Source organism: Haliotis cracherodii, unplaced genomic scaffold (assembly GCF_022045235.1).
Source record: "Haliotis cracherodii isolate W230 unplaced genomic scaffold, xgHalCrac1.p SCAF_21, whole genome shotgun sequence".
Lineage (NCBI taxonomy): Eukaryota > Metazoa > Mollusca > Gastropoda > Lepetellida > Haliotidae > Haliotis > Haliotis cracherodii.
Window position 1 is genome coordinate 2,115,787 of NW_027266277.1, and position 72,089 is coordinate 2,187,875.

At 39.7% G+C, this 72,089-nt stretch overlaps 1 protein-coding gene and 1 long non-coding RNA gene across 2 annotated transcripts; one reads left to right on the top strand and one right to left on the bottom strand.

Moving 5' to 3' along the window:
* Positions 1-28,070: 28,070 nt before the first annotated feature.
* Positions 28,071-56,318, top strand: LOC139470716 (arylsulfatase B-like). Its single transcript, XM_071252982.1, has 15 exons — positions 28,071-28,170; positions 41,879-42,012; positions 43,157-43,268; positions 44,411-44,462; positions 44,695-44,798; positions 45,057-45,163; positions 45,959-46,023; positions 46,264-46,365; positions 48,028-48,091; positions 48,349-48,446; positions 50,095-50,231; positions 51,500-51,558; positions 52,720-52,843; positions 54,003-54,145; positions 55,699-56,318. Exons 1-15 carry the CDS (start codon positions 28,133-28,135, stop codon positions 55,869-55,871), a joined length of 1,512 nt encoding a protein of 503 aa, XP_071109083.1. The 5' UTR covers positions 28,071-28,132; the 3' UTR covers positions 55,872-56,318.
* Positions 37,614-39,391, bottom strand: LOC139470690 (uncharacterized). Its single transcript, XR_011653779.1, has 3 exons — positions 39,332-39,391; positions 38,109-38,174; positions 37,614-37,719 (listed from the first exon to the last, which is right to left on the bottom strand). It is a non-coding gene; the product is annotated as an uncharacterized lncRNA (long non-coding RNA).
* Positions 56,319-72,089: the final 15,771 nt, after the last annotated feature.

Sequence of the window (72,089 nt, forward strand, 5' to 3'; positions counted from 1 at the left end):
GCCGTCACTGATTGGCTCCCGCTAAAACTTCTGTGATTGACAGGTACACGTGTAAGATTGGCTGGCGGCGAGCACACGCCAACTTTGCAAAATTTGGCGCTCATTTGTCTCCTCGAAGAAAAGCGTTTAATTGTAAGCATTGATCTGTTTTCAATAATACTGTGATTTTATTTTCAAATAATTCGTCCCATAAAAAATAAACTTAAACTTACACATTTTGGATTGTGTAAATCCAAACATGCCCATTCATAAAAAAAAACCTTAACGATGTTGTGTCATATTGATTTGAGATCCAACAAATTTGGTTGATTGACAAACAGTGTGTAAAGGCGTTATGCCCAGTCGCCGACTTTTCTTGAGAAATGCATAGATATGAATGTTTTGAAAATGTCAAAAAGTTTGCTAAGTCAAGATACGTCCTTGTCACCGTTTGAAACATAAGAAGATCAAATCAAGTTCACGTGAACGTGCATGTCTGTTGTTGATTAACACAATTCATAACCGTTCTCCCCATATCCCCCTAAACTTGGTCCAAACTTTGTGTCGTACTTATTGAGTAGTTTCCCAAGGCAGGTTCTCTAATATTTATATTTATTTGAATACTGAATGCATCACATACTTTTAACGGAAGCCTTTCAGGACCATTTTTTTCATATCTTGAAATTTCAAGATACTACGTTCAAGATACTACATACTAAGTTGAAATTCCAAGATAATGATCTTAAAATTTCAAAATAAGATGCTAACTTGAAATTTCAAGATACAGAAGTTGAAATTTCAAGATACTAAAATGTAATTTCAATATTATCAGTTTAACTTGTATACGAACTTGACATTTAAACTTAGTATCTTGAAATTTCAACTTCTTGTTCTTGAAATTTCAACTTATTATCTTGAAATTTCAAAATAAGATGCGAACTTGAAATTTCAGGATACAGAAGTTGTATTTTCAAGACACTAAGTTGAAATTTCAAGATACTTAGTTGAAATTTCAAATAGTATCTTGAAATTTTATCTTAGTACTTTGGAAATTCAAGATGGTATCTTGAAATTTCAACTTAGTATCTTGAACTTTCAAGATAACAACAAATGGCCCTAAAAGGCTTCCGTATAAAACCAAGCTGCTGACAAAAGTTCCATTTTTCACACGATCAGGAAATGGATGTGAGCCAAAACTGCCTACCCAAAGCGACAGGTGTATTTGGGCGACAGTGTTTATTGGTCGCGAACAACATTTTTCCTTCCCATATATACAATGTTGTAGGCGTACAATCCCCAAATGAATGTACAATATGGAGATGGGAGTGTAGTCAGGCGAGATAAGCTGTGAGTGAAAGCATGGGCACTTTAAAACTGAAATAAAGATTACAATATGGGTTTGTACTTCAGACACGGTTGTGCGTGGAGAACAATTTTGTCAGGTTACTCAACTCCCAGGAAGTAATTATGCACCTGGTGTATAAATCTCACACTGTTGCACATGGAATTGTTACTATGTGCATTGTGCTTGTTGGGACAGATTCGAAAAGCAAACTTACAACCTTGCAAGAACATAAGGGAAGATTTCGATGATAAAATTCACACGGGGGAACGTAATCCATTAACACTTGACAAGAGCCCCAAACACAGTCATGAAACTTGCCAAGGCAACACTGTTTCAAAGCGATGCCTGGTGCTTCTTGCACGTCGCATTTCTTATAATGGGGTCCCTTTTATAAGGACTGAAATCGGAGATAAACAGCTGTTATTTCAATTAAAATGACAAGTATGTAAGTTCTGTTTTGATTTAGGAAGTTAATAACTGTGGTTAAATAGTTTATTTAATGCATTTTCACTTTAAACAGTGAAACAATGTCACTTTTAATTTCGGAGAGAAACTACGTGTGGTTTGATTGGAGGAGTGACTGAAGCTCAAAGATGAATCCTTTACTTGTTAAATATCAATACAACCACCAGAAAACTTAGGGGGAAATTGTCATATACAGGTTTTCCTTTCCCTAATTTGACTGGTAACTGGAAAAATGTATCGACGTCTTACAAGTCAGAGGCATCCTAAATACAATGAATAAAGAAATTAGAGTCCTGCTGGCCATGAGGGTTGAAATAATGAAACAGAAGTAAGAACTTCCAAAAACCCAATTTCCTGCAATTTGAGACAAAACCTTGTAAAAAATATTCAGCTCCTAATTTTGTAAATGCGTATGAAGTAAATGTACTCTCCTAAATTTTTAATGGCGACATATTGTAAAGTGATCAGGTTACAAAGTTCCTCTGTGTTGTTCAGTGGCATGTCACAGTGATATGTCCATGTGACGTACAACTAGTCCTGGTGTCAGTTGTTAAACCTGCTGACGAGGTAAATCTGATGAGACACTCTATAACTCTCCATTTCTTCATAATGCATGAACATCAAGTATAAGCCTACATGATGTTTATTGGTATGGCTGGGAGACTGTAATGTGGATTTAGCGCGTCACCCTCTTCAACAATTGAAAGGGGACGAAGGTCTATCACCCTCACCGAAACAGCGTTCTTAGTTACCAGGGTTGCATCTGGATAAGATGACTTGGACAGTGGCACAGCCTGATTGAAAACAGGAAATGTTTTGATGAATCAGCGATAAACCGTATTTCCTCTATTTGACGCCAGGTTGCAATACACACGGGCCTCTCAAACTGACGCCGGGTGATACGCTCGGTCCAAAAAGTAAGCCGGGACTATAGACCCAGAGCCCATTTGCACAAAACAATCTAGGCACTTCAATTATTGTAAATCCTTGCGATATAGATCTTAGGATGAAAAGCTCCCACAAATGTGATGCGTATTTTACAATGACCTTATGACAACCAAAGGCCAATCGTACATGTAAGTGTTATGTTATAAGGGAATAATATTATTGTTTATTATATTTTTCATAATAATTATGTCACTAATTCTAGAGCCAAATTAATTATGTGTTTATTCGTAGTACAATATTATCATAAAACATGGGTATAGGTATTTCTCAAGTTGAAAATATGAAACTCACGATTGTAATCCTTTCCTTCAAATAGTTGAGGGGGGAGAGGAGGGGGTGGGGTGTTGTCGAGGTATGTGTTCTGTGTGGTAACCGGCTCCACCAACTGTAGAAAGGAGCCGAGTTTAAGATACTTGTACAACCACCGTTGAAGATTTCGATCTTAGCTAAAATCGCCATTTTAAATCCAAGCCGTCTTACAATCGCTCCCAGATCAGTTTGTGCAACCGGAATAGGACAGTTGTAGCATGTTTGTAAACTTGAGTGTAGACGCCTAAGTTCGATTGTAACTAAGTATGTTCTGTGCAAGTGGGCCCTGGTCTCTAATGCTGTGATATGTTGGTGATTTATAATGACTCGAGCACTACACGAGTAATAGGTCGACTCGGGCACCCTTTTCAAGCCTAAGTATAAATACACTATGAAATAGTTTGATAAAGGAATAACTTTGATACATTGAAATCCTTGAGGAATCGATGTCCACTCTTCACAGAATTTCTGCTCCACAAACATGTATGACCGGCGTCATGATACAAAGATCAATACCTGGTATAAATTATAGTTTACTCTTATTGACGAGGTCAAAATTGGCAAAATGTACTTTTCCTTAGAAGGATAATAAAGCTCCAAGAAACTGAACATCTAAATTATCTTTGTAGATGGTGACAAATAGGTATATATTGCCATCGAACATTTGAACATGAGAACTGGTGAATTTTATTATTTCATTATTCAATATGTTTTTCTAACATATCAGATACAGGATGTTAACAGTTCTCTAATATTTATATTTATTTGAATACTGAATTCATCCCATACTAAATATTACATAGTGGGTGCCTTATGTACCAGTTTGATATTAATATTTATTGCAGTGCAGTTTTGTCATATAACTCAATAACTCAGTGACTCAATCTTTCATAATTCTTATCTAAATAACCGAAAAAAAAATAAGGGAACAAAAAAGATCGAAGGAACAAAAAATGCTTTGCTTTAGGCCTAATCTACGGACGCCTTTTAGGGCCATTTGGTTGTTGTTGTTTTTTGGGTTTTTTTTCTATACTATCTTGAAATATCAAGATACTAAGTTGAAATCTCAAGATACTATCTTGAAAGTTCAAGATACTACCTTGAAATTTCAAGATACTAAGTTGAAATTTCAACTTAGTATCTTGAAAATTCAAAATCATTATCTTGAAGTTTCAACTAAGTATCTTGAAATTTCAATTTATTTATCTTGAAATTTCAAGATACTTAGTTGAAACTTCAAGATAATGATTTTGAATTTTCAAGATTCTAAATCGAAATTTCAAGATGGTTATCTTGAAATTTCAACTGAGTATGTGTCTTGAAATTTCAACATAACATCTTCAAATTTCAAGTTAGTGTCTTGACATTTCAAGAAAAAAAGACAAATGGCCCTAAAAGGCTACCGTACTAATCAAGCTGCTGACAATATACATTTTTCACACGATCAGGAATTGGCCGTGAGCCAAGCTGCCTGTCCAAAGTGACTGGCGTATTTGGGCGACAGTGTTTATGGTTTGCGAACAGCATTTTCCCTTTCCCATATATACAATGTTGTAGGCATCTCCCAATGTATGTACAATATGGAGATCGGAGTTTGTTTATTTGTTGTTTAAAGCCGCACCCAGCAATATTCCAGCTATATGACGGCAGTCTGTAAATAATCGAATCTGGACGAGACAATCCAGTGGTTGACATCATGAGCATCGATCCACGCAATTGGGGTCCGATGACATGCATCAGTCAAGTTAGCGAGCCTGACCACCCGATCCCGTTAGTCGCCTCTCATACAACTTGAAGCATTGTCGCCTTTTATGGCAAACTTGGATTTCTGAAGACCTCGTCTACTCCGGATCTTCGAGATGGGAGTGTAGTCAGGCGCAGTAAGCTGTGAGTAAAAGCATGGGCACTTTAAAAACTGAAATAAAGATTTTATTATGGGTCTGTGTGTCAGACACGGTTATGCGTGAAGAACAATTCTTTCTGGTTAATCGACTTCAAGAAATTAATTATGCACCTGGTGTATAAATCTCACACTGTTGCACAGGACATTGTTACCATGTGCATTGTGCTTGTTGGGGCAAATTCGGAAAGCTAACCAATGAACGTGAAAGAACACACGGGAAGATTTCGACGATAAAGCTCACACTGAACGTATTCCAGTAACACCAAGCAAGAGCCCCAGACACAGCCATGAACTAGCCCAGGCAACACTGTTGCAAAGTTTTGCATGGTACTTCCTATAAGTCGTATTTCTTATAACGGGGTCCTCTTTATTAGGACTGAAGTCGGAGATAAACAGCTGCTATTTCAATTAAAATGACAAGTATGTAAGTTCTGTTTTCATTTAGGAAGTTAATAACTGTGGTAAAATAGTTTATTTAATGCATTTTCTCTTTAAACAGTGAAACAATGTCACTTTTAGTTTCGGGGAGAAACTGAGTGATCTATGTGAATTTGTTTAAATGACTGAAGCCCAAAGATGACTAATTTAATCATTGAATATTCCACGTGCAGTGCAACTGGTCCGGTTGGTTGGTTAACGCCGCACACATTCCAGCTATATGGCGGCGGTCTGTACATAATTGAATCTGGACCAGACAATCCAGTGATTAATATCATGAGCATCGATCCACCCAATTGGGATCGATGACATGCATCAACCAAGTCAGCGAGCCTGACCACCCGATCCCGTAATGTTTATGTGTATGGCTGGGAGACTGTACTGTGGACCTTCCGTCACCTTCTTCAACATTTGAAAGGGGAGGAAGGTCTATCTCCCTCACCAAAACAGCGTCCTTAGTGTTATCTAGATAAGATGACTTTGACATGGTACAGTCTGAATGATAACATGAAACAGCCTACTGCTCGTGTAATGGCTCCACGCGAATCGAGTACCAGGGTATATGTACATTATGAAATAGTTTGCTAAAGGAATAACTTTGATACATTAAAATCCTTGTGAGGAATCGATCTCACACTCTTCGTAGAATTTCTGTTCCACAAACATGTATGATCGGCGTGTTCATACAAAGTTCAATACCTGGTATACAGATAGTTTACTGTAATTGACTACAGTCGTTTTCATGTGCAGGATGTACTTTTCCTCAGAAGATAATAAAGCTCATAGAAACTGAGTAACTTGCCCGCTGTCATAAATTATCTTTACAGATGGTGACCGATTGGTATCTATTGTCATAGAACATCTGAACATGGGAACTGATGAATTTTATTATTTAATCATTAAATTTTCTCACATATTAAGATACAATACAATTTAATTTTTAAATCATAATTTTAAGATTATATTAATAATAAGAACATGTGTCCATATAAAAGAATCGCGACCTTAGACTGTCCGCTTATCTAGACTTGCCTATTATAAGGATAGAATTACTATACATACATGGACATATCATTGAGGATAGACCTGCAGCAAGGCTAGAAGTTTTTGACTGTGTCCTCTAGTGGTCAGAAATTGATCGGATCTGAGCAGAGACATGTCACACATTGTGTATTAATCTTGTATTAATCTTGCATTACAATGTTCCCATTGCGACCGGCCGACGTCTGTCTATAGGGAAATGACAGTGTTTACATTACGCCGCTCATCCTCCTTAGGAGATGAGATCCACTATGTCTTTAGATGTGAAGTTATTGAATATACCACAGAAATATACCAATGATCGAATATACTCGCACTAAAGAAATATTTAAAATCCAAATCAGAATAAACTGAAAAAAAAACCACTCACATTTTGCTTTATAATTAATGAGCCAAACTAAACGTTAGATACTTAAAAAATATGTTATCTCGACTGTGTGTGTATTTATTTTAACATTGTATACAGCTGCCTATGTCCATTGATGGTGTTTTGCTGTATAAGAAATATATGGACGCCTCTTGAATCTTGAAACACGTACCTTATCCCCAAATAAGTTGGCTCTTGTGAGGAGTCGAGGGCCACTATGATCCGGAATAATAAACAAGTGGTCAAAATAAACTTATACACTTATACATGTACCGCTTCCTTGCTGTAACATAGCTGAACACATTACATAATCATCGCACGTGCATTCCTAACGTTTGTTAATAAGGTATTACTTGATGCAATTCCCTATTTGGACTTACCATATCTTGCCGTGTGTTTTTTTCAGGTGAACACTTGACTTGCCTTTGCATGTGTGTGTGATGGGTGCCACATTTGGGGAGTATACGATCAGCTTTCCACGAACGCCTGAGTGTTCTACATTACACGTTTCTTTAAAGGAAGACCTCATCTGATTGACTTTCCACGTACTTATCACACACAATGTTTGTATAGCACTCTCTCAGTATACAATATTCAGGACATCTTCAAGTTGGAACAGCTGCCGGTCTTTTCACTTCCATTAAAAAGTGTAATGTAGTAATGAGCTTTATCTATATCCTCTGCATATACTGTACAAATAGATACTTTTGAATTTGAATCTCCCATCTCACTGGGGCTCCTGTGTCAGAGGCCAAGAGTAAGATCATCGGGACGACCACTGCACTGGTGGCCTGTGGACTGTTGACAGGGTACTACGTGGTCTGGCCGTCTTACCTTATTTAGAATAAGATCAACAATTTTAGAAGGTATATGCATGTAAACGAGCCGTGAGCAAGGCAGGATGGAACCGGGCGCTGAGCACTAAGCTTACAATAAGACGTTGAGAACCCAGAGGGACTGTTTTCAGTTAAATAATTATCTGACTTAACACCTACTACTGGGGCGGATATCAGTTGGCTTCCGCTTCCTTACTGTAACATTGTAACATTAACTGACCACAGGTAAAGTATATGTAAGTGAGTGAGTGAGTATGGTTTTACACCAGAAATGGACATCACACATCATACCCATTTGGGGAATCGAACCCGGATCTTTGGCGTTGCCAGCGTAATCATCGCACATGCAAACGTTTGTTAATAAGCCACATTTCCACTTACATCACGGGTGTCAGCTTGATGGAAAAAAGGCCGAAGTGATGCAGGTCTCAGACGTGCACCACTTTGGTGAAACCCACGAGCACAAAATCGGGGCGAACCGGGATTCAAACACACTGTCAAAGGTTTCTGGCGTGCCCAAGGGACACAACTCTGAAAAGCGAATTGCAGCTCCTTAGGCGATTGGCCCAACAGTGCCGCCGCACACAACTGTGAGACACTATCATACAACAAGGATGGTTTAGATGAGATATATTATAATAATTATATTTTAAAACAAGTGTATTATAATGATATGGAAACAATGTGAGAGTTGAGCAAAACTATGGCAATGTGGTACATACGAGGAATGTGTTTGTAATTGTTGATGTGATAACAGATCTTGGAAGTTGTTTCTGGATAACTGTTGGTAAAATTATATAAAGAACTGTTACTTTTAACAGAGTGTACCAAATTATTTATCATGATTGAGGATTATTTGTGATTTCTTGGTTGTATTTTATACAAGACAGTGCACAATGTTGCTCATCTTCTGAGATATCACATGTTTCACAGAAACCTTGTTCCCAATGGGTTGGTGTTTCTGGTATATGTACCAGTTTCAATGTTTAGTTTGTGATTACTGTAATGAAGTTTTGAGAAAGGAGACATATCGGCTTTGTTTTTACAATATGTAAGATAATTCTCAATATTTATAGATGACTTGACCAACCTGTATGTTCTAACTTGCTGTTAGGTAAATGGAAATCCCTTAATGAATACGTGAACATATTTTTACATTTGGACTGAAGTTTATTTACAGTGGATTCATTGCATTTATTTGTGTTTACTATTTTAAAAAAATGTTTTATTTAACCCAACCAACATTTTGACCAGAAATATTTATATTTGCTGGCAAAGCATGTTTAAGAATGACATGCATTGTGTTATCTACATAGGACTTGTAATCAATTATTGTTTATATTATTGATACTAATAGTGGGTAGATATCGAGTACTGTCTGACAGACCCAGTTATGTGTTTTCTTGCCTTGGTTTTCCTTGTGCTGACCATTTAAAGACACTGTTTCTTTTATTGTGCTTTCCAAAGATAACTACATTAATAAGAACCAATTTGTACTTTAAACCGATTCTCTCCTCCCATAGCTTACAGTTCCTTCCTCTGCACATTGCATTATATGGCGGGGAACGATTGACGCCCTGCAGCAATCTCTGTTTGTTTGTTTGTTTGTTTGTTGTTTAACGCCGCACTCAGCAGTACTCTAGCTATATGATGGCGGTCTGTAAAATAATCGAGTCTGGACTAGACAATCCAGTGATTGACATTATGAGCATCGATCCACGCAATTGATTGCTGAAGACCTATTCTACCCCGGGATCTTCAGGGGTCTCTCTACTTGCATAGTCTGGATAGCGTAGTTTTACCGCGCGGACGTCGGAGAAGACATTCGATCTCGATCCGAAATGAGAAAAGTTACCGGTAGTAAAACAGTAGTTTGACGTTTTTAATAAATGTAGTGATTGCTGTGAGTACTGCCGACTTCAAAACAATCAACAAAAACAATCGACACCAGGTAGAACAGTCACACAAACAGTCTTCATCACATTTAAGACAACAACATTACCAACTCATATCACCTTCGGCGCACTAAAATAGAAAGTCCATCCCATTAGAAAAAATATCCCCAACAATGTCAACACTGTCTCTCATTCCGCAAAAAAACAAACTGCAAAAAATATCCCCCTATGCCATTCAAGAATGCACTTGGGCCCCCTACTGTGTCAATTGTCAAGCCGAAAGTCACACATCCAACCAAAACACATGTCCCATCAAGCAAACACGTGTCCCATCAAGCAAACACACCCTAAAACTTAACAAAAAACATCAAACAATCAAACCTCCCCAAACCCGCAACTGTTACAATCTATACAATTACACAACAGATGACCAAGAAGACTTCTTTTACCACTCACCGACCAAACACTAGACTCATCTTTCAGCTCATCAACCCACTCAACCAGCCCAACCAGCCCTCAGAATCCCTAACAATATTCAGCAAACCAACAATCCCTCAGCCCACCCCATCCCCCACTACATTACCAGGAAAACCTACCAAGCTAACAAACTACAAAACTTAAAAACAGCAACCTCTACAAACATTACACCCCCAGAACCACACAGCAACATGAACAAAATAGTTGAGTTTATTGTTGCCGCAATCCTCATGAAACTACCCACTGCCAAAGAACTACATAACCTTGCCACAAAATCCAAAGTTTACCAAAAGTCCTTCGCCTCCCTACAAACAACCACCATAAAGCTCAAAAACTAATAAAATAACTAACTTCACGTCACGTCACCCTAATCCAATATGTTTAGTCCAAATTAGCCCCCACCATACTATTTATAAATACATTTCTTACCCTCTCATCCCCTGTGATCATACAATGGAACTGCAATGGTCTCCGAGCCAATGGGCATGAACTTAAGGGCCTCAACAGCCAAAACAAAATTCAACCACACTTAATAGCACTACAGGAAACCCAACTATCTTCTAAAATGGCCTTCAAAATTCCAGGATTTCAATTTATTCGGAAAGATAGACCCACCCCCCCACCCCTTCAATAAGCCTGGTATTTTCATCGAAAACGCTCTTGATGATAATATTTTTGATAGTCGTTGTAATAAATACCACTGTTAATAAAAGTTAAGAATAATAAATATATACCATTCAAAAAACAAACCCGTCATGTTCTAGACTAGACTAGATAGACAGCAATAACCTTATTCAATTAAATGACAACCAATAATTCATCATCAAAATTCAATTGCACTGAACATAACAGTAACTACAGGTAAATCTATTGAAAAAACAGCTGGGAAGTTCATAACGGCACCTGGGGTAGCGACCACTGCCCCATCAAAATTACATTAAATATAAATATACCCCCACCCCCCCCAACTGAACCCCACCCCACCATCACTATGGAAACGTGCATAAGTTGTTCCAGTCCTGAAACCAGGAAAACCCCAAAAATTAGCCTGATTCACTCCGGCCCATATCACTCATCTCACATTTATGTAAAATTCTAGAATCAATTATTGATAACAGCCTCAAACATCATATTTCTATAAACAACCTTATTAGCCCTGACGAGAGTGGCTTCACAAACAATAGGCAATCTTTAGGCCATATTTTACATTTGGTACAAGGCATTAGGACAGCACAGACACGAAAACAATGAACCTTGGTCATATTTATAGACTTTGGTGACGTTTTCCAAATGGTTTGGCACAATGACCTAATTAAAAAACTAGAAAATAAAGCCATAAATGGGAGAATTTTAAATTTCATTCACTCCTTTTTAACAGACAGAAATATCACAGTTAAATCCCATGACACCTTATCAGATACCCACCCATTAGAAAATGACACCCCTTGAGGTAGCATATTGGCAGGGACATTATTTAATTTCATCATCGACAACATTTTTCCAAATTCCATGAAAAATAATAATATTTCAACAGCAAAATATGCAGACGACATTTCATTCTGGACCTCATAATCATTAAACTTAATCAAAACAAAAATACAGTCTGCACCTAACAGAATTAAAAAAATGGCTACTAAGTGGGGATTTTAAATAAACACTAAAAAACTACTGACATGCTTTTAAAAAAAGAACATATGTTGAATTATACACCCAAACTTCACTTAAACAATGAAGAAATTACATTCCATTAAGAAGCAAAATTTCTAGGAGTCACATGTGACCAACATCTCACCTGGACAACTCATATTTCAAAATTGGTCTTCTCTTTGCAACAGATTTGAACCTAATGAGGGCCATGGGAGGCACCGACTGCGGATCAGACAAACAAACACTTCTTAGTATATATAAAACACTAATACAATCAAATATTGATTATGCCGCTCTGGTCTTAAATGGCATTTCCATCACAAATCATAATACACTAAAATCTATACAATATAAAGCCCTACAAATAGCCACTAGTACAGGACTGGTACTTCCCATAATGCACTGCTACATGTGACAGGCACACTCTCAATCACTCATGGCAGGCAGCAAACCAGCTTAAATGACTGGACTGGGACCCAACATAACCAACCCAATACACAAAACACTCACACAAAAATAGGACAACATTAAGAAATCTACAATTCATAAATTCAAAACTCACCCAGAGCTCAGCTTAATCTAACCTATTATGTGACTGTTCTAGTCCTGAGAAACAAATATAGCATATTGGGGTTAAAAACCTTGCAGTTAAGCGGCAATTAGATATAAGGGCGATACTAAATTTAAAAAAGGGAATAAGAGCCTAGCGTAAGTCTATATAGGCTGGGGTCGGGGAGAGGGGTCCAAGAGCTTGTTACTGGTGTGTTGTCGCAAGGTCTTCTGGGTTATTGCAGTGAGGACAGCTGCCATTATCATGTCTGTTTGGTTTAAAGAGATAATAGTTAAGATTGATATTGCCACTAATTATTCTTGATATGGTTTGGTCGAGATATGTCGAAATGTTATAATTTTGGCATTTGTTGACTGGTTTATTAAAAAAGGGTTTTAGCCAGTTGGAATTAGAATTTTTAATAATATACTGGTAATTTTGAATTTTTAATCTTTTCTTAATTTTTGACCGTAGTTAGGTTTTGGATGTATGAAAGTGACTAGGTAGTGATGAGTGTGTGGTGGCTGTTTTTGCTGCTCTGTGTGCTGTGTATTGCCAGGTATGTTGGAATGGCCAGGTATGTTGGAATGGCCAGGTATGTTGGAATGGCCAGGTATGTTGGAATGGCAAGGTGTCCATAGTAGACTTGTTTGTTTATTATTTTCTTTTAATTCTGCTCTAAGGTGTATGATGTTGTTAATGAGGTCAGGGCGGCATTTTGAGTGTTTGTTTTGAATTTGTTTAATATTTTAAGAATTCTTTTTGTTCTAAGTGTTTTAGTTGAATGAATGGCTGTGAGTATAGCTAGTAGTTCACCAGTGTGGTAATTGGTGTAGTTGTCATAATGGTAGTTGGTGGTAATGGGGGGAGTCTGGTCTATAGGGATACCTAGCCCTGGTTTATTGTTTTTATTCTTAGATGCATCTGAGTAAATATGTGTGTGTGTTGGCCAGGTAGAGTGGGTATGATGAAGTATGAGTGTTGTTTGATTTTATGAGGGGGGTGGGGGGGAGAGAAGTGTATTATGAAGTGATGTGTCAGTTGGGGGGGCTTGTAGGTCTGCTATATAGTGCTGTGTTGGGGGGTGGGGGGTGGAAGGGGTGGTATAAGTGAGATTGGTGAGATTGTGTAGGTGGGTCATGTGGGGGTGGGGGTGGAAGGGGTGATATAAGTGAGATTGGTGAGATTGTGTAGGTGGGTCATGTGGGGGTGGGGGGTGGAAGGGGTGGTATAAGTGAGATTGGTGAGATTGTGTAGGTGGGTCATGTGGGGGTGGGGGGTGGAAGGGGTGATATAAGTGAGATTGGTGAGATTGTGTAGGTGGGTCATGTGGGGGTGGGGGGTGGAAGGGGTGATATCAGTGAGATGGTGAGATTGTGTAGGTGAGTCATGTGGGGGTGGAGGGTGGAAGGGCTGATATAAGTGAGATTGGTGAGATTGTGTAGGTGGGTCATGTGGGGGTGGGGGGTGGAAGGGGTGATATCAGTGAGATGGTGAGATTGTGTAGGTGGGTCATGTGGGGGTGGGGGTGGAAGGGGTGATATCAGTGAGATGGTGAGATTGTGTAGGTGGGTCATGTGGGGGTGGGGGGTGGAAGGGGTGATATTAGTGAGAATGTGAGATTGTGTAGGTGGGTCATGTGGGGGTGGGGGGTGGAAGGGCTGATATAAGTGAGATTGGTGAGATTGTGTAGGTGGGTCATGTGGGGGTGGGGGGTGGAAGGGGTGATATCAGTGAGATGGTGAGATTGTGTAGGTGGGTCATGTGGGGGTGGGGGTGGAAGGGGTGATATCAGTGAGATTGGTGAGATTGTGTAGGTGGGTCATGTAGGAGGCTTTGTCTGGGTGGTTTTTAAACTTGTGTGTTGGAGATTTACTAATGTTGTCATATTTAGGTTTGAGTGTTTAATAAATTGGGTTGTGTTGGGCCTCAGCCCAGTAATTAAGTATAGTTTGGTGTCTCCTGTGAGTAACTGAGAGTGTGTTGGTTGGTCATGAGTAATAAGGAGTTATGGGAGGTACCAGTCCTGGTGCCAGTAGCTATTTTGAGGGCTTTATATTGAACTGATTTTAATTTGTTATGGTTTTGGGTGGATATGCCACTTAAGACCGGAGCGGCATAATCAAATTTTGATTGTATTAGTGCATGTTTGTATATGGAGAGGAGGGTTTGTTTGTCAGATCCCCAGTCATTGCCTATGACAGCTCTCATTCAGTTTAAATCTTTTTCATATGAGGTGACCAATTTTTAAATGTGGGGAGTCCAGGTTAGATGTTGGTTATTAATCACTGGATTGTCTGGTCCAGACTTGATTATTTACAGACCGCCGCCATATAGCTGGAATATTGCTGAGTGCGGCGTTAAACAACAAACAAACAAATGTAACTCCTTGGAATTTGGGTCCTTTTTTGAAGATAATTTATTCATTATTGAGGTGTAGTTTGGGTGTATAATTTCTCATATGTTTTTTTTTTTAAATATTAAGCCAATGTTTTTTTAAGTGTTGATTTGGAAGCCCATTTTTTAAATATTATCCAGTGCAGACTGCATTTTGTTTTGGATTAAATTTATAGATGATGAGGAGGTCCAGAGGGAAATGTCGTCTGCAAATTTGGCAGTTCACATTTTGTCTTTTTTTTTTATAGAATTTGGAAAAATATTGTGGATCATGAAGTTAAATAATGTCTGCGATAAAATGCTACCTTGTGGGGTGCCATTTTGGTTATGGGTGTGTGTCTGAGAGTGTTCCATGGGATTTTACTGTTATGTTTCTGTCGCTTAGAAATGAGTGAATGAAATTTAAAATTCTCCCATTAATGGCATTATTTTCTAGTTTTTGAATGAGGCCATTGTGCCAAACCACATCAAAAGCTTTACTGATGTCTATAAACATGGCCAGTGTCTATTGTTTCTGTGCTTGTGCTGTCCTAATGTCCTGTTCTAAATGTAAAATATGGTCTAAAGTTTGCCTGTTGTTTGTGAAGCCACCCTGGTCTGGGCTAATAAGGTGGTTCATAGAAAGATGATGTTTGAGCGGGTTGTTTACAATTGTTTCTAGAATTTTACAAAGGTGGGATGAGATATGGGCCGGTATGAATCAGGCTCATTTGGGGTTTTCCTGGCTTCAGGACTATTAAACTTTGGCATGTTTCCATGTTTGTGGTGCTGTGCCTGTAGACATATGTTATTGTAGAGTTGAAGTGAACAATGTTGCATTTTAATGGGTATTTTGTTTAATATTGAGTAACTTATGTTGTCCAGACCTGTGGCTGAGGCTGTGTTTTTGTTTTTATGCCTGTTTCTTATTCATGTATGTTAAATAGTTTGTTGAGGGGGAGGTGGGAGAGGTCAGGTTTTTTTTGTAAATGTAGGGTATTCATTTATGTTTGCTTGGAATTTGGGGGGGGGGGGGGGGGGGGGGGGGGGGTAGTTGGCGCAGCTGCTGGTTTCAGCAAAATGGGCAGCAATGGTGTTAGCTTTGATTTTATTTGTGAGTTGGTCCTTAAGATCTGAGTAATTTTTTTATATTTTATAAGTACCCTTGATGGTTTTAAATTTATTCCACAGGTTTCAAGAGTTACTTTTGCCAATTTTTAGGGTGTTACAGAAAGAATGCCAATGTTTTTTCCTCGCTGCCTTTAGAGTTTGTTTGGCTTGATTTCTGAGATTAACACAAAGTGGTAATTTTGAGCTCTTTTTCTTAGTTTTCTTAAATTTTGAATTTCAGAGCTCCACCAGGGGGCTGGGTTATGGGTGGGGTTTGAGTTGCTTTTGGGGATGCATTTGATTGCTCTATCATATAGGGTGTTGGTGAGATTGGAGTTGAATGTGTCAATATTGATGTTATGTATTTGATTGCATAGTTTATTGAATAGTTGCCAATTGGCCTTTTTGAAATTCATATACCTGCTGGGTGGTGTCTATTGGGGGGTCAGTAGGGGAGGGTGAGGTATGTTGGGTTATATTTAGTGAAACTTTAATTGGACAGTGGTGAACTTCCCAGCTGATTTTTTTTGGAAATTGTCTGTTGTTAAAGATAGGTCCACTGCTGTTGGATTTTGAAGATGGTGTTTAGGGTAACGGGTGGGCGGGTTATTGTTAAGAGAAATGAGGTTGTGTCTGTCAATCCAGTCTACCAGGAGTCTTCCATATTCCATAGTATAATTGTTTGTGTCCCACAATGGATGGTGAGCATTAAGGTCTCCGAGGATAATAGTGTTTGGTTTAATGTATTTAGATAGTATGTCTAAGTCCTCAATGTTGAATGGTTTGGTTTTAGTGTGGTAAATATTTATCAATCTTAACTTAGTTTTGTTTATAGTGGTATTAATAGCCATGACTTCTAGATTGGGGGTGGGGATGTCAATGATGTTGTAGTCTAAAGAGTCTTTTATGAAAAAGCGAGTCCCCCTGGTTTATTAGTGGGGTGGGGTCTATCTTGCTGAATGAATTGGAAGCCTGGTATTTTGAAGGCCTTTTTGGGTGATAATAGGGTTTCTTCGAGAGCTATTATGAGGGGTTGAATTTTATGTTGGGCTGTGAGGGCCTTAAGCTCATGCCCATTTGTTCGGTGACCATTGCAGTCCCATTGTAAAATCGCCATGGCTGATAACTGACTTTATAAAATGTATGGTGGGAGCTAATTTGGATCAGTGGAGAAGAATGGGTAGTAAGATTTATTATATTTAAGAGGAGAGTTAGTTTTTATAAGTTTAAGGATGTAAGAACCTCTTTGGTGTAACCATCAGCTTTAAAAAACGATTTCATTATAAGAATTTTTTTTTTAAGGGACTATACACTATTAAAGATCTCTGTAATGAAGATGATATAATGCCCTTTAATTAACTTAAAAGAAAATACCAAATTAAAGGCACAATTACTGACTATTACCAAGTTCTATTAAACATACCAAAATCCTGGAAAGATACTATTAGAAATAATCACATTATCTGATAAAATCAACATTTAAATAAAACCTTGATGGACTTACTTGTAGCGCCTAAAGGCTCCAGATATTTTAATGAAAAGACTAGCTACAGTCAATCCCACAACAGTCTGTGAAAAATGGGATACCATTCTCGACTTATATCATATATCATGAAAGGATCATACTGGCATGCAAAACAATATATACATGTATCAAGTATTAAGAAAAACAAATTGTCACTTGAAAAGTTTCTGAAGACTTTAATTGATATATTTTGGATAGAGAAATCAATTGCACATAAAAACAATACAATAAGACAGTTTGACAGACAATGGAAGAATATGGTAAATTAATTTTCTGGTTAATGTGTCTCTATTTTTTTTTTTAACATGAACAATTTCCACTAATGTGCTGTAAGGATTTAGCTTAAGTTAATAAAGATTCAAAATGTAGCCTGCCCGTTACATCATTTATAACATTGTTGGACACCTGTAGCCAACTTACATTTTGCTGTCAGATGTAACACCATTTATAACATTGTTGGACACCTGTAGCTAACTTACATTTTGCTGTCAGATGTAACACCATTTATAACATTGTTGGACACCTGTAGCTAACTTACATTTTGCTGTCAGCTGTATTTTTTGTGTGTATTGTCGTGGGTGTGAGGGTGCTCGGTGTCGGGTTTTGTGTTTTAGTCTTTGGGGTTTGGGTTGGGGTGGTGGTGGGGGTGGAACCACTCTGCTTCAAAATTTCATATGTAAACAAACGTTTTCCCATTTCCGATTAGGATCGAAATATCCACCGCGGAATGTCTTCTACGACGTCCCCTGCGCACAAAATCTCTTGTGTCCATACCACTTAAACAGAACACATCGTTTAAACAGCCACCTGCAAATGTCAAGGTCACCAGTCACTGTCACAACAATCAACAGCCTCATCACCTCCCCACCACAACCACAACCGTTATAGACTTAGGTTAGGCTCTTATTCCCATTTTCTTTCTTTATTAGGCCCCTATATCCAACTGCAGCTTAATTGCAAGCTCATTTACTCCACATTATGCTATACTTCTTCTATACATAATAAAACTGTATATTTGAATCACAATAGGATAGTTGTAGGTTGTCTTGTTTACCTTTAAGGCCACTTCACTCTGAGAAATAAACCTCTCTCCTCTTTAAGCTTATCATTGTGATGTCATTGTTACCATGACGTCACAATCAAATGACATCACTAATGGTTCTGCTACTGAAGCTTTTGGTAGTACTTTAAGACAATGCTTATTACTGTCTACAAACTGAAAAAGTTGGAAAAATGATGTTGGATGGTTAATAAAATCTCACCCTCGTGTGTTTTGACATCAAATATATGAACAGTCGTTGATAAAAGTGGAAAAACTCCTTGGCAAGCCTCAGACATAAAATATATGAACACTCGTTGATAACAGTGGAAAAACTCCTTGGCAAGCCTTGACATCAAAAGACACTCGTGTGAGATTCTCTATGAAAGACTTAATTAATAATAGTCCATTGTAATCCCTATAACCAACATGTCATATTTTTTACGTTCTTTTCCAGTTGTAACAAAACAATACACAACCTTAAATAAAGAGGACATGAACACAGATAAACTGTTCCATTTACTTTTACTTTTTGCAAAATTCAATATCTACAGAAGCAAATTTCAAAATGCAAAAACTTACTTTCACGTTTATAAAAAGGAACATTTTCAGATACAACTTTGAAAATGATTTTGCTTTTAAGACAGGTAACCAGCAGATATTCAATGAAGCTTGGATGTGGTATTATGAATTTTTAAATGAGGAGCAGCATCCGTTTTAATTTTAGTTTCCTACCAAGACATTAATGTTAGAGACCATGTACTTTATAGCACTGCAATATGATGAATAAACTTCTATAATTTATGCATACTTGATATATGCAGTATATTTGTAGAACTCACTGTGTGAGTGAGAAGTATGTGTTATCCATAAAAAAATCTAAGATGTACTGATAAGTTGTGCTATGTGTCATGGGCTTTCTGCTATCCTGGGTGGAAGCCCATTTTACCTAACGGGTAGTTCTTTTTATAAACAATAAAATAAATAAATAATACACAACAGATTTTCTGATAGAGCTGACTGTGCATAACATAACAGAGGGCCTGTTTGATTTCTTGGCGCGTGTCTGAATTTCATTGACTATTTCCATATAATAAAATTGACTTTATCAGCAAATCCCGTTGCACTGTGAGAAGCAGATACCAGAGAGACACATGCCACGAAACATTCTGCCTCTGGAAGAAAGCCTTGGGCATCACGTGCGTCAGTGGATCAGCGCAATGTGAATGACCCTTAACAATTTACAGTGCGGAGCAACAAGCATCATTTTCGGCTATTTTATGCTTGAAAAACGCCCTTCCAGATACTTTCTGTAGCTTACCAATACAAGTGTATGAAATAAATTGTAGCAGTGATTATTGTACCATGGGTAAATGATTTAGGCTGAAATTTATCCCTTGAAAATACATCAGCCAGTATAATTGTCACAAATGCCTCTTGCCTGCCTTGTGAGTGACAAAAGGGCGCAAAGTCAGTATCATTATTTTTGTCCCAGTGTTTTTGAAACTTATTGTCAGAAATGTATCTAGCATGCCATGAGTAACAGAAGGGCGCAAAGTCAGTATTATTGTCCCAGTGTTTTTGAAACTTATTGTAACAAATGTATCTAGCCTGCCATGTGAGGGACCAAAGGGCACAACGTACATACCAGCAGTTTCGTGCTCCTTATAATCGTTCCCTTACTTTTTCTGTCAGTATATATAAATTTTGTGTTAAGCGGATTATATAATGTTATGGGTTGTTGGATGATTATTTTCAAAAATAGATATAACAAGCTGGATCTACCTCTGCAAAAGTTTGATGAATCCCTGAAGGACGCTTTCCATTGTATATAATTTGGAATATATATATTATAATGTATGTTTCTTGAACTTGATAGGAAAGCTGGATTTACCTCTCAGAAAAATACTTGTTGGTTCTAGGACAAGCCATTTCATAGACCTTTATTGGTGTGACGCACTCCAGCCCCAGTGCATGGGATAATGAAATCTCTTCAGAACGGGAAATCGCAATTGTAAATCTGCCTTTGTGAAGAAGATTTTAAACCATAGGTATGGGTATGAGCGAAAATCATTTGGCAAAGTCAGTGACTCTATTAATGTGAGAGGAATCTCAATCAAAGGAACAGTAGCGACTTCTGGATTAATGTAAACAGACAGCCGTGATTTTTTTTAACCTATACACTAAATTGGCATAACTGATGAAAAAACGCAGCTCTATACCAGGGGAGATAATCAAGGTGGATTGTATTATTACAAATAAGGATGTTGCCCTCAATAGATGGAAGAGTGAATATCAGTCCTTGTATAACGAGGAAGACAGTGATTAATTTTACTGAGGCCAAGAATTTCAAGAAAATTATAGGGGATGTTGCTTGTGGAGGAGTTCTGTTATCCCTGTTGACGCATGTCTTTTTCGAAGCAAATACAACACCGAGGAGGTAGAGACAGCTGTGAATCTTGCTAAATGTGGCAAGGCAGTGGGTTAAGATTACATTTCAGCTGAAGCATTGAACAAATAATCCTGCAGTCATATTTAAAGATTTTTGGACATTGTCTCGAAAATAACTCTTGTGATATGTTTGGAAACAAAGTATGATTTATCCTATAAGAAACCATATAGACCTGTTTGGTGATTTACCAAGGATGCAGAATTAAACACACACAATACTTATACTTGGAACAAATCGTGAGAAACTATCATGCTATCATCAGAAATGGTGAAAATGATACACTTATAATTATTCCCTTGGGAGAAAGAGCATGTCCAGCGCTACCACTATTGCGTATGTTGTAGGTGTTTTTGCATACTTGAAGTGCCTTGAAGCGGGTAAAATTGTCTCATTTGGTGAACTACGAAGGACACGCAATAATAGACCCAAATTATTCATGCTTGGAATATATCCTCAGAAGCCATAAAACTATGATTTAGGTAAGTATGTATATGAAACACTTATTCCCGTTGGAGGGAGACACTTTCAAGTGATACTGCTATCGTGTAGCTGCTGTGTGCGCTTTTCTTGAAATGGCCTAGAATTGTCTGATTTGGTAGATTACGAAAGACGCGCAGTAATAGACACAAAATATTCATGCTTAGAATATATACTCAGAAGCCATAACACTATTATTTAGGTAAGTGTTTCTATGATACACTTATTAACTCGGGAGAAAGACACTTTCAAGCCGTAGTACTATTCCGTATGTACTATGAACCGCTTGTCTTCAAATAGCATAGAATTGTCTGATTTGGTAGATTACGAAAGACGCGCAATAATAGACACAAAATATTAATGCTTAGAATATTTCCTCAGAAGCCATAACACTATTATTTAGGTAAGTATTTATATGATACACTTATTAACTCGGGAGATAGACACTTTCAAGTGATACTGCTATCGCGTAGCTGCTGTGTGCGCTTTTCTTGAAATGGCCTAGAATTGTCTGATTTGGTAGATTACGAAAGACGCGCAATAATAGAAACAAAATATTCATGCTAGGAATATATCCTCAGAAGCCATAACACTATTAATTAGGTAAGTATTTATATGATACACTTCTTAACTCGGGAGAAAGACACTTTCAAGCGATACAACTATTGTGTATGTACTATCAACCACTTGCATTGAAATAGCCTAGAATTGTCTGATTTGGTAGATTACGAAAGACGCGCAATAATAGACACAAAATATTCATGCTTGGAATACATCCTCAGAAGCCATAACACTATTATTTAGGTAAGTATTTATATGATACACTTATTAACTCGGGAGAAAGACACTTTCAAGCGATACTGCTATCGCGTAGCTGCTGTGTAGGCTTGCCTTGAAATGGCCTAGAATTGTCTGATTTGGTAGATTACGAAAGACGCGCAATGATAGACACAAAATATTCATGCTTGGAATATATCCTCAGTAGCCATAACACTATTATTTAGGTAAGTATGTATATGATACTCTTATTAACTCGGGAGAAAGACACTTTCAAGTGATACTGCTATCGCGTAGCTGCTGTGTGCGCTTTTCTTGAAATGGCCTAGAATTGTCTGATTTGGTAGATTACGAAAGACGCGCAATAATAGACACAAAATATTCATGCTCGGAATATATCCTCAGAAGCCATAACACTATTATTTAGGTAAGTATTTATATGATACACTTATTAACTGGGGAGAAAGACACTTTCAAGCGATACTGCTATCGCGTAGCTGCTGCATAGGCTTGCTTTGAAATGGCCTAGAATTGTCTGATTTGGTAGATTACGAAAGACGCGCAATGATAGACACAAAATATTCATGCTTGGAATATATCCTCAGAAGCCATTACACTATTATTTAGGTAAGTATATATATGATACTCTTATTAACTCGGGAGAAAGACACTTTCAAGTGATACTGCTATCGCGTAGCTGCTGTGTGCGCTTTTCTTGAAATGGCCTAGAATTGTCTGATTTGGTAGATTACGAAAGACGCGCAATAATAGAAACAAAATATTCATGCTCGGAATATATCCTCAGAAGCTATAACACTATTATTTAGGTAAGTATTTACATGATACACTTCTTAACACGGGAGAAAGACACTTTCAAGCGATACAACTATTGCGTATGTAGTATCAACCGCTTGCATTGAAATAGCATAGAATTGTCTGATTTGGTAGATTACGAAAGACGCGCAATAATAGACACAAAATATTCATGCTTGGAATATATCCTCAGAAGCCATAACACTATTATTTAGGTAAATATTTATATGATACTCTTATTAACTCGGGAGAAAGACACTTTCAAGTGATACTGCTATTGCGTAGCTGCTGTGTAGGCTTGCCTTGAAATGGCCTAGAATTGTCTGATTTGGTAGATTACGAAAGACGCGCAATAATAGACACAAAATATTCATGCTTAGAATATATCCTCAGAAGCCATAACACTATTATTTAGGTAAGTATTTATATGATACTCTTATTAACTCGGGAGAAAGACACTTTCAAGTGATACTGCTATCGCGTAGCTGCTGTGTACGCTTTCCTTGAAATAGCCTAGAATTGTCTGATTTGGTAGATTACGAAAGAAAGACGCGCAATGATAGACACAAAATATTCATGCTTGGAATATATCCTCAGAAGCCATAACACTATTATTTAGGTAAGTATTTATATGATAGTTTTATTAACTCGGGAGAAAGACACTTTCAAGTGATACTGCTATCGTGTAGCTGCTGTGTGCGCTTTTCTTGAAATGGCCTAGAATTGTCTGATTTGGTAGATTACGAAAGACGCGCAATAATAGACACAAAATATTCATGCTTAGAATATATCCCCAGAAGCCATAACACTATTAATTAGGTGAGTATTTATATGATACACTTCTTAACTCGGGAGAAAGACACTTTCAAGCGATAAAACTATTGCGTATGTAGTATCAACCGCTTGCATTGAAATAGCCTGGAATTGTCTGATTTGGTAGATTACGAAAGACGCGCAATAATAGACACAAAATATTCATGCTTGGAATATATCCTCAGAAGCCATAACACTATTGTTTAGGTAAGTATTTATATGATACACTTATTAACTGGGGAGAAAGACACTTTCAAGTGATATTGCTATCAAGTAGCTGCTGTGTGCGCTTTTCTTGAAATGGCCTAGAATTGTCTGATTTGGTAGATTACGAAAGACGCGCATTCATAGACACAAAATATTTATGCTTGGATTATATCCTCAGAAGCCATAACACTATTATTTAGGTAAGTATTTATATGATACACTTATTAACTCCGGAGAAAGACACTTTCAAGTGATACTACTATTGTGTATGTACTATGAACCTCTTGCCTTCAAATAACATAGAATTGTCTGATTTGGTAGATTACGAAAGACGCGCAATAATAGACACAAAATATTCATGCTTGGAATATATCCTCAGAAGCCATAACACTATTATTTAGGTAAGTATTTATATGATACACTTATTAACTCGGGAGAAAGACACTTTCAAGCGATATAACTATTGCGGAGGTACTATCAACCACTTGCATTGAAATAGCCTAGAATTGTCTGATTTGGTAGATTACGAAAGACGCGCAATAATAGAAACAAAACATTCATGCTTGGGATATCTGTTCAGAAGCCATAACACTATTATTTAGGTAAGTATATATATGATACACTTCTTAACACGGGAGAAAGACACTTTCAAGCGATAAAACTATTGCGTATGTACTATCAACCGCTTGCATTGAAATAGCCTAGAATTGTCTGATTTGGTAGATTTCGAAAGACGTGCATTAATAGACACAAAATATTCATGCCTGGAATATATTCTCAGAAGCCATAACACTATTATTTAGGTAAGTATTTATATGATACACCTATTTCCTTGGGAGAAAGACACATTTTAAAGCGATACTACTATTGCCTAGCTACTATGAAGGACTTTCCTTGAAATGGTAGAGTTGTCTCTCTTTTAGTGAAGTAAAGCAGTAAAATAGACACATGATACCCCTATCGTTCCATCATGCATGGTTTGTAGTAGCAAACGCATCAACTCAAAACATTTAATCATATACTCGAAATCTTGGAAGTATATTTTTGATAAATAACAATTCTGAAGATATATGTTCTAAAAATATCGAATTCATCTTCTACCTCGTTATTTCAACTTATGCATAAACACCCTGATTGAGGCCTTTGATGACCAACCCATGTGTTCTATCATGGGATTAGGTCCAGTAGGGTAACCTGGTGGTTAAAGTGTTTACTGAACATGTGGAAGGCTAGTTTCGAATACCAACATGGGTACAGTGTGTGAAGCCCATGTCTGGTGTTTCCCTTAAAATTCATGAGATTGCTGGAATGTTGCTAAAAGCTGCGTAAAAACTACCCTTAGTCACTAACTCACCATCATTCGATTAGGGGAAGTTATCTCAACTGTGTAAGAGTGACACTGCATTAAGGGGTATCTCTTTTATATATACATTTTAATTATTCTCAAGCTTAACTTATGTTTTCTGTCTTGTGTAACTAAGATTTAATTTTACATATTAATTTAAATCTTTCCCAAACAAAGTGTTCCTGGTGTCATATAAAGTGTATATCATTCATTTCCTAAAGCAAACACTGGATTGTCTGATCCAGACTCGATTATTTACATACCACCGTTATGCAGATCGGCTATTGCCGAGCGCGGTGTTAAAAAAACAAACAAACACACATATCCCAAAGCCTTATCCAACGTTTCTGGCATTAACGCTACCAACTCATTTTCATGAATTCGTTACAGACAAATGTACTAATGTTTACCCACTTCCCCGATTTCACAAACAAATTACTTTTGTTTTTACACTTAAATGGATCGAACTTTCGTATATACAGGCTCAGGAGTGAAAGACTAAATAATTCACAATGCTTTAAGAATCTCATTCTCAAGTACAGAATTATTCGCCAGCCACAGTTATTTTACGTCCGTTTCCTAAGATTCGCGGGAAAGTGTTGAACATTCTTTCGGTTCACAAATAAGATAAAACACCCTCGAGTGAGGATTGTTTCGTGTTTTATCCTTCACATACAGTGTATATAACGTTCTGAGGGGACACAACACTCTCTGTACAAATACTGGGCACGGTTTGGAACGTCAAACAACAAATAGTTGTTTGATTGTTGTTTTGCTGCACTCCAGCTACTATGACGGCGGTCTGTGAGTAATGGAGTCTGGTGGGTTAATGGAAACATTGATCTGATACACGTTTGATAGTCAATAGTGGTCCAAGTTTTATAATCGGAGAGAATCTAGAATGCAAACCTGCTACCAGCGTATTCTGGCATGGTGATTAATTGGGGCGTTTATAACTTTCATTTTGATGGACTGTAATGTATAAACACGCCACCTCCAGCGCAACAATACCATGAATAAGTCTACCCGAGGGAGGGAACAGTTACCAGTCTATGATGATAATAAATACTGGCATTTTGAAACAATGCTTCAGAATCAAATCAAAATCCATGTCCTTTTGAAATGTTGTTTTAGTTGTATCACACAACACAACTCTCTCTCTGTTTTAAACGAAATCCACTGAATACATACTACATATATGTGTGTGTGCCTGCGGTTGTTTTCCTGCTTAGCGTAAATAGGTTTTAGTTCACATTCCGTTGTCTGTTTAATTTCTGACCACGCCCGCCATTACGTCACGTGATGTTGTCTTTAATTTCCCTACACATATTGCAGAAGGTTGAAAATCTCAACACCGTAACAATTTCCCACTTGACCTGTACATCAGTAGTTTGTTTGCAGAAATGTATTTTAAAATATTTGATTTCCTTTTCATGGCTATTCACAAGTCGATTACCTTTCTTCAAATGTAAAATGCTAAAACATGTACTTTCAAGTTAATATTTGTTTGTTTATAAGCAAATATTTTTTTCTGGATTTACTTTAAACATGGCTGTCCCTCAGCTGGACCAGAATAAAAAATAATACCTAATCCATATCTAAATATTATAAAAATGTAACAAATTTTGTTTTTCAGACTCTCAAATGAACATTAATTACATGTATCCCATCATTATTATCTAAAACCTAATTGAAAAAAAATAAATTAGAAAAAAAATGTCACTCAAAAGGCACTCAGGGTTCCGTTACAATGTACCAATACTCAAAAAATAACTGCGCTATGGGAGATAAATCCCATATGCTTCCTCTTTTGGCAACATGTGTTTGAAGATCATTGGCTGCTGATAGACAGATGCCACAATTATGTACAATGTTCAAGCCAAAGACATCAAAATGTCTCTGGTTAGTACAGTGTGTTTTCTAAGCCTCAACTCTGTAACACTGTCTGTTATAGTTACAACACACCAAGACGAGTTGTTTGGGCAGTAAGAGCACGGTTTGGCTTGGCATTTGATTGACAGACAAAAGGACCGAGGACCGAGGAGCGAGGACCCGTGCTGCAAGTAGATCTATGTCTCACTCTATTTTCCTTCACTATTCCAAGATAAATTGGTTTGTAAGACCGTGTAAGCAACTAGTATTTTAATTTCCATAAAAAGCAAAGCATGGTGGGATATGAGCCATTGATAGTAAGGTTTCTCAACTCCGTTACACTCAACTCTGTAATGCTGTACAGTGTAACGGAGAGGAAAAATTTGTGCATCTGCACAATTTTGATAGTTAATGTCGGTACATAGCTTTGTTTTTCTTCAAGAATATTTTATTTTATTTTAACCCTATACCTGACAAATAATTTTCCCACAGTCAATTTTAAGAATTTTTTTTTTTTTAAATAGTCACTCAGATTACTCTGATGTTTCTGATGAACAAGATGTTAGGACCTGTGCAAAATGTGGATTTGATACTATTGATAGCCCCCTTTCAGACAGTAGACTAATTTTTGAAGACAACTGATGTGTTTTTACATTGATGGGACAATGATATGTTGTGACAAAAGATGAAAAATACTATATTTTGGATACCGTTTTTCATGTAAATGACTTTGTTGTCGAGGCAAGCTTTTGAAATATGGATCAAGCACTTACAAATGCCCAGTCATACATTTTCTTTAGCCAGTTTCCATTTGTATTAACATTGAATTGTATTCACATTTAAAGTTAATTGTTGAATATGATTTTATATTTCAAAGCAACCTAACGCTATTAAAATTACTTTCCATTTTGTGATCCGTAACAGAGTTGAATGTCCTAGCGGATTAGGTTGATTCATTAATTATTTTCTAATTAATTATATGATATATATATTTTTTTTCAGAGACTAAACGTTGGTCTTGCACCATCGAACACGACCTTGAACTTTCTAAAAACAAAATGGCGGCCAGGAAGGGATTTTTAGAAATGACAACGACGATGTTAGCTGTTTATAAGCAAACTGTGATATGTCATGGGATGCCTTATCAGCCCGTGGATACATAAGGTAGTATCTTCACTTTTAATATTTTTTACAATTATTTTGCATGTATGGATAAAGTTGTAGACACGGATCTAGCAAGACTTGCATTCGCCTGCACCAACAGGCACTGCGTGCGGCCGAGGCAAGACATGCTCATTGGTGTCAATCTTCGCTCCTCTCAGGAAATATGAAGCAGTGATTAATATTTTGACCGCTTATTGTGAATGAACAGAATTCTTGTATACACAGATGCGCCGTAAGTGTTTCCAGTGTACATTTGGGTTGTTTTGACTAGTTCTCATTAAAAAACACGACGATGAAACTCGCATGATATCTCTCTAATAGTGTCAGCTTAAAGTTTATTAAAACAACTCTTTTTTCCAAATTATCGTTTGGTTTAAATGGCAACACGGAAATGTTAGCCATTACCCGTGTGTTATTTGTTCAGATATTTTGAATATATTTGATGTGGCCACTGACTATTGTATAGACTTTTGTAAATTTCATGTTTTGACTGTAGCTTTCCTCAGTAAAATTTTGTGTAATCTTTAAAAAATTCTTCTCAAAATCCACTGGGCACAGCAATAGTAACTTTGATTTGGTTTTTAGAAACACATTTTGACTCAGAGCTGTTCCTGATTGGAGAATGAACAAAATAATTACTTCATAAAAGGAATGGTAAAAGATCTGAAGAGATCTTTCAGACTTTATTTCTCAGAGACCACAGACCGAAAGACTTTACTGTGATGTGTAATCTAACAATGGGACTTATAATGTAATTTGTTTTTATGAATTGGTTTTTACCTAAATTAAACTTACTTTTTCAAACCTTCCAAGAAACTACAGTGCTGAGGAAGCTGCAGAGTTGTGGGGCTCAAAGTTGTACATGCCAGTTTTAAATTGTTTTTTTGTTTTTGTTTTGTTTAACGCCACATTCAGCAGTATTTCAGCGATTTGACAGCATCTGTAATAATAAGGTCTGGACCAGACAATCTGGTGATTGAATTCATGACCATCAATTAATCAATTAGGATGCCAGGACATGCATAAACTGAGTCAGCTAACCTGACCACCCAATCCCATCAGTTGCTTCTTACGACAAGCATGGATTGCTGAAGATCAATTATAACCCAGGTCTTCACAGATTGTTCATGCCAGTCAAATGTCTTGTTGGCTTATAAATTACTTTTCTCATAAGAAATGGCAAAAATCTTTGTCTGTGTTTAAGATTAAATCCTTAATGTTATGAACCGTTTTCATATATATATGTTGGAATATAAGGTGGTCTTGGGGTCCTCCAGGTTTGTTGCTATAGTAACTAGTATTTGAATTAAGGACACCCCCCCAAAGTTTAAACTTTTCACATGACAAGTACCCTTTGAGTCTCATGGTTAATTTCGAACCTTGTTTTACATCTCAGAATATGTGGAGATGCTTAACATTGGTCTTTATAACTGATACAATATTCCATCTGTATGACCATGACCTGTAAATATCAAGTCTGGACCAGACAATCCAGTGACTGATATTTTTAGCAACAATCTATCTACTATGTTGACTACATTGACCTCACCACCAGATCACACTGTTACAGACAATGACCTTACCACTAGGTGAACATTGTTTTATACAATGACCTGACCACCAGTTCACACTGTTGGATACAATGACCTTACTACCAGGTGAACACTGTTGTATACAATGACCTCACCACCAGTCCATACTGTAGAGGACAATGACCTGACCATCAGGTCAACACTGTTACATACAGTGACCTGACCACGTCCTCACTGTTAGATACAATGACCTGACCACCAGTCCACACTGTTAGATACAATGACCAGACCACCATATCAACACTGTTAGATACAATGACCTGAACACCAGTCCACACTGTTAGATACAATGACCTGAACACCAGTCCACACTGTTAGATACAATGACCTGACCACCAGTCCTCACTGTTAGATACAATGACCTGAACACCATTTCAACACTGTTAGATACAATGACCTGACCACCAGTCCACACTGTAAGATACAATGACCTGAACACCAGTCCACACTGTTAGATACAATGACCTGACCACCAGTCCTCACTGTTAGATACAATGACCTGAACACCATATCAACACTGTTAGATACAATGACCTGACCACCAGTCCACACTGTTCTATACAATGACCTGACCACCAGTCCACACTGTTAGATACAATGACCTGAACACCATATCAACACTGTTAGATACAGTGACCTGACCACCAGTCCACACTGTTAGATACAATGACCTGACCACCATATCAACACTGTTAGAAACAATGACGTGACCACCAGTCCACACTGCTAGATATAATGACCTGACCACCAATCCACACTGTTGAGTACAATGACCTGAATACCTGTCCACACTGTTAGATACAATGACCTTACCACCATATCAACACTGTTAGATACAATGACCTGAACACCAGTCCACACAGTTAGATACAATGACCTGAACACCAGTCCACACTGTTAGATACAATGACCTGACCACCAGTCCTCACTGTTAGATACAATGACCTGAACACCATATCAACACTGTTAGATACAATGACCTGACCACCAGTCCACACTGTTAGATACAATGACCTGAACACCAGTCCACACTGTTAGATACAATGACCTGACCACCAGTCCTCACTGTTAGATACAATGACCTGACAACCAGTCCTCACTGTTAGATACAATGACCTGAACACCATATCAACACTGTTAGATACAATGACCTGACCACCAGTCCACACTGCTAGATATAATAACCTGACCACCAGTCCACACTGTTAGATACAATGACCTGACCACCAGTCCACACTGTTAGATACAATGACCTGACCACCAGTCCACACTGCTAGATATAATGACCTGACCACCAATCCACACTGTTGAGTACAATGACCTGAATACCAGGCCAACACTGTCAGATACAGTGACCTTACCACCAGATCCACACTTTTGAGTACAATGACCTGACCAGCAGTCCTCAATGTTGGAAACAATGACCTGAATACCAGATCCACACTGTTAGATACAGTTAGACTGAGTCTGATTAGACTGTTGACACTAAGTGACAATGTGTAATTAGAGAAACACAGGATGTGAGGGATTATTTGTTTTATCATGTAGTGGCTGGTTTGGCAACATGTGCAGAGCTCCAGATAACCTTTTGAGCAATTGAGTTTTTACTCTAGGGTTTCCATTTTAATTGGGTTATTACATTTTTCATTAGGTTACCAATATCCTTTCACTCATCTATTCATCACTCTATTGGGTTCTCCCCAAAATTAGTGAACATTTTAAGATTTAAAAAAAAAGAAATAATGTTTTACATGTATGTAACTGTTCTAAATATATCGGCTTGATTCTGAAAGTTAATTAGCTTGTAATTGTGTTTCGGAAATTAGCTCCTTTGAACCCATGCTGAAAAAGCTTCATTGGGTATTTTGGTGTGGTGTTTTTATACATTTGAATTTTTCATTTAATCCATGGGTTTCTGTACACAAGTTAATTAAAAGTAATTGGGTTTTGAATATTTATAGGGGGGTGGGGGTGGGGGTGTGGGGGTGTGGGGGGTATTTTACGCTAATATGCTGCTTATCTGTAGTTCTGATGTGGAAGTGAATTCAAGAAATATGCCTCCATACATCTTTTGTTTGTTGTTGGTCTGCAAAAATAACTGCATCCTACGAATAGGATGTTTTGAGTTAAGTTGACATTCTTTGCCAAAGATATACTCAGTGGTCTGTTCACAGTTCACATTTCGGTGAGTCAGTTTCATTTGTTTGACATTGTGCAGGTTTATCTTGAGAATTTCATTCAGGATCATGTTTATTATTGTTATCCATAATGAAATGGGTAATTTTATTGCAACTGACCACTGCAACCAGCTGTTGGTCACACCATCACCACCACACACAACAGAGAACCTGGCACAGAGTACACAGTCACTACTGTAGTGTCTCGAGATGCCGACTCCTGTGCGTTTTGAGCCTGGGTCAAAGGACCCGTCTGTGTAAATGTGGCACCAATTTGGCCATTTTTGTGTAAATGTATGCTTGTGTGATGGATTTAGCGGTATTTGGATCAGTTTCTTTCTTTAGTCTGGTGGAGAGAGATATGACGATTTGGGGGGTTTGGAGTTTGGGTGTGAAGGCGTTATTTGGTGCTGTGTTTAGTTTTAAATTATTTAGGTTGTGTGTATTTAGGTAATTTATTATGCTTTGAGAGATTGGTGTTAACTGAGGGTTTTTGCGATGTACCATGTAGACTGTAGACCAGTATCTTTAGACTGTAGACCAGTTCCTGTAGACTGTAGACCAGTATCTGTAGACTGTAGACCAGTTTCTGTAGACTGTAGACCAGTATCTGTAGACTGTAGACCAGTTCCTGTAGACTGTAGACCAGTATCTGTAGACTGTAGACCAGTCCCTGTAGACTGTAGACCAAACCCTGTAGACTGTAGACCAAACCCTGTAGACTGTAGACCAGTTCCTGACATGGGTACAACATGTGAAGCCCATTTCTGGTTTCACCCACTCACTCACTCACTCACTCACTCACTCACTCTTGGACGTGACATTAAACCCAAATTCACCTCACCTCACCTCAACTCAAATGATGTACAGAGAGCATTGGTATAAAGTCTGGACCAGACAATCCAATGATTGGCATCATGAGCATCAATCCACACAATTAGGATACGATGACATCAACCAAGTCACCAAGCCTGAACATCCCGCTAGTCGCCTCTTACGACCTATATTCTGACCCAGAAGCCCTAGAGGCTTTGCATTCAGTTGCAGCAAGTAGCACAAATCCTAAAAAATAAATATTGTCAATTTGTAACTTGTATTGAAGGACAGAATGAGATAATTGAATTGGTCCACACTGTTTTACGGAGCTGCCAACTGTTGAAATGGGGAAAAAAATATATATGAATTTGACTTTTTTTATTTACCAATAATAAGTGATAGCATATTCCACCAAAAATATGTTTTCTAAACAAGGACCCATTATTTATTATTTGCACCAATGTTTAAATTTTGTAAACCAGCCTAATGGTAGTGGGTGAGGAAAACTAGACAAAAAACCTGAATTTCCCTCTAAAAAGCAAGTCCAATAAAGTTGGCCTTGGGGACTGGTCATTTATGCTTTGGGGATATTGGTCTTAGGACTGTAGGATGTTTTCAATTATTGTTAGTTAGAATTATTGAAAAGTCTTCATAGAAACAATCCCCATGGAGTGTACAGCATTATGTCGATAGGAGTTTGTGATTGTTCAATGCAGCTGTACTGATCTTGTATGTTGGCAGTAGTTGTGGTGACTGGCCGTGGATGTTTCAAGTGTCGGCAACATACCTGTGTTCGTGGGTTTCACCGAAGTGGTAAACGTCTGAGACCTGCATCACTTCGGGCTTTCCTCCCACATCAAGCTGACACGTTGTGATGAAACTAACTTAAATGCATTGGCATAAGTACTCACCCTCTCGTGTATTGTGTTTGAAATCTATCACAGAGCAGACAAAAAAAAGAAATAGTAGTTGAAAATGTTCAAGGTCTTTTGGCGACGTTTGTCCCTGGGTGGTTGATCCATAAACTGAAGAATGCAATCATTATCTTTTCCTTTACTTGAAGAAAAGTGAGTTTGCCTGTCAGAATTGTATTTTGTTTCTCCAAATGGAGAAGTGTCATGACATAATAAATGTATATGCATTGACACATTGAGTTTGTGTCCCAAATTTAAAGATTGCCCTAATAGCAACAGATGTCTCTGTGTGGCGACTACAGAACTATGCATATTGAGTTTATTATCAGATCATTGGTTTCAAAATTTGGAACAGGTCTCTCGGAAGTATAGCAAGATGTATTTGGTATGTGACAATACTATTTTTGGAAAGATCACCACTGTTGTGCATGTTTGTGTTGCTCCTTGTTGGGACATCCTTCTCAACCTAAATATTGCTTTTCAGTGATGTTTATGAGTGCTATCCTCCATGAATATGACCTTGTATTAACATATCTGAATTAATGTTGAATATTTTCTCACTTGTTTTGGTATATCAACAAATCATGTAAGACAAGCATCAGTTTTAGAAATCCAGTGGTTAAAGCACTCGCTTGTCACGCCGAAGACTTGGGTTCGATTCCCCACATGGGTACAATGTGTGAAACCCATTTCTGGTGTCCCTCGCCGTGATATTGCTAAAATCAGTGTAAACAGTACTGGGCGGGTATTTCCATGGTAACAGGACTTTTACCCCAATTGCCTCAATCACTGGATTGTGTGGTGGAGACTGCTGTCATAGCTGGAATATTGCCGAGGTTGACATCACAGATGTTGCACAATGAAAGACCGCAAAAGCAATTTCAAGCTAGCAATTATCATTGGTTATCCAGTGTCTTTTTGTGATGCTCCTGCATTAAGATCACCTGGTAGCTGGTTGATGCTAAGCCAATATAATGGACATTTACAAAAAAATATTAGCGATGAAAAGTTAGATGCACACACGATGTAACGGTGAACGCTTTGCCCATATGAAATTAGCAAGCATTGGACAATTTATGAATATGCTGCTGATACACATCCAGTTGCAAAAAGACGCTGGATAACCAATGATAATTGCTAGCTTAAAAATGTTTTTGCGGTCTTTTATTGTCCGTCTCACTCAGCAATATTCCAGCTACGACGGCAGTCTGCACCAGACAATCCAGTTTTTTTATGGGCCGTACCGGGTAGTATGATGGAAAACAAGACTGGCGCCTGGCACACAACATTTATTCTGCTCAACTACACAAGATATTTCTATATTTAAAGTAACCCATGAAGTCCTTAAATGATGAACCATTATCAGTGTTATCCAGGCATGAGCATCGAGTTTGAAGATCCAGTGGTCAAAGTAATGAAGCTGTCTTACTCCATTGGGACTACGCAGTACTTACCAACCACCTGTGACAAATTCCATGTACAAATCACACCAAAATGAGCAGGATTTATAATCACATACCTGTACTGTTGGCACACTGTCTAGATTTTCCATTGAAGAATTACCAATGTCAAACTGATAATATGAAGGCGCACTTCAGATTTTGATGTCAAAAGCCTATGATCTAGCTCTCGAAATTTCCGTACTGCCCAGATAAGTTGCAAAGCTTGCCTCGAGTAATTTGGTTCAATTTTTTACAACTTTATTTAAAGCATAACAAACAGGATGATCATTCTGCAAACGTACACCCACAAAATCCATTTTACTGGCCACTCTGAGCTCGTCAGGATGTGCTAAAACTTGGGCCTCAGTGAGACTAGAATTCCATACGTGTGACCCAGTAACAAAACCAACTCTGAATCATTGGCGACACATCTGAGCAGTGCAGCCTAACTTGCTCCCAGGAACAGGGTAATTCTGGACAGCTTCAGTACCCATTATTTCCGGGAGTCCTTCGTCATCACCTCTCAATTGAGAAACCAAAATTGCTCTCCACTATTCTTAAAGAAATGAAAGTTTCAGAGACATGATACTCCACGTTACCTTTGCTCAAATTGGGATTGAATGTAAGACATGCTCCCTGCCTAAATCCGTGTTGGTTTGTTGTTTAACACCGCACTCAGCAATATTCCAGCTATATGATGGAGGTCTATAAATAATCGAGTCTGGACCACACAATCCAGTGATTGACATCTTAAGCATTGATCCAATCGCAATGGGATACGATGTCATTCATCAACCAAGTCCGCGAGCCTGACCACCCGTCGCCATTTACAGCAAGCATGGGTTGCTGAAGACCTATTCTACCCCGGATCTTCACGGGTCTATTACGACAAGCATAGTCACCTTTTACGGCAAGCATGGGTTGCTGAAGACCTATTCTACCCCGGATCTTCACGGAGTACAAGCATGGGTTGCTGAAGACCTATTCCACCCCGGATCTTCACGGAGTACAAGCATGGGTTGCTGAAGACCTATTCCACCCCGGATCTTCACGGAGTACAAGCATGGGTTGCTGAAGACCTATTCTACCCCGGATCTTCACGGAGTACAAGCATGGGTTGCTGAAGACCTATTCCACCCCGGATCTTCACGGAGTACAAGCATGGGTTGCTGAAGACCTATTCCACCCCGGATCTTCACGGAGTACAAGCATGGGTTGCTGAAGACCTATTCCACCCTGGATCTTCACGGAGTACAAGCATGGGTTGCTGAAGACCTATTCCACCCCGGATCTTCACGGAGTACAAGCATGGGTTGCTGAAGACCTATTCCACCCCGGATCTTCACGGAGTACAAGCATGGGATGCTGAAGACCTATTCCACCCCGGATCTTCACGGAGTACAAGCATGGGTTGCTGAAGACCTATTCCACCCCGGATCTTCACGGAGTACAAGCATGGGTTGCTGAAGACCTATTCCACCCCGGATCTTCACGGAGTACAAGCATGGGTTGCTGAAGACCTATTCCACCCCGGATCTTCACGGAGTACAAGCATGGGTTGCTGAAGACCTATTCCACCCCGGATCTTCACGGAGTACAAGCATGGGTTGCTGAAGACCTATTCCACCCTGGATCTTCACGGAGTACAAGCATGGGTTGCTGAAGACCTATTCCACCCCGGATCTTCACGGAGTACAAGCATGGGTTGCTGAAGACCTATTCCACCCCGGATCTTCACGGAGTACAAGCATGGGATGCTGAAGACCTATTCCACCCCGGATCTTCACGGAGTACAAGCATGGGTTGCTGAAGACCTATTCCACCCCGGATCTTCACGGAGTACAAGCATGGGTTGCTGAAGACCTATTCCACCCCGGATCTTCACGGAGTACAAGCATGGGTTGCTGAAGACCTATTCCACCCCGGATCTTCACGGAGTACAAGCATGGGTTGCTGAAGACCTATTCCACCCCGGATCTTCACGGAGTACAAGCATGGGTTGCTGAAGACCTATTCCACCCCGGATCTTCACGGAGTACAAGCATGGGTTGCTGAAGACCTATTCCACCCCGGATCTTCACGGAGTACAAGCATGGGTTGCTGAAGACCTATTCCACCCCGGATCTTCACGGAGTACAAGCATGGGTTGCTGAAGACCTATTCCACCCCGGATCTTCACGGAGTACAAGCATGGGTTGCTGAAGACCTATTCCACCCCGGATCTTCACGGAGTACAAGCATGGGTTGCTGAAGACCTATTCCACCCCGGATCTTCACGGAGTACAAGCATGGGTTGCTGAAGACCTATTCCACCCCGGATCTTCACGGAGTACAAGCATGGGTTGCTGAAGACCTATTCCACCCCGGATCTTCACGGAGTACAAGCATGGGTTGCTGAAGACCTATTCCACCCCGGATCTTCACGGAGTACAAGCATGGGTTGCTGAAGACCTATTCTACCCCGGATCTTCACGGGCCCCTAAATCTGTGTACAGAATCCAGAGTAATCAGAGTAGTTTGTTGATGGAATCCAAATGCAGGTTGGAGTTCTTAAGATGATAGTTTCATCATAGCAGATGGCGTTAGCTCGGAAGACTGATGAAAGGCCCTGTGGAAATAATTATAGAGTGAAGTTATACAACATTACGGTTAGAATCTTATATGATCACATAATAATTACTGATTATAATAACTAACTAGTTACCTTTAAATATCTATGTATCTGCCTATTAATGATCATATCAGGCCGTGTCGGCTCAATGTGTGAGGAAAGCCTGAAGTGATGCAGATCTTAGACATTTACCACTTTGGTACCACTGTCATAGGATTCTGACGTGTCCAAGGGAAGCAACTCAGTACATCGAATCACCCTCCGTGCACCAGATTAGACATAATATATACTGACAAACAGGTTATATATGAAATTGATGATTACATTTAACCATACCTTGAGTGCATAACATGCAAAAATAGAATAAAATATAAGAAATAGCTCACCGTGTGTATATCACCGAGTCCAATGACGTCAGTTACGCCAGGTATGTCGTTACCATGGCCACCCACCTGAAGGTAAATATCAATAAATGTCAGTTCAAAGGAACTTTACATAAATATGTCAACAAAAAGTTCGGTTTGATCTGCCGTTTCATATCACACACTGCACAAGAAGTTTTATCCATCATCAAACTTGTGAACTGGTCCCCATGTTAGGTAAAGAACTTCCAATTTCTTTAAAGGTACATAGATAAAATATGTGTACACTATAAGTAACACACACACTTGAGAATGCTTTTCGAAAAGAGCAATTATAAACTTACATATGTGAAGCATTTTAGCAGACCTAGTAAGGGACAGACTACGTGATGGCTAGCATTTTACCGGATTAAATAAATTGACATTGAAAGTTTTCAGGAAAAACTGGTTCAGACTCCAATGAAAGTGTAAAAGTGAGCTGACGAGTCACCCTGTTACTAAAAGCCCAGAGAAACAATAGTGCAGGCAAACACAATGGCAACAAAGAATAAAAGAAGTTATTATCCATAATTAGAGCCATGCATTCATGTTCTCCCAACTTCTAAATGCCCACCAAAGACTTCACGTTAGTTTAAATGCTTGAAATAATACTAAGACTTAGGAACTTAAATAGTAACTGAAATTAAATACACTTTATAATATCTACATTATGATACTGCTGTATTTGTATTCACTGAACAATGGTACCAACTCACCAAGGGTGGTAAACTGGACTTTTATAGTCAGTTAATTAATACTATAAAATGACTTGTAAAACAGATCCTTAAAACAGATTTGGACTACAGAACATCATAGAAATGTTGATTTCAAATTCATCAGTGGTTTGAGAAGCTTTGTTTGAGTATGGAAATCAGCAGCTGCGTCTTGTACGTACAACAGTTGTGTCAACTTCTTCTATAAAATACTTCTTGAACGTTTGGTTGTAAATTAAGGACAAGTCCACGAAGTTCTGTCTTAAACTCAAACCAAATCCATTTCCTAATCGTTCTCGATGTATGCAGAAAATGTCATTTGCTCGTTGTAATGAACTGGCATATTAAAACCTCCCCCGACAGTGCAAGCTGTTTGGGGTTCCCAGAGCCACCCGAATTCTCTCCCTCTGAGTCGGGCATGCTGGCCTGACTCCGTGTGGCACACTCAACAAAAACTGTCATGAAAATGGAATTCAAAGTCATTTTTTGACTTACAGGTTGGATTTTCATTTGTTGTATCTTCAAACGTTCTCCACCTGTCACCAAATGTAAGTGTTGTAAAGGCAGGCTGCCAGACGACACGCTAAACATTCCTTCAGATCGACCACACAGGACGGAAGACAAGGCTGATCTGCACATGCTGCACGGACGACCCGTTCACCATACTCGGCCCTGATTGGCCTATCTTGTCACGTGCCGTGGTCCACGGACAAACATTTTGAAGTAACCTTGTCATAATGTTTACATCTCACAATAGATTGACACATAAATAACAGGTTTGTCCAACCACTGGAGCCATCAGTTACTTGGATCCCATCAGTAAATCTAGGGTCATGTCCAATAAACCACTGAATTCATGAAGCTGACACACGTTTCTGCACGGAGGCTTCTGGACGGTGGGGTCGCCGAGTGGTTAAATCGTTTGCTCGTCAAGGTATACCCAGGATTAAACCATAATACCCAGAAATACCCAATGGAGTGAGTGTGTGTGTTGAGTATGACGCCGCTTTCAACAGTATTCCAGTTATATCACGGCGTGTCAGCTTAATGTGGGAGGAAAGCCCGAAGTGATGCAGGTCTTTGACGTTTACCATTTCGGTGAAACCCACGAGCACAAGCACGAACACGAGCACGGGTATGGTGCTGACAAACCTAGAAACATAATCGGGGCGAATACCCATAGGAATTGTTTATAAGAGTATTGTAACGGTTCTACAGCCTATGAAATTACTTATGAGTGTATTGTAACGGCACTGTAGCCAACGCTTTTACATATGAGAGTATTGTCGTGGTTCTGTAGCCAATGAAATACACAAGAGTATTATAACGGCTCTGCAGTCAATGAAAGTACATATGGCAGTATTATAACGGCTCTGCAGTCAATGAAAGTACATATGGCAGTATTATAACGGCTCTGCAGTCAATGAAAGTACATATGGCAGTATTATAACGGTTCTGCAGCCGAGGTTATTACATACGAGAGTATAATAACGGATCTGCAGCAAGGGTTATTACATATGGGAGTGTTATATCCGCTCTGCAGCCGAGGTTATTACATATTAGAGTGTTATAACGGCTCTGCAGCCAGGGTTATTACATATGGGAGTGTTATATCGGCTCTGCAGCCAAGGTTATTACACATTAGAGTGTTATATCGGCTCTGCAGCCGCAGCACTGACCTGATGTATTATATCGGCTCTCCGACCAATGGAACTGGTCATGGTTTGTTGAAACTTCGATGAGCAGGAAGGACATTGCAAAACGACAAACTCCATTCTCATGACGGGAGTTCACCTGGAACACATGAAACAAACAAAATAACCCAAAACATAAAGCATATCCATACATGTGCACGTCATGTTTAGCCTCCAGGTGTACCAGTTACTTGATAAAGCCAAACCCATGTATAGTAACTGTAGGAGTGGGAGTGGGAGTGGGGGCTGTTTATGGTACAATAAAACAATGCAGGGAGAAGAAACCATGAGGGACGCAGTGTGGTTTATTTCATGATAAAACATTGTTCTACCATGACGTCATTTCTGGAGATTTGAACATGCGCTCGCAACTTGATGACGTCGTAAATTGGACGACGTTACTTTAAGAGGGAATTGTCCAAAGAGTTGTTCCCCGTAGATGTAGCCGGGCAACGGAGATAAACGCAATGGCAGAACGATCGTATCCAAAAGCGGGAGAGATATGACAATCGGTATTGGGAGAAAAGTTACAGTTATCTACGTGCAAATTATGAGAATATGTGGGAAAGACCAAATCGATCCCCCGCCCCCACCCCTTTTAATAAAATTGACTTGTCAGACATTGACGATGTCAGATTCTATTCATAGAGTCATCATTATGTAAATACGTGAAAATATGTTAACTTTAAAGCTTTTACATTTTATTAACATCCTTGAAGAGGCTGTACATAATAATGATATTTCATAATAACAAAATAAACGATATATGGTCGTTGTTTATCGTACAATAAAACACTGCATGATAGAAGAAACCAGAAACAATTTCCCTCTCATTCAAACTTCAACCGAAAAAAATATCATTTATTGGTGAAATTATCACGCACCTAAATCCTATTCACTGACACTATCTTGTCATGTACAGCGCATGACATTTGCGTGTCCTGATGGGACGACCTGCACGTTGATGCAGATAGGTATAAGTATGTCAAACCTGATACAGTGTGACCATCAATGATCAATATCTTTTTAAAGATACACTACTTCAAACTTCAAACGAAAAAAATATCATTTATTGGTGAAATTATCATGCACCTAAATCCTATTCACTGACCGACTGACACTATCTTGTCATGCACAGCGCATTACATTTGCTTGTCCTGATAGGACGACCTTAACGTTGATACAGATAGGTATAAGTATGTCAAACCTGATACAGTGTGACCATCAATGATCAATATCTTTTTAAAGACACACTACAGCATCAGTAAGCTGTAGGAGGCGTTACAGCGCTTCACACACAGGCGTTCTTTGCATATTATACCGCTAATACCAGCTGTTTCTCGCACAGTATCGGAGGTCTGTTCACAACAATGGCGTGTCGTGGAATAGCAGTATTGGCTGTGTTGCTGTGGGCTACAACGAACACCTCTTCTTCATCTCCACAGCGCCCCAACATTGTGTTCATCGTAGCTGACGACCTAGGTAAGCTGGACTGATGATGATTAATGTCATGCTGAATTAATACGATACTCTCTCACAGCTTCTAAACCATAATTATTTGCCTTTCTGCTCAGCCCTTACTGTAATCATATCACTGATTTTCCCCTCAAAATTACATGTTTTCAGAGACTAAGCGTTAGTCTAGAAATCTGACAATGTATGCATGCTTGTCGAGGATCCATCGATCCTTTGTTCACATTATTTGTTGCGATAAACCTCATTAAGACTGCAATACATTTTGCATTTCAATTATTTATTGGAGCTTTTTATCAACGTTTGTATGTACAATCTCGCATTGAAGGCATGTGATGCATGGTGAAACGCCATTTCGATTAAACAACGTAACAGCTGTTATGGCGATCACATGTTATTGACGTCTTGTCCGCGAGATGTCAGAGATGTTTCCTTTAGTTTATCAATCCTGCTGACATGTTTCCTTATCTGTTTATTGTTTAACGCCTTTCTCAGCACTATGCCAGCTGTATAACGCCCCGGGTACCCGTTGCAAACACATGCAAAGGCAAGTCAAACGTTCAGTTTAAAAACAACACGGGAACGTATGGTACCTGTCAAAATAGGGAATTGCATCGGCCATAGTTCTTGTCACTGGTTCATGCAATTGTGAAATGTCCCCTACATGTCTACCATAAAACGTTTTTAAAGCTTTGCTATTAATGTGAAGAATGTGTTAAGATTCATATTTTTGAAGCTGAACATGAGAATAAAACCAAATATTATGGATGGCCTTTGCCACAGGTCAGCACTTAAGCTCTTTCAACAGGTCCGTCCTATCCACATATATGTAACAGGAAACTGGTGTTTTATATGTGTAAGTTTGAACTGTTGACTGTTTAGTGAGTGAGTGAGAGAGTATGTTTTACGCCGCGTTTAGCAATAATATACAAGCATTATCACAACGAGGGACACCAGAAATGGGCTTCACACATTGTACCCGTGTCGGGAATCGAACCCGGGTCTCCGACGTGACGAGCGAACGCTTTAACCACTAGGTTACCCGACCGCCCCTGTGGACTGTTTCGAGGTGTGTTGCGTGTTGGTCGTAGTTATTAATATGGCATTTAGTTTTGTTATGTATCCTCCATATTGTCAGCGTGTTGTATTTCAGGCTGGAATGACGTTGGCTTTAGGAACCCTGACATCCTCTCCCCAAACATAGACAAGCTGGCCAGAGAAGGGGTCATCCTCAACAGTTCCTATGTCCAGCCTGTCTGTAGTCCGTATGTTGCTTTATGGCGCTACGTCACCATCTTTCATATTACACAGCCCTGTGCCTTTTCTCTAGGGCATCGATGATGTCATTGTTAAAATATCCCCCATGATTACTGTCATAATTATTTTCTATAACGCTAGTAGATCCGGGGTTCATACCAAAAGACGTTAAAAGGTGGTACTTAATGTTACCCTGTCTGGCGCTCTGCATTAAGGTGCAATAATCTAGGACGTGACGTTAAACCCAATTTTAACTCACCTCACCTTTTCTATGTGGCATCGATGATGTCATAGTAAAAGTATCCCCCATGATTACTGTCATAATTATTTTCTATAATGCTAGAAGATCCGGGGTTCATACCGAAAGACGTTAAAAGGTGGTACTTATTTTTACCCTGTCTGGCGCTCTGCATTAAGCGCAATAATCTTGGACGCGACGTTAAACCCAATTTGAACTCACCTCACCTTTTCTATGTGGCATCGACGATGTCATAGTAGAAACATCTTTCATGATTACTGTTGAAATTAATTTTTATAACGTAGATGTAACAGTAGTAGTAGTAGTAGTAGTAGTAGTAGTAGTAGTAGTAGTAGCAGCAGTATTAGTATTAGTAGCAGCAGCAACATTAGAAGCAGTACTAATAGCATCAGTAGTAGCAGCGGTAGTAGTAGTACTAGTTACAGTATCAGTACACGTAACAGTAGTAGTAGTAGTAGTAGTAGTAGTAGTAGCAGAAGTAGTAGTAGTATTAGCAGCAGCAGCAGCAACAGTAGAAGCGGCACTAGTAGCATCAGCGGTAGTGGTAGTGGTAGTGGTAGTGGTAGCAGCAGTAGTCGCAGCAGTACAGGGTCTTCAGCAACCCATGCTTGCCCTGAAAGGAGACTATGCTTGTCGTAAGAGGCGACTAACGGGATGGGGTGGTCAGGCGTGGATCGATGCTCATAACGTCGATCACTGGATTGCGGCATTAAACCCCAAAACAAACAAACAAAACCTAGCAGCTGGAGTTGTAGCAGCGCTAGTAGTAATAAATGTTGGAGTAGTAATAGCAGCAGCAGCAGCAGCAGCGGCAGCAGCAGCAGCAGCAGCAGCAGCAGCAGCAGCAGTAGTTGGTTATTATTTCTGAATGTGTTGCTCCTCGTGTTTCAGATCTCGCAATGCTTTCATGACAGGTGTATATCCTTTCAAAGTGGGTCTTCAGGTAGGAAGTTTCATTTAGCTTGTGGTTACACGCATTTGATTTACCCACAAGCGTGATATTATATAAAAAGCAAGATAAGCACGATAGGTAGGATGCTGACAACGTATAGTGAATAAGAGACACGAACACACATATTTAATGCATGTCCTGTTTGCGCCCTCGATGACCTGTCTGAATACTTTGACACATTCTCTCTTGAATGATTCCTGTTGAACTCATTTGTTTGTTGCAGCACATAGTGATCTGGCAGTGGCAAAACGTCTGTTCCCCTTTGAACCACACCTTTCTGCCTCAAGTGTTGAAAGGCCTGGGCTACGCAACTCACATCGTGGGCAAGTTAGTGTCGGCGCATATGTCACCTTACTGAAACACTTGTAAAGACGTTCGCGCAATCGTAATGATTATCATCATTAATCCTTTCAGTCTTTTACCAGAGTCTCATGATTCAACAATTATGTGACATATTGTTGTATTTTAGTAAAGTAACACCTTGATCCACAAAAAGTTATGAATTTCTGTACTGCTTATCTATTTGGCATTTTTATGGTTCAACGGTTTTTAAACGAAATTCAATTTTCGGTTCTTGTTTCCAAGATGGCATCTCGGCTTCTGCAACTGGAACTGCACGCCCACCTTCCGAGGCTTCGACAGCTTCTTCGGCTACTACAACTCTCGCGAGGACTACTACAGCCATAAACTGTGTAAGTACAACATAGATTTAGTTACTACTCGATTTTAAAGTGAAGGTCAAACATCATTCGCCTTTAATATTGGACGAGAGGGGCGTCACGTGACCTTAAAGGTGAAGGATACATGTTTATGTTCAAATGTCTTTTTGACGAGACTGGTGTTCATAATGACGTCGCCACTTCCACATTCCCGGGAAACCCCTGGGCATTCCCTACTACGAACACAAATTGCTGTTATTTAAGTTCTCACACATATACATGATTGAAAGATTGTGTTATTGATTGTCATTGGTGATTGTTGGTTTGTGATCAGGTATGACAGGCATATCTCACTGGAAAGATGCTGAAGATAATATAAGCCACCCTTCGTATTTATCAACCTTCAGCTCTGTAGTTTGAATACTTCATGGTGGTGTTAGGATTGGTCTCCAAGGTCGGTGGGATACCCGAAGACCCGGGTTCGATGGGAACAATGTGTGAAGCCCATTTCTGGTGTCTGTGATATGCTGGAATATTGCTGAAAGTGGCGTAAAACCATACTCACTCAAGCTGGTGTCCCCACCCCAACCCCCGACGTGATATTGCTGGAATATTGCTGAAAGCGGCATGAATGAACCCGTGCAATCCCAACAAAGTCACAGTCAATTTTACGCCCCCCACCCCTCCTTTTGTAATTTTAATGAGCATCCAACGTCTGTAAAACATCTCATGTGTTCACAATATCTACATGTATGCGAAACATGTACTTGTTTGAGTGTAGACGAAGTTGTCTGGACTTTGCCGCTGACCCCGATGCATGTTTTACAGCAGGGTATTTGGACTTCCGGGATGACCAGGAAGCTGCGTGGCAGTACGAAGGCCAGTATTCTGCGGTATGTGTGTATGACGTCACTCATGTGATGACATGAAATACAATGTTTATATGACGAAATAATACCCTCATTGTTGTCATACACAGTTCTACAGTTTAATGTACTTTTGTCCAGTATCTCATAGTTAGTGAGAGCTCATACATCTTAGGAAATCATAGGATATATTATTTAATGATATTTCATACAAAAGGGTATTATGTTAATACACACTTTCGTACAAAGTTCGACTTTGGTTTCCAGAACCTGTACTCCCAGAAGATTGTCAGTGTTATTAAAAAACATGACAAGAGCCGACCATTGTTCCTCTATCTGCCGTTCCAGTCCGTGCACTCTCCAACACAGGTACTGTGTCACCCACAGGTACACTGACACAGACACACAGGTACACTGACACAGACACACGGGTACACTGACATAGACACACAGGTACACTGACATAGACACACAGGTACACTGACACAGACACACAGGTACACTGACAGAGACACACTTGTACACTGACACAGACACACAGGTACACTGACACAGACACACAGGTACACTGACACAGACACACTGGTACACTGACACAGACACACAGGTACACTGACACAGACACACAGGTACACTGACACAGACACACAGGTACACTGACACAGACACACAGGTACACTGACATAGACACACAGGTACACTGACATAGACACACAGGTACACTGACACAGACACACAGGTACACTGACACAGACACACAGGTACACTGACATAGACACACAGGTACACTGACACAGACACACAGGTACACTGACACAGACACAGACACACAGGTACACTGACATAGACACACAGGTACACTGATACAGACACACAGGTACACTGACATAGACACACAGGTACACTGACATAGACGCACAGGTACACTGACACAGACACACAGGCACACTGACATAGACACACAGGTACACAGACACAGACACACAGGCACACTGACACAGACACACAGGTACACTGACAGAGACACACTTGTACACTGACACAGACACACAGGTACACTGACACAGACACACAGGTACAAAGACACACAGGTACACTGACACAGACACACTGGTACACTGACACAGACACACAGGCACACTGACACAGACACACAGGTACACTGACAGAGACACACTTGTACACTGACACAGACACACAGGTACACTGACACAGACACACAGGTACACTGACACAGACACACTGGTACACTGACACAGACACACAGGTACACTGACACAGACACACAGGTACACTGACACAGACACACAGGTACACTGACATAGACACACAGGTACACTGACATAGACACACAGGTACACTGACACAGACACACAGGTACACTGACACAGACACAGACACACAGGTACACTGACATAGACACACAGGTACACTGATACAGACACACAGGTAAACTGACATAGACACACAGGTACACTGACATAGACGCACAGGTACACTGACACAGACACACAGGCACACTGACATAGACACACAGGTACACAGACACAGACACACAGGCACACTGACACAGACACACAGGTACACTGACACAGACACACAGGTAAGTGACTGTATTTTGAATGTCACATTCACAAATCCAGCTAAAGATTTCGTGAGTATCCCCTCCACGTTCTTCATGCGTCCTTGACAGATTACTTCTGATCAAGTAGCCAGTGATCCACAGTAACTGCCCAGGAGCTGTTTTGGTGAAACTTGCATATTTAAATTCTAATCTCAAGGCACTCTATCTGGTTATAAGGCCACACGAGACGGACGTGTAAGCAGTAGAGCCCAGGAAGGCACACAACACAGCTCTGAACCCACAGATTTCCCCGAAGGGACCCCATCACTTGCAGTCAAGTCTGAAGACATTCTGATACAAGAAGGACATGGGTGCTATGTGTCGCTATTATTATCTGTTTAATAACAGCAGGAATGGTTAATATCATCACAAAGCGTTAATTGTGATTCTCTTCCCATGTTGTACAGGCTCCCGAACGCTATGTTAATCTGTACAAGAATGTTAACAACAAAGGAAGGCGGGTTTTCAGCGGTACGTATCATGTTCCGTAAATGGTCTATCATCCAATGATTGATCACTGCAATGGTCTGCGAGGGATTGGTATGGCGTTTAGGGAAGATAGGACATATTTAGACTACTTGTTCAATAAGTTGTATGACATGACGTCCCCAAAATATGTTTAACATACAGAAATGGAAGTTCACTATTTTAATGACGTTCCAGGCAGCTTCAATCAAAGAGACGTGTTGTCTACTGAACTCTTTATATGTTATTGTTGTATCCATCAGGAATGGTCTCTGCTCTCGATGAAGCGATTGGCAACGTAACCGCTGCTCTCAAACAACGCGGTCTCTATGACAACACACTGTTTCTCTTGACGACGGATGTGAGTTGCATATTTCTGTAGTGTCATATACACTTCTCTTACACTTGTTTCGGCAATTAGTACCGCGAACCCTCGTTAGTCCAGACTCCGTTATGACGGAAACTCAACGTTCCAGACGATTCACATCGAGAAGGTCAAACATTCTACAATGGTGAGGTGAGGTGAAATGGGTTTGACGTCGCGTGCAAGATTATTGCACTTATAAAGCGACGTAAATGCCATACATAGGTATATGCTGTACATAGGTAAACGCTGTAGGTAGGTAAATGCTGTACTTCGGTAAATGCTGTACCTAGGCAAATGCTGTACGTAGGTAAATGCTATACTCAGGTAAATGCTATACTCAGGTAAATGCTGTACTCAGGTAAATGCTGTACTCAGGTAAATGCTATACGTACGTAAATGCTGTACCTAGGCAAATGCTGTACGTAGGTAAATGCTATACTCAGGTAAATGCTATACTCAGGTAAATGCTGTACTCAGGTAAATGCTGTACTCAGGTAAATGCTGTACGTAGGTAAATGCTGTACTCAGGTAAATGCTATACTCAGGTAAATGCTGTACTCAGGTAAATGCTATACTCAGGTAAATGCTATACTCAGGTAAATGCTGTACTCAGGTAAATGCTGTACTCAGGTAAATGCTATACTCAGGTAAATGCTGTACTCAGGTAAATGCTGTACTCAGGTAAATGCTGTACTCAGGTAAATGCTGTACTCAGGTAAATGCTGTACTCAGGTAAATGCTGTACTCAGGTAAATGCTGTACGTAGGTAAATGCTGTACGTAGGTAAATGCTATACTCAGGTAAATGCTGTACTCAGGTAAATGCTGTACTCAGGTAAATGCTGTACTCAGGTAAATGCTATACTCAGGTAAATGCTGTACATAGGTAAATGCTGTACTCAGGTAAATGCTATACTCAGGTAAATGCTGTACGTAGGTAAATGCTATACTCAGGTAAATGCTGTACTCAGGTAAATGCTGTACTCAGGTAAATGCTGTACTCAGGTAAATGCTGTACTCAGGTAAATGCTATACTCAGGTAAATGCTGTACTCAGGTAAATGCTGTACTCAGGTAAATGCTATACTCAGGTAAATGCTGTACGTAGGTAAATGCTATACTTACGTAAATGCTGTACTCAGGTAAATGCTGTACTCAGGTAAATGCTATACTTCAGTAAATGCTATACACAGGTAAATGCTATACACAGGTAAATGCTATACACAGGTAAATGCTATACTCAGGTAAATGCTGTACTCAGGTAAATGCTGTACTCAGGTAAATGCTGTACTCAGGTAAATGCTATACTCAGGTAAATGCTGTACGTAGGTAAATGCTATACTTACGTAAATGCTGTACTCAGGTAAATGCCTTACTCAGGTAAATGCTATACTTCAGTAAATGCTATACACAGGTAAATGCTATACACAGGTAAATGCTATACACAGGTAAATGCTACACACAGGTAAATGCTATACGTTTTGGGGTGGAGAGAAAACAGATATGAACATACTGCGATACACAAAACACAATGTTGACCTTGACTGCACACAGTTCCTTATTTCAGTAACATTTCCAGAAGGTTTCGATCAAACTGAAATATGACTTTTCATTGTGTGTATACTACATGTTACATGCTGCCAGAATGGAGCCGAGATCTTCAGCCACGGCAACAACTGGCCCCTGAGAGGGGGGAAACATTCCATCTGGGAGGGGGGCACGAGGGGGACGGCGTTCCTGCACGGGGCGGGGCTCAAGAAGACTGGCTACACCTATAACGGGTGAGATGGACTGTTTGTAGTATTGATGTTGGGCTGTCTTTATTGTTTTGTTTGATTCTCATTCGAATGCTGAGCATCAGAGGGAGAGTCGATCGGAATAAACCTAATATTGTCCATGCCAGTTACATGTGACGTAGTTCCAACTTAGAGGACTTGCTTGTCAAGTAACATGTATAGCATTCATTCATTTCTAAATGTCAACTTTATCAGGTCACGAGATAAACATATTATTGGTCCAGTAGCGACAAGTGTTCATTTATTACGCCTTTTCCCTTACATCGTCACGCTCTTTCTCTGAAAACCACAGTATCCTTGAGGCAGACTGCACTTTTAAATAAGTTCCGACAAAAAGTATTATTTCACACGAAAGATAAAAACAGTATTTCATCATATATTATATGTTCAGATGAAAACAGTATCTCATCATATATATGTTCCGATAAAAACAGTACTTCATGTTATATTTGCAGATAAAAAAAGTATCAAATGTTTTCGGATAAAAACAGTATCTCATCACATATTTTCAGATAAAAACAGTATCTCATATATTTTCGGATAAAAACGGTACATGTATCGCATCATATTTTTCATCACTAAATAATAAATTGACTCATCTGACCTACTTGTGATCGTAAAACGAACATATATAATGATGGTTTGCATTAAAGGTTCCAAATGAACTCATTCACTCGGGAGAGAAATTCCTCTTAGCTCCTATGCTATACTCTAACATCGTCATCATGCTGGTATTATTGTCCCTGCTCCTATACTACTCTCTAACATCGTCATCATGCTGGTATTATTGTCCCTGCTCCTATGCTACTCTCTAACATCGTCATCATGCTGGTATTATTGTCCCTGCTCCTATGCTACTCTCTAACATCGTCATCATGCTGGTATTATTGTCCCTGCTCCTATGCTACTCTCTAACATCGTCATCATGCTGGTATTATTGTCCCTGCTCCTATGCTACTCTCTAACATCGTCATCATGCTGGTATTATTGTCCCTGCTCCTATGCTACTCTCTAACATCGTCATCGTGCTGGTATTATTGTCCCTGCTCCTATGCTACTCTCTAACTTCGTCATCATGCTGGTATTATTGTCCCTGCTCCTATGCTACTCTCTAACATCGTCATCATGCTGGTATTATTGTCCCTGCTCCTATGCTACTCTCTAACATCGTCATCATGCTGGTATTATTGTCCCTGCTCCTATGCTACTCTCTAACTTCGTCATCATGCTGGTATTATTTTCCCTGCTCACAGAATGATCCATGCAGTAGACTGGATGCCGACTCTCATCTCTGCTGCAGGGGGCACCCCAGGTAAGGGGACATATTTTGTACCATGGTGGTAAACTTGACCTTTATCGCTTTGGGCTTTGTTGTTTCATCAAACAGACACTCGGTCATATAACTGACACAATGTTGTTTAAAGCCGCTGTATTTTCAGCATCGTACCGTGCTTGTTGGGTTCACCAAATCTATAAAACTGTATCACGTCATGCTTTCCTTCAATAATAGTGAGTTAGTTGGGTTGTACACCGCTTTTAACAGTATTCCAGTTTTCTCACGGCGTGTCAGCTTAATGTGGAAGAAAAGTAATACAGGTCTTAGACATTTACCACTTCGGTGAAACCAACGAGCACAGGTATGGTACTGACAAACCTTGAAACAGGGCGAATAGGGATTCAAAACCAAAAATATCAAATTTTTGGTGTGCCCAAGGGACGCAACTCTGCACAGCGAATTGCGGTGCCTGAGACGACTGGGTCACCGATCCCCCTCCTCCAACAGTAAGCTGACACGCCGGGATATAAGTGAATAACTGTTCCAACCTTCCACTGGTATGGTACTGAAAGACATCAACTAACACATAGGGCGAATCATGAAAACACATCATAATGTGCGTAAGTGCTTTGCACAGGATGTCAGCGTGAGCTAAATGTGGGAGGAAAACCCGAAGTGGCGCTGGTGTTGTAGACACTTCAGTGAAACCAACTTATGGCATGGCGTTGATAAACTGAGAATCATTATGACGGCGAATATTGGTTTCGAACCCACGAAGTTTCTGACGCGACCAAGGAACGCAACTCTGCTCAGTTTTGGACGACCGGGGGGCACCAGTGTCCCTCCCCTCATCTTATTTATAAACAATCAATGAGGATTTCAATTAGGTTTGGTTTGTTTGTTGTTTTACGCCGCATCCAGCAATATTCCAATCTTTATAATGGCGGTCTGTGAATAATCGAGTCTCGACCAGACAATTACCTCCCTTGTTGAAGCGTCTGTAAATTATATCTTTAGTCCAGTGTATGGAATCTAACATGACTACAAAAGATCAGTGATGACGTGAAATAATTATATTTTTAATGGCTCTTATTTATTTTAGCTTTTCCTATAAAGTAAAGGGTACAAAAGATCAGAGATGACGCGAAATAAATATATTTTTAATGTGTCTTATTTATTTTATCTTTTCCTATAAAGTAAAGGGTATCGATGGGATTGATCAGTGGCAAGCTGTTAGCACAGGAGGACCCTCGAAGAGGTCGGAGTTCATCTACAATCTATACGACTACGTCATACCACGAGAAGGGCAAGCAGGCATAAGGTGAGTGGGTGAGTGAGTGAGTGAGTGAGTGAGTTTGGTTTAACGCCACTTTGACCGGTGTTTCTGTTCTGTCATGGTGTGTCAGCTTGATGTGGAGGGAAAGCCTGAAGTGATGCAGGTCCTGGACTTTTACCACCGTGGTGTAACACACAGTACCGGTATTTGGCTGACAAACCTCGATCACAGGTTTCTGGTGCACCCTGGCATGAGGTAAATGTGTGGATGTGTTTACTGCAGTTTTCTACAACTGCATATTATTGTCATGGAAAAGATAGATTGTAATGGTTAGAGCGTCTGCCCTGGGAATGGTGAAGTGAAATGGTCTATAACGTCGCGTTCAAGATTATTGCGTTGTGTACGTGCGTGCCTGTGTGCGTGCGCGAGCTCTTGTTCTAATCCGGACTTATTCCAATTTCACAGTGCTTTGCCCACTAATATACCATCATGCCGCAGTTTAACATGAATATCCCACCCACACACAGTATACAGACTCCGAGCGGACCAGTCCTTGTTTAAGCCCCTTAAAGCCGAACGCCAGACAGGGTAACAACAAGTACCAGCTTTTAACATCTTCTAGTGCGATACGGCCGGGGATCGAACCCGGACCTTCCGCTCTCTGGGCAGACGCTCTACCATTAGACCAGGAGGTTGCTGGTTCGATCCCCAGGCAGCATTATACCAAAACATTTGCTTGTGTGAGTATGGTTTTACAGCAATATCACGGCGGGGGACACCAAAAATGGGCTTCACACATTGTACCCATGTTGGGAATCGAACCCATGTCTTCGGCGTGATGAGCGAACGCTTTAACCACTTGGCTACCCGACCACAGCTAATATCCTTTAGTAGCTGTAGTGAACGCGAACCCCATTTCATTTCACCACATTTGTTACCTTTTAAACACCATATTCCATTAAGGGATGCTGTTAGGCCTTATCATCGGTTAACGCTGCCAATAACATTTGTACAGATTACAATTGACATGTAATAATTGGATGTATGGAACACAACAGCTGTGGGACTGGCCTCTGGTGGTTGTAAGGTTATAAGAATTAACGCAATCACCACACCTTTTGCTTTCATATCAACGGCGATGCCATCTTTTATCATGAGCGCGCACAGAGGGAAACAAGCAGCCTCAATAGCCGTGTCTTTGCAGGATGGGGGACTATAAGTTGTTGCTGGGATACCCCGGAACTCAGGATGGATGGCATCGTCCCATGAATAACACCAAGGATGACATATACGAGAAACACCTGTACGACCCTCAGGGAAAGGAGACACACTTGTTCAACCTCAAAGGTACACAGATCCGAGTCCAAATGTTGAACCAATTTGTAAAGTACGATAAGCACAAATCACCCATGGAGTGAAAAACTGAAATATGAATAACACACCAACGTAACCTATGTCGCTTGACGTCCCTGAAGTAAACCGAATGAAAAATACAATGTTTAATATTTTGTTCATATTTAAACCTAGAAAATAGTAAAATGTCTCTTAGTACATATTTCCACTTTAATAGACATTTAAAAATCGTATCCTCTATGTTTATTTGTTGTTAATTGCCGCACTCAGTAATATTCAAGCTATATGACGGCAGTCTGTAAATAATCGAGTCTGGATCAGACAATCCAGTGAATGACATCATGAACATCGATCCATGCAATTGCGACATGATGACATGCATCAACCAGGTCAGCAAAAATGACCACACGATCCCGTTAGTCGCCTCTTACGACAAGCATAGTCTCCCTTTACGGCAAACATGGGTTGCTGAAGACCTATTCTGACCCGGATCTTCACGGGGATACAAGCATGGGTTGCTGAACACCTATTCTACCCCGGATCTTCACGGGTCCGTATCCCCTATGAATGTTCTGACGACACACGTGGGATTGGTGGTGTGTGTAACAGCTCTGTAAATGTAAATGTGATTCGATGCCGTCCGCGTCATATCATACAAAATTTGGCGCTTGGCATTAAAGGAATGAGATGAGGTGAAATTGGGTTTAACGTCGCATCCAGATTTACTGCACGTATATAGCGACATACATGCACACGTGTGTGTGTGTACTAGTCCGGACTGATGCTGATTAATCACTGAGATACCATGCCGCAGTTTAACATGAATACCCAACTCAGGGGCACTATACTGAATCCAAGCCGACCAGTCCTTGTTTTAGCCCCTTAATGCAAAACAACAGGCAGGGTAACAACAAGTACCACCTTTTAACGTCTTTTGGAATAACGGCCCTTCCGCTCTCTCGGCGGACGCTCTACCCTGAGACCACGGAGGTGGTCCCTGAAGGGATAACACAAGGACTGGTATCTTAGTGGAGTAGCACTGTCATACTGGCATAGATCCCGTCTAGTACAAGCATTTCTATGGCCTAAACATACAATGTCAAGAATAAACCATGTTGATTGGTTGAGCTTAGAATGTCAGTATTTCCTTCTGTGGTCACGATGAATCAGGTATGATTTGGTATGTGATCTGTCAATATATTGAAACTTACCAGTAATTATAAGAAATAACTGATAAATGATTTGTCAAAACACATAACAAGCAGTTCATGATCATTATTCTCATTTATGCAAATTGTGTGAGCGGCGGGTTCTACTGGGAGAGCAGGACATGCTCACCCTTTCGCGAATACCTTGTGTCATCACTGCTTTTCAGTGATCCTTAAATCTCATTTTCAGTACCATTGTCTTTTACGCCCAAAGGAATCTGTTTCGGCAAAAAATCGACTTTATTGTTTCACATAATAACCTCAGAAACAATATCAACAACGTTTCTCTGTTTATGTATTTAAACCAGTTGACCTAAAGAACCGTTTTCACTTTCTCAGATGATCCCCTGGAAAAACATGATCTTGCAGAAGCCATGCCAGAAATGGTTGCTAAGCTACGAGAACGCCTTCTTGAATATAAGAGACAAATGGTTCCAGCCAACTACCCTGACCCTGACCCAAAAGGGGACCCCAAGAGATACAACAACACATGGACGCCAGGGTGGTGCTGACGTCATCGGGAGTACTGTATGATGTCATCGGGAGTACAGTATGACTTCATCGGGAATACTGTATGACGTCATCGGGAGTACTGTATGACGTTATTGGGAGTATTGTATGACTTCATCGAGAGTACTGTATGACGTCATCGGGAGTACTGTATGACGTCATCATCATTGTATTGAACAATAGTGGGAACCTACGCCATGTGCGTGCCCAATGCAGTCAGTGTTTCACTTCACTTGTAACTACTAGCAAAGAAGGTCGCCATGCAATAAAAATACATTATATCTGTCTATAAATTTGTACAGAGTTCAGAAATGTATTTTGCTTCACCGTTTTCATTTTTATAATGCTTTGCGCTTGTCATTATTTAGGGCTCTTGTGTTTAAAGGATGATCTAATATCGATGAAGCCAAGATGCAAATTGTGTTTTTTTATGCTGTGAATAAATATTTCCATTACGTGTTTGTACATTTTGTGCTCAAGTCCACCTCCAAACACATGGAATGAGATTCGAACCGGTACACCACTGTGTTTGATTACCTCATGTTGTCACAGTGCGATGTCATATAGGTAACCACTCCCTTAAGTCCCTTAAGTCACCTCTAACGACAAGCATAGAGTGCTGGGGACCTATATTCTTACCCGGAATCCCTACGATAGCGACGAGGGTGTTCATGGCCAATTGGATACCACAACGGTCAACAGTCCTTTTTCTGATGGAAGACGGTATTCAAGTCCGTGAGGCATTGACGATAATGTTGAATGGGTTTTATATGGTATACCCTGAAACTAATGATGGGAGTGTTCAACTGAGTGAGTGAGTGAGTGATTTTGGTTTAACGCAGCCTTGAACAATATTTCAGTAAAGTCACGACGATTCAGCTTCAGTGGAGGAAAGCACGAAACGATGCAGATCTTAGACATTCACCGCTTTGGTGAAACCCACAAGCACGGGTCGGATGCTGACAAACCTACAACCATAATCGCGGTTAACCGGGATTTGAACCCACACTCAGAGGTTTCTGGCGAATGTAACATGTCTAAAATGAAGACTTCTAGTTTTACTTGTATAACCCTTCTTTCAAAGAAACTACAGATTAAATTATCCTTGGAGGTAATGAATGCAATTGATCGAGGCAAGTGTTCAATGATCGTATGACCTTTTACAATCACAATACTGTGAAGCCTCGTCCTCAAAAGTTCATTCGCTGTTTGTCGGGACGGGAGACAATGGCAGGGAATTAATCGCTCTTGGCCAGACGTAAGTTGTAGGGTTAAGAAGCAACTCTCATTAACTGCGTACTAAAGGTACCACGTTGAGAAGAAAACTAGGGGCACTCTAGACGTCTAGACTCCTTCAGATGATATCATACTACCCCTCCAGCCCAACAAGCCTACCTTTGACACTTAAATAATTGCACAGCATGTTATTTCTATGATGGTGTTGATAATTGCCCATGGGCAGGTAATGTTTTATCTGTCATTGACAAAGTAGTGAATAAATCGACAGAACATTCTCCATATTTATCAGAAAACTGTGGTTAAAGCAGAATCAACTGTACGACCGTAATGCTAATACTAATATGAATAATAATATGAACAACATAAACAACTTGTTGAGGGCGTCATGGAAAATGATGAATACAAAATTCTTTGGAAAAGGCCCTTGTACAGCCTCATGAGTATCCAGGCCAACAATCCCTAATTTTGTCCTTATGATAAATCCATTGCAATCATTTACATTATTGAATTTTCTGTCCTTTTGACACTAATGTGATTGACATATTTAGGAAATGCATGGCAAACATGCGGACCTCACCTTTGAAATGTCAAGCTTGCATCCCAAGTACTAAGTTGTCTGATTCCCTATCGTACCGTGGGTTGTCTGCTTCAAGAGTGAGCGCTTTAACATCTACTACACCGCCGCAATCTTCCAGTTCCATTTGTATGGCGGTGACCTGACCTGTAAACAGAGTATGGGCCACCATGATCAGCAGCCTACGACATCGGATACGATGGCATATAGTCAACCAGATCCTAGAGTCTAACCATGATTCTTTGGGTTTTAAGATATGGCTGGGGAACTATGGTCTGACAAGAATCCGAAAAGCCATTGTCAAACAGTAATATGCCATTCAAACGAAGTTAAAGAACGACCGATTCTTTCATATTACTACAGCTAATCTGTCATGGAAACAAAGAACACCAACCTTTCTTTCATATCACTACAGCAAATCTGTCATGGACAGTGATATGAAAGAACCGGGTACTCTTTAGCCTCTGGAGTTGTAAGTACTGACAGAGTAACTATAGTGATATGAAAGAATCGGGTACTCTTTAGCCACTGGAGTTGTAAGTACTGACAGTAACCATAGTGATATGAAAGAATCGGGTACCCTTTAGCCTCTGGAGTTGTAAGTACTGACAGAGTAACTATAGTGATATGAAAGAATCGGGTACACTTTAGCCTCTGGAGTTGTAAGTAATGACAGAGTAACTATAGTGATATGAAAGAACCGGGTACTCTTTAGCCTCTGGAGTTGTAAGTACTGACAGAGTAACTATGGTGATATGAAAGAATCGGGTACACTTTAGCCTCTGGAGTTGTAAGTGAGTGAGTGAGTATGGTTTTACGTCGCTTTTAGCAATATCCCAGCAATATCACGGCGGGGACACCAGAAATGGGCTTCACACATTGTACCCATGTCGGGAATCGAACCCAGGTTTTCGGAGTGACGAGCGAACGCTTTAACCACTAGGCTACCCGACTGCCCCTGGAGTTGTAAGTACTGACAGAGTAACTATAGTGATATGAAAGAACCGGGTACTCTTTAGCCTCTTGAGTTGTAAGTACTGACAGTAACCATAGTGATATGAAAGAATCGGGTATTCTTTAGCCTCTTGAGTTGTAAGTACTGACAGAGTAACTATAGTGATATGAAAGAACCGGGTACTCTTTAGCCACTTGAGTTGTAAGTACTGACAGAGTAACTATAGTGATATGAAAGAACCGGGTACTCTTTAGCCTCTTGAGTTACAAATACTGACAGAGTAACTATGGTGATATGAAAGAATCGGGTACTCTTAAGCCTCTGGAGTAAGTACATGCTGCTGAAACTTGTGTTCTCAAATTTGAAGCGGCCGTTAAATATCTATTCCGCCTCGCGATACCTGTTGCGCGTTAGTTTTCCATCACATTGACAATATTCAGCCATATTACAATTTGAAACAAGTTCCATATTATTACACACTGTCAACAAATGGCAGTATAAATTGTTACTATAACATACTAGTTCAAGAATGAAACATTTTTTATGAACAATATATATCATCTATCAGAAAGATGGGTTACAGACCCCGGAGAACCAAAACTAAGGCAGCTGGGGACCAAACATTGGCTTCCCAAAGGATGTTCTGGACAGTTTTCAAGCACTACCTCATGATCAGCTACCAGTGGGATTGTGAAAGTAAGCCAATACACACACACACACATATGATGTAGAGTGAGTGAGTGAGTGAGTGAGTGAGTGAGTGAGAGGGTGAGTGAGTGAGTGAGTCAGTGAGTGAAGGAGGTTTAACGCTGCTTTGAACAGTATTCCAGTTATATCGCAGCGTGTCAGCTTAGTTTGGGCGGAAATCCCAAAGTGACGTTTACCACTTTGGTGAAACCCACGAGCACTGGAATATTGATAAAAGCGGCGTTAAACACACTCATTCACTCATAGAACTTGACCATGCAGCTTTGGCTGGTTCCGATTTATTCGGCGCTGACATCCCCTGGCAACTACAGAGTTTTCTGACTCTAGATATACACTGAGATGAAGTGTGAAGGCCCTGTTAAAACATAATTTTTCATTTTTATATTGATGCATTGCGTTTGTTTTTGCATCGTTTAATAGAATATATCATAGAAAGGAGACTAACCCTGCCTGCTGGTTCACCAGCTACATCCACCATAGAATGGTGAAAATGTATTGATTGGACCATTATTATTTATTATAATATGATTGGATGATGATGATGATGATGATTACAGATTTATTTACTGATTAAAATAAAGTAAAAAGGGTTTGGGTGATCCTGGCACAATCAGGCTTGTTGAGCTCATCATCAGCTCAGGGCGCTTGGCCCCTATACACGCAGCCCAAACTTCTCCCGGGAAGCGCTGTCAAGTCAAACCCACCAAGAACTTTTCGAAGAATGTGAAGACTCCCCAACACTGAAGCCTTCTGTATTACCCAGATTGTCAGAAGGGCTGTATTCCTGGTAGCAAACCCGGGTACTGTCAGTCAACAAATTGGGAGGTACCAAACCTGAGGTACCGAGAACAATGGGAGTCAAACAACTTGGTACTTGGGATGCAAGCGTGACATTTCGAAAGTGAGGTCTGCATATTTACCATGTTTTTCCTGGATCATCTCATTCACATTAGTCAAAACACACAAGCATTGCGAAGACGGTAATACAATGATCGAGCCACACCATCATGTCGCTGAAGTTACTGTGTTTGTGCCAAAGCTGGACATCCACTCACAATGTGTTCGACAGCCTCATTATATTTATTGCATAATCTACATTTCATAATTTACATTTTGATGCAAAAGTGACTGGTTCTAAGCAGCAAAGCCTTCTGTTTCACTTTTCAGGCTAGCCGACTTTATCCGGTCAAATCACCTGTCTTTGGGAGTAGTATTGTTCGACTTTTGCACAACCAAGGCAGAATATACCCTGCATCCACAAGAGAATTTAAAGTGATGGTGTTTGGATTCAAGGAAAGTTTCCAATACCGATTCCAGTTCCCAATTATTATTATTATCATGATCATCCTCATCATCATTATTGATGTTCCTGCTGCTTCCTGAAATGCTGAATGTCAACGTCTGTTATAAATAATTGTTATGGGTGAAGTTATGATCTCATTTGTACGGTGGGCGAATTATAACTCTCTCCATCGAGAATAGCGGCTCTAGGAATCTGTCGGGTAAAAGAAAGTATACACCCATGTTTGATGCTGGCTGAAAATTTAGCAAACAAAAATTGGTTATTCGATGATGATGTATTTAATACGGGTACCTTAGTTGTGGTTGGACCTCAAGTTTGCAGTGTTTCGGCAACTGTTTTCAGCCTATCAACATTTTGATAACGTTCGTAATTTGTAGGTCAAATCCAGTTGTCAAATGTATCCACCCTGTGTTTGCCCTGCAGTTTATATAGGATTACAAAGGGCATCCACAAACCAGCGTTTCAAGTAACTTCATGGGGTTCCTTGCATCTTGATACCGGCTGTGACGCAGGATGCTGGATACCATGACCACCAGATAGGTACACAAACAATGTTCGCTGATATCACGCTGGTTGACTTCTCATTCATTGTTCCTGCACATGCCAGGCCGAACAACGCGGGTGTTCATTTCTGACATGTCAGAGAGGTTTGTTTCACCCTGTTTCTGGGATACATACCCGGGTCAATTTGATCAATGTGTTCTTCTATGAAAAATGCGAATGACATTTACAAATCACATGTCGGATGTCAAGGTCATTCTGAAGTATTACTCGAAATCAAGAACATGGAATGTTTTGAAAAATATATTCAGAAAAAAATCAGGTTCACGGTCTCCAGTCTGTCTGGTTGTGTCATGTTACATACAATCATGCCCTATGCTAGACAATGGTCTTGGCATGTTAGACAATAGTCTTGGCATGTTAGACAATGGTCTTGCAATGTTAGACAATAGTCTTGCAATGTTAGAAATGGTCTTGCAATGTTAGACAATGGTCTTGGCATGTTAGACAATAGTCTTGCAATGCTGGGCACTACTCTTGCTATGTTAGACATTAGTCTTGCAATTTGAGACTATGACTTTGGGATTTTAGACAATAGTCTTAACGTGCATCATTGCCATACCTTGATAATTCTTTTTTAAATGATTTATGCAAATAAAATGCTACGTTCGTCTAATATGGAGTCTTATTGGTACCATGTGTAGCAGTTACAAACGATTTGTTTTGACCAAACTGTTTATAAATATGTACATAATATACTTAAAAATCATAATATCTTCGCAGCTTTGGCGTCATCGTTGTTTAGATGATTACAAATAACAAGACATCATATGTAGGAATATTCATTCCCCGAAAGTTACAATTGCCCTTGGTGTAATCATAGGGGGTGGAGGAGTGCTGGGATTTTGTGTGAAGATTTTTTCAGCTACATATTGCAACAATGCATTTTTTGTGGCAGTAATATATCAAATGGACCCTTAGAATAAAAGAGTGAGTGGGGTGTTAACACTATTTTGAACAGTATTTCAGTTCTTTCACGGCGTCTAAGCTTGATATGGGAGGAAAGCGAAAACGAAGCAAGTTTTGCACGTTCACTTTTTGACGAAACCCACAACCCTGGTTATGGTGCTGGCCTAAAAAACAAAGGGCGAAGCTGGAACGATAGATGGGGTTTCTGGCAGGTCTAAAGGACCTATCTATACACAGCGAATTGATGCACTTCACCCATTTTGTTGCATGTATACATTTTTATAACTTAACGTGGGACGTTTTTCAGATGATCACATATAGCAAAGAAAAATATTATATTTATTGCAAAAATATACAAACTGATTGCAAGGTGTCTGTAACGAATACCTCGGTAGTACATGTGTAGTTTCAAGATCATAGCAACATGTTTTTCACTCCGTGATAATTCTTGCCAACCAAACAGAAGACGGACACCCGTTGAAGATAATGTTCTTACAACTGTACTATAAGAAAGTAGCACGGATGACCCAATAGCTCAAGGCGACGTTACTATATACGAGGAGTAACTCCCCTTAGTCGTGACAGGATCTTCTTGTCATGGGTCCTTCTGTACGACCACTACTCCGCCAACAAAAGCAACCTGAAGTTACTGTCCACCTTCAAGGTCTGCGTCTATGACTAGCATACAGTATTTCAGAACTTCTCCTATTAACAGTCTCATGATCTGTCTCCTTAAGGAGAGGTGGGGTAGCCTAGTTGGTAAAGCGTTCGCTCGTCACACCGAAGAACCGGGTTTGATTCCCCACATGGGAAGTTTGTGTGAAGCCCATTTCTGGTGTTCCCCGCCGCGATATTGCTGGAATATTGCTAAAAGCGGCGTCAAACGTTACTCACTCACTCTCCTCAAATCCACAAAATCCATGTTCCAATGAGTCAGATCCAGTTTCAGCTTACAGCTGCGTTTTAAACCTCTTCATGAGGACTTTGGGATGAAAAGTTTTATTTCTTCTCTAGGAATAACAATAAAACCTTTCATATCAGCTTTCACCACTGAACTGGACAATATATCTCATTTCCACCATATCTCTTCTACGAAGACCTGACATTAACAAACCAAACGGAATCTGACACAAATCAATTACATAATCAGCAAGAATATAATATAATATAAGAAGCACCTTTAAGAATCTTTATTTACAAATTAACCAAAAGATGCTGACACGGTTGCTAGCGCCACTGTCATGAGATTCAAAACGATCTCATTACCAGCTAACATCTCCATTGTCACAACACAAGCAAATGCCATCGTAACAGCTGGGAAATATACCAATAACCAGTTTACACATAAAAGGTGTAAATTATTTTCACATTCTCTGTCGTGCCTTCAGACTATTAGCAATATGTCATTAAACATCGACTTTTACATGTCGTTACGTTATGTGTGATCTTGCTAATTGCCAGCCATGTTGAATTCATTGGTAACATGTTTTATCATGTAGCGATTACATGACGTTACGTTATGTGTGATCTTGCTAATTGCCAATACGACATCGTCGTTTTTAGTCAGCCAGCCATGTTGAATTCATTGGTAACATGTTTTATCATGTAGCGATTACATGACGTTACGTTATGTGTGATCTTGCTAATTGTCAATACGACATCGTCGTTTTTAGTCAGCCAGCCATGTTGGAATCATTGGTAACATAATGGCTGATACTGCAACTAAAGCAAATGTGTAAGACTACGTCTTTTATCATGTAGCGATTACAAACCTGTAATTAGGTGCTACATCAGATACATCATACAAAAGAATTAGACACACAAGAAGGTGTTAATAAACATCATGACATTAAACGAACTGAAGGTAATAGCTACTTGTGTTGTCAGTCAGATTTGAAGAAGTAATTTTACAACGATGTCTGTCGTATATTGGTCATACCAGGTTACACACTTGAGTCTTTATTTTAAATGTGCGGATCCTCCAGTGTACATTCCCTGTGATGAGAGAATCACAATCAAGCACGTTTTGCTAGGCGAGTCATACAAATGTCAAGGTTTTACCTCTGAGGGTTGTTTTTATCTCGACATAGGTTCTATAATTATTTGTTCTTAAAAGGATTGTATTAATTTATAAAATTATGAATTGAAAAAGTAAATGTATTAAAGTTAACATCAGATTGAGTGAGTGAGTATGGTTTAACGTCGCTTTCAGCAATATTCCAGCAATATCGCGGCGGGGGACACCAGAAATGAGCTTTACACATTGTACCCAAGTCAGGAATCGAACCCGGGTCTTCGGCATGACAAGCGAACACTTTAACCACTAGGCTACCCGACCCATTAACACCAGAGAATAGCCAGTCTCGACTATCCCCCAAAACAGATTCCGTTGGGCTTAAAAGGCAAAATAACAGTGAAACCTATGAATGCATCACTGATCAGTGATTAAACCAGGTGTTCGAGACAGGTAACATTTCCAGAGACTTCAGGCCACTGAGCAAGTAATATTTTAATTTAGTAAAATAAGATTAGTAACTGAGATGTGTGTTGCTGTAGCTTAAAAGTGGCACAATGAAATGTCCCCCTGGGAGTGTACGCAAGACCACATCATACAAAGCAGTTCTTTTCCTTCCATGGTTTAACATTAATCGTAATGCTTACTTTTTGGCTTATCTTGTCAACAATCATCAGACACTCTACACAATTGTAGAGAAACACATACTTCTAGGTCTTGAAAGGCATTCAGAAGTGATACACATGTCAACAATCATCAGACACTCTACACAATTGTAGAGAAACATATACTTCTAGGTCTTTGTAGGCATTCAGAAGTGATACACATGTCAACAATCATCAGACACTCTACACAATTGTAGAGAAACACATACTTCTAGGTCTTTGTAGGCATTCAGAAGTGATACACATAAGGAAGAGAATATATGGATGTCAACTTCTTTATTAAGCGGAACACAACGTTTCGGAGTATATGTTTACTCCTTCATCAGGTGAAGTTGACATCCATATATTCTCTTCCTCATATACTTCTATATGATTTTCAGGTAAATGGGTCAAAGGCCTTCAATTCAATAAACCATCTTGATTGTATGCTACAGAATTGTATTGTGCGGTTGGAAAACGCACGCACGCAGACATGAAATGTGCTATTCATCTTCTTACCTAAATAACGATGATTGATGGGGGAGATTGCATCTCACAGCGCGTTTTAAACATCTTAAGACTATAGGAACCTATCCATGCAGTAGAAATCCTATTAAAGTTTTGGTATGGTGGACCTTCAGTCTAATTCATTTTTGAATGACAGTTTATCGATAAATCGTTTTCAATTATGTGGGATTCAGAAGCAACATCATCTTCGGTACATCGATTTGATCTGCAAATAGCAATATTTCATTTAACAAGATTCATAAAAATTATATAAAATGAAGAATTGACATCGACCAACACGAACATATTGAGCTCTCCATGGGAGCCATACGTGTCAGTGCTAACGTCTTCACCGGTAAAACTGTCTCTGATTGGCTTTATTTCTTTACAATTATTAAAAAAATCTAATCTATAATATTAAAGAACTAATCGTCCTGTATGTCCGTCCAACTACGTCGTATGAAGCAACAGCATTAACAGGAAGCGTTGTGGGCTGGACATGAAAAACTGGTCTTATAAAACTCCCGTGGTAAAAAGAGCCTTGGGTATATTGAGAAAATATAATTAGTTCCGTCTGAAAAAGAGAGGATAATTGTGTTTGTTTTTTCACACAAAAAATGTGGAAGGAGAAACATTAAGTTTTTGCAGTGTTGTTGATGAGAATTGATCTGACCCTTCTGAACGATAAAAAAAACATGTGTTATCGAAAGTGTGTTTTGTCCCTGCTTACTTAGATGTTACCACTTTTTGCTGTTACCAAAGGATGCGTTTATTCTTACATGCATCTTCTGTTACGTAGAGTAACAAGTTGGTTAGGCTACAATCATTATTAATAAACCAAAGAAAGCTAATATCGTTAAGTGAGTGAGTAAGTAAGGTTTTACGCCGCTTTTAGCAATATTCCAGTAATATCACAGCGGGGGACACCAGAAATGGGTTCCCATGTCGGGAATCGAACCCGGGTGTTCGGCATGAACGCTATAACCACTGGACTACCCGACTGTCCCTGATATCGTTAAGTAACATTTAGCTGTAGTATCCTTTGTTTGTTAGCTGTTTAACATTACAGTCAGCAATAGTCTAGGTACATGACGGCGGTCTGTAAAAATCAAATTTGGACAAGACGAACCAGTGATTGACATGATGAGCATCGTCCACGCCATCGGGGTACAATGCAACGCAATGATCAAAGTCACCGTGCCTGACCACCCCATTCATTTAATCGACTCTTTCGAGAAGTTGCTGGGCCAATTCTAGCGTGCAATCCCCGCGGATAAGCTTTAGTATCAACGAAGACCTTGCCAAAACGTCACCTTGAAAGATTAAAGAGATTGAAATCCATAACTTTCAGCTGTGGTATCCATGAAACCAAGGCTGATTTATAGGAATCAGTTTCTTTATTCTTTGAATGTGGCGTATCGATTGCTAGTACCATTATCAAACAAGCAATCCACCTGTGGGTACACATGGTTATACAGCTGGAATCAAACACAGCAACGACACCATCTATCTATCATTAACACAAATGGGGCCGTGGGGTAGTCTAGTGGTTAAAAGGCTTCGCTCATCGTCATTCCGAGGCCCGGGTTTGTTCCCAACATTGGTGCTATGTGTGAACCCACTTTATGTGTACCAAGTGGGACAATTGCCGGAATAGAGCTGATAGTGGTGTAAAAACACTTACTCACGCTTTTTACAGGCTTCGTCCATTGCCATTATCAGTTACGCTATTTGGTTTTGTTTATCTATGTGTATAAGTAATATTTGCCTTCATACCCAGCTGTTGATCACTCACTCGATAAAAGAAACAGTCTAGCATATATACCAAAACGTCGCATTGAAATAAGAAAGAAGTTGATATCAAGAAGTCAAGGCTCTCTTCTCAGAAGGATAGACCCGTGGGAAAAATTGAGGTTAGAATTAATCTTAAGCAACCCGTGCTTTTCGTAAAGGCGACAAGCGGATCGGTTGGTCAAGCAAGCTGACTTGGTTGATCCATGTCATCGCATACCAATTGTGTGGATCGAAGCTCATGATATTAAACACTCGATTATTTACAGACCGCCATCTCATAGAAGGAATATTGCTGAGTGCGGCGTAAACAACAAACCAACAAACCAGTAAATCTTAGAAAGATAATTCTAACTGCATTTGCGTTTCATGCAGATATGAAAGAAGGACAAATGAGATCATCTCATTTTCAAACAAATCCTCTCCGCTCTAACATCAAGTGACATGGTAAAGACCAACAACATTTAAAATCAATTCCTTCACTTTCAATGGCTGGATGAAGTAGAAAGAGTGGTTTCAGATCACATAAGTTTATGTAATCATATGAAAACAGCATTAATGTATTTATGTCAATGTGTGTGAAGAAGTTCAGGGAAAACTTTGAAAGGAAGATTTAATTGCGTCATGATGATCAGCCATTAGAGGAACTGTTAGTCATCATGTCTCGGATTATGACTTTTTGCACTTCAAAATGATTCTAATCAGGTTCAGTTCTATTTAGCTAATAGCTAATATATATTGATCAAATAGCGCCAGTAAATTATTTCTGAACATGAAATAGTTTTCAATATAAAAGCTTGTGTTCTTTGATTGAGTGACACCTCTGACGAGATTAATTAATTGTAAAAGACTGCATCCTTTGAATGAGTGTCAAAGCTAAATATACTATGGTGAAGATAGGCACTTTATCACTTTTATGTATTTTCGCAAGAGAACAGCTTGATCATATTTCATAAATTTCCCAAACAGATGAAAAAAATGTTCATTGCTAATTTAATTATCAAAATTATATCTTCAGTATGGAATCAGTGCCAGGTATTCTTATTTTGTGACTACTGGCGATAATATATCATTCATTTCAAACCATTTCCTTGCCATGATGATATACGTTTGCTGTCTCTAGTTCTCCTTGCGTACAAAGAATATTAGAAATCCAATGGAATTTATGATTCTTATGAGGCCTGACGTTTTAAAAAAGAAGAAGTGAATTATTGATGTAATAAACGTTCATACCATTCATACATTGTATGTCTTTCATATAAATGTACAATTTGAACATGATTTAATGTTTTGTCACAACGTATTCAAAGGACGTCATGACATTGACGTCACGAGAGGCAGACAACTTCGGGGCAAAAACATCCCGTTGGTAATATTGAAAGTAATTTCAACGGGGAACACTTGTAATTTAGAATCAATAGCCATGTTCGTTTAACAGTGATGTAATTCTGAACTTACATTTTGTAAATGATCAAAGAAAGTGAGAGTGTCAGATTAGTGCTTTATCTTTCACACTGTCAATTGTGTGATGCGCTCGTATATCGGACTGACACTGCCCAGTTTTAAAGATGTATTTTAAAACATTAATTTCTGTTGAGATGATAGTTTTAATGAAAATATATAAAGTAACAATCATTATGACTGGATTTGCAATGTGACCTGCAGTTTGGGGTGCTCGGATCAATCAATCAATCATACAATATCCGAAACCAGGTGTTGTGTTTACTTTCATGGTTGACATCGTGTGTGGGCAGCGAAAAACGAAACGGCCTGGAGACGGACTGCATTGGGGTGAAGCTTTCCCAGAGATGTGTTTAGGAGTAGTGTTTTAAGTGCTGCCGTTTATACGTGTACGTACAGGGATGAAATTCACCCCTACATTGTGTCTCATTACACAACGTCACAGACACTGCAATACGAAGTCAATGTGAACCTTTAAAGTGACGCCATCGACGTCATTGAGTGCCTGTCTACTGTATATTGAGACCTTACGTCTCTCGTACATGCAGAGGTGAAGACGTTGATGAGAGTTGTACATTGTTATATAAGTCATAAACGACAAGTGGAGTTGTTTATCGTACAATAAAACACAGCAGGCAGAATAACGCATGGCGGGCACACTTGAGATACCAACTTAATTTACACCCCCTCTTTAAGGTTGATGTTAAAATGTACAAGCTTTAAATATATTTACCCATATTTTAATAATGATGACTCCCTCAGTAGAATCACACCTCGGCAATGTCGGACAAGTACATTTTTTGCACAGGTTGATGTTTCTCGCATATTTTCACAATCCTCTGGTCGATTACCTGCACCTTCTCTCCCAATACCGATTGTCATATCTCTCCCGCCTTTGGATGCAATCGTTCGGATATTGTGTTTATTTGCACTGTCCTGTTACATCAAAAGGGAACAACTCACTTGACATCCCCCGCTCAAAAATAACATCGTCCAATATATATGACGTCATCAAGTTGCAAGCGCATGTTCGAATCTCCAGAACTGACGTAATGATAGAACAATGTGTTATCGTGAAATAAACCACAATCGTGTAGCTATGTTATATTGGGCTATCAATGGTGGACTTAACACTGTAGTCAGGTATCACAATGTACATGGAGAATTCCACGTGTCCATCAACTAAAAATGTAAACATAACGACTGAAGAACAAGGTTTTAACTGAAACTGTCAGAACACACTACAATAGTATGCAGTCAGATTTATTTTTCTATAAAGAGTATTGTCGCTGGATCCATATATAAATCATGCTAAATGTAATCAAGTTACCCGGAACATATTATTGATTTTGTTGAGAGTAGCAATGTTTGTTTCAGGAAAAAGAAGTACGTTAATGGATGGACTAACGTTTATTATCATATGCAGAAAAATGGCACTTACATTGTTCCATAACTTTTACCAAATGTATGCGTGGACAATGGGCATTTCTTTCTCTAAAGTTTCAGATCAAAATTCATAATTCAGTAATAGTTGCACTCTCGACTGGGGAATACAACAATTGAAACATGCCTTTTGTGAAGTCTGTGCGACACACACAAACATAATGATCTTTTTTCCATAACATGTCAATATGGGAATAATTCACTTCAAAATGTCGTTGTGTAATGTCGTGAGTGACAACTAGTTCCAGGATTGGCGTAGAATAACGATTCTGCATACAAATGAACTGGCGTGCTAATCTGAACATGTTAAAAAGATATGCATTAACCAGAGAACAGGAAAAGAAAGCCCAATATCTGCTATTTATGGTGAAGGAAGGGGGCCACTGACATGTGACAGCTAGATACTTTGAACATCAGTGTTTCTTGCTCCAGATGATGTGAGGGTGTGTTGAGGAGAAGGATAGGAGTATCTGACAGTCAGCCCAATATCTGCTATTTGTGGTGAAGGAAGGGGGCCACTGACATGTGACAGCTGGATACTTTGAACATCAGTGTTTCTTGCTCCAGATGATGTGAGGGTGCGTTGAGGAGAAGGATAGGAGTATCTGACAGTCAGCCCAATATCTGCTATTTGTGGTGAAGGAAGGGGGCCACTGACATGTGACAGCTGGATACTTTGAACATCAGTGTTTCTTGCTCCATATGATGTGAGGGTGCGTTGAGGAGAAGGATAGGAGTATCTGACAGTCAGCCCAATATCTGCTATTTGTGGTGAAGGAAGGGGGCCACTGACATGTGACAGCTGGATACTTTGAACATCAGTGTTTCTTGCTCCAGATGATGTGAGGGTGCGTTGAGGAGAAGGATAGGAGTATCTGACAGTCAGCCCAATATCTGCTATTTGTGGTGAAGGAAGGGGGCCACTGACATGTGACAGCTGGATACTTTGAACATCAGTGTTTCTTGCTCCAGATGATGTGAGGGTATGTTGAGGAGAAGGATAGAAGTACCTGACAGTCAGCCCAATATCTGCTATTTGTGGTGAAGGAAGGGGGCCACTGACATGTGACAGCTGGATACTTTGAACATCAGTGTTTCTTGCTCCAGATAATGTGAGGGTGTGTTGAGGAGAAGGATAGGAGTATCTGACAGGAAATGTGTACCTGTGTACACTGGAACTTGTGATGATTTCTTTATGAAGCTATACCTACACTTTCCGAAGTACAAGCTTGTACTTACATAGCGCAGTCTGGATACCTGGCCAGGACAACCCTATTGAATAAGACTGAGTAAGCGAGTGAGTGAGTTGGGGTAATGCCGCTTTGAACAGTATTTCAGTAATCACGGTATGTTAGCTTAATGTTGGAGGAAAGTCCGAAATGACACGAAGTGAACATCTTCGGCAATTACCACCTTGGTGAAACCCACAAGCATGGTATGCTGCTGACAAACCTAAAACATAATCGGGGTGAACCGGGACTCGAACCCACAATCGTAGGTTTCTGGCGTGCCAAAGGTATGCAAGTCTGCACAGCATATTGCGGCGACTTTGACGATTGGGCCACCTGTGCCCCCTATTAAATAAAACACAATGCGCTATCGTGTCATTGTATTTTCTCCTCCACTTTTTTCTTGATTGTCTAGATTATGCACAGGCTGTCATCACAGGGCAGGGGCACCGTTGTGCAGTGTCAGGCAACAAGCGGTTATATTTTTAAAACTGGTTGAATGGGGGATGCTACCGGTCGGGCATAGCAGGCTCACCCTTTTCGCGAACACCTAGTGTCATCACTGATTTTGAGCGATCCATTCATACAGTCTTCACCGCACAGTTGCCTATTGTGCCCAATGAAAACTGTTTCTGTGGATAATCGACACTGTCGCTACAATTTGGGGAGGCATGTGCATTTATGAAAATCGACCTATTACCAAATCAGAAACATCAGCCAAATCAGTCACTACATTGACTGGTCTTTGATTGAAAGTCTAGTAAATGCCATGGTTACATCTTGGCTAGACTATTGTAATAGTTTGCTTCATGACATCCTGTAGAATCAGCTAGACAAGTTGCAACGTGTCCAGAATGAACTCTGCACAGATCACACCAGTTC

Coding starts and splice junctions, on each gene's coding strand:
- LOC139470716 (XM_071252982.1), top strand. CDS start 28,133: ATGTCATGGGATGCCTTATCAGCCCGTGGATACATAAG. Junction 46,024..46,263: donor ACGAAGGCCAGTATTCTGCG/GTATGTGTGTAT, acceptor TTTGGTTTCCAG/AACCTGTACTCCCAGAAGAT. Junction 54,146..55,698: donor ACACTTGTTCAACCTCAAAG/GTACACAGATCC, acceptor TCACTTTCTCAG/ATGATCCCCTGGAAAAACAT.